Raw genomic sequence first — 60,948 nt, forward strand, 5'->3', positions numbered from 1 at the left:
GTTGGTGCAGCTATCATGTAATATTGTTTATTCTGTGATGATTAAGTCTCATGGTTTAGATCTGAAAAAAATCTCCCAAAGTTCTCATATCTTCTATGGAAGGTGATTGGATCACAGGGGAAGTATAGCTTATTTTCTGTTAGGAGGTGGGGCCTGGTTGGAGATGGGTCACTAGGGGCATGACCTGGAAGGGGTATCTTCCTCCTTGGCTCCTCCCTTCTCTCCAGAAGGGCCACCTAAAGAATTTGTTCTCTGGGATCCAGTTCACAGTGCTCGACACAAAGACACTCAGAGGCATTTGCAGCCATGATCCAAGGGTCGCTGGTTACTGCTCAAGCTGGTGGCAGACTGAGGCCTCATCCTCATGATGCTAGTTTTACAGGCATGGAGATTGCAACAGTTGTGTTAGAGAAGATTCTACCCAGATTTCAGAAGAAGGCCTGGAAGGCCAAGCAGCGTACCCCTGACAGAGCAGTGTTGAAATTGTAAGAGTAAAGCAAAAAGGAGATGCTAGGAATGTGAAATATTGAGGAAAGCCATAGGCAGTGAGCAAAGCCAACCCAAGAGAGAGGCCATGAGGACTGCAACCTGCAATACCACTGTGACATGGCTGCCCACACCCTTTGGAGTTCACATCTCACCACAATTTGCCTTGAATGCTGAACATGGAGCTATGAGATTTAATGTTTGCCCTGCTGGGTTTTGGTCTTTGGTCCCATCTTTTATCTCCTATTTTTATCCCCTCTTTTGGAATGTGAATGTTTACCCTGTGGCATTGTATGTTGTCAGTATTTATTTTCTTTTTGATTTTTAAAGGGGCTCATAGCTAAGAGTTTATCATAAATCTCAGAGGAAACTTTGGACTTACACTTTTTAGCAATGCTGGAACTGTCAAAAGTGGTGAATCTTAGAGATTGACTGACTACATTTTGCGTAGAGATGGGTTTGGGGACCAGAGGCAAAATTTGAATCTGAAATGGCCCCCAGTATTCTCATGTGTATAGAAGATGATGGGATTAAGGGGGTGCTATAGCTGGCTTGCTGTTAGGAAGTGCAGCTGCTCTTAGATGGGTCACTGGGGGTATGACCTGGGAGGGTATATCTCCCTTTCTGGCTCCTCCCTTTCCTCTCTGCTTCCTGGTCACCATGATGTAACCAGGTTTCCTCCACTATGCCCCTCTGCCATGGCATTTCTGCCTTGGGCTAGCCAACCATGGACTGCACTCCTGAGCCAAAATAAATCTATCCTCCTTTAAAATGTGGATGTTGGATATTGTGTCCCAGAGATTAGAAAAGCGACTAAGACATTAAGCTGGATTGTGTCAACTTGATTAGTTTGGGAGCTGCCAGGGATTGGTGTAACACACCTCTGGATGTCTCTGGGTGGGTCATGGAGGTGTGGACTTGGAGTCTATGTCTGGTTCCTTGCCTGTTTCTCGCTGGTGTTTTTTCCGCCTCTCTGCTTCCTCACCACCGTGAACCAAACAGCTTTGATCCTGTCTTGGAGTCAGCTGGCCATGTACTGAATCCTCGGAAATTGTAAGCTAAATTAAACCTCTCCTCCTTTAAATTGTGGGGGTTGGGTATTGTGCCTCAGCAATGGGAAACCTGACTAATACATATTAGTATTTGAAAATTTATAGCAGTTATTAGGTTTCTGCTAAAACTTGTTAATACATTAAAAACTTGCTATATTATAATTTTAATATGTTGATTACAGAATCTTTGCATAATTGGTTTTTATTTGTAAACTCTGTGAGTTTTATTTTATATATTTAAAAACATCACAAGAAGGCTGTCATAAAAATGATTAAACATCCATACCATAGAAGAATATCCATATGACCTCAGCATAAAGAAAGATTCCATAATCAAAACAAAGGGCAACATATTTGATTAGATTAACATTATAAATTTTCTCCATCAAGATATGCTATAAAGAAACTAAAAGATTTGCCACAAATTGGGAAAAGAGAAGTGTTATATCATCAAAGGATACTCTGGTTTCTCCTCAGATCATATAAATCTTTCTCCTTTTACTTGTCAAGGATTAGTATACAGAATGTATAGTCTCCTACAAATCAACAAATGAAAGACAAATAATTCAATCTTTCAATGAACAATGACATCAGAAAAGAATTCACAGAGGAGATAACATTAACCAATAAACATTTGAAAAGATGGTCAACCTCAGTACACAGGAAATGCTGATTTCAAACAAGGAGCTGTCATTACACTGACCCAAGTGGATACTATTTAAAAAGTGTTTGTAATACCAATGTTGGCAAATGTGCAGAGCAAAGAGAATTCTTATATGTCACTAATGGGAATAAAAATTGTTTTTTGGCAAAACAGTTTGGCATTATCATTAAAGTGGAATATACACATTTTAATCTTAATAATTCTACTAGATTAGTGCCCTAGAAAAGTCCTTGCATTTGTGCACCAGCAGTGATGTTCAATCCAAACTGCCATCAAAGGGAGAAAGGATACATAAATTATGGTGTAGTTAAAATGTAATATTTAATATTATGTTGCTGTGAAAAAGAAGGAATGACAGTCACATCCATCCACAGGTATGACTCATTCACATAATGTTGAATAAGGAGCAAATTTCAAAAAAAAGAGCATAGAATGTGATTCTATTATACAAAACCCAAAGAATAAGTAAAAGGGTATTCAATTTTTCAATTTCACATTCAAGGAGGTTGAAATTTAACACTCTACCTTAACAACAAAAAAAGTGCTGAAGAAACTGAAAACTCAACAGCTTGCCCTAGATCTGTAGAAAAGTGAGGGATTCTAGGCAAACTACTGTCCCCTAAATGGAGATGCAGACAAGTAGATACAGAGAATCGCAACACATTAGAACAGAAACTCCCATGGGAACTCTGCTGGGTACCTTATAAATGGCTATCATGAAAGAAATTAGAAGGTATATCAAAAGGAAAAAACATAATTGGAAGAGACAGAAAGAGTATTGTATCAGAACCAAACATGGCAGGGATAATGAAATTATCAGGAAATTATAAACAACTATAATTAATACGCTACAGATTCCAATAATAAATAGACAATGTGCCAAAATAGATGGCTAGTTAAGAAGAGAAAAGTGGAAATGTAAGAATAAAAAAGAACCACTAGGGTTCCAAAACACTGTAACTATAAATGAATGCCTTTGATGGGCTTATCAGCAGATTAGACATGACTGAAGAAAGAATTTCTGAGCTTGAGGATACAGTCATCCCTCCATATCAACCAATTCTGTATCTGTGGATTCACCCAGCAGTGGCTTTAAACTACTGGGAAAAAGCTGTATCTGTACTGAACATGTACAGACTCTTTTTCTTGTCATTATTCCCTAAGCAATGCAGTATGACAAACATTTACACAGTGTTTACACTCTATTAGATATTATAAGTCTAGGGAGGATTTAAAGTATACAGGAGGATGTGCATAGGTTATATGCAAATATTGTACATCTGCTGACTTTGGTATCCATGGGTTTGACCCTGGAACCAATGCCCCATAAATAGAGATAGCTATATATCAATAGAAATCTGCAAAACTTAAAAGAACAACAAAAACCAAAGACTACAGAGAAAATCAGAGCAAATTATTCAAGAATTGTGGAATAAATACAAAAAGCGTAACATTGACATAATGGGACTCACAGATCCAGGAAACTTAAAGAACACCAAGCAGCATAAAAGTCAAAACAAAATGAATGAACAAAAAATAGCAAATTTCTATGCATAGGCATATCATTTTCCAATTAGGGTTTCTAAGATAGAAGTCTAAATCAGTGGAAAAGCTTGCCCTATTCTCAAATAGGAAAAACCAATATTATAAAGAATTGTAATTCAACTGCTTTCCATTGCTTTGAGTGTTAGTGGCCTAAATGCACCCATTACAATTCAGAGATTTTCAGAGTGGAGCAAAAAAACATGACCCACTTCTACAAGAAACCAACTTTAAATACAATGAAATATAAAGTACTGTGATACCTTGGCTCACAAACGCTTTGGTTTGCAAACAACTCTGTTCAAAAACAAAACTATTTAGCAAAATTTTGCTTCCATTTTCAAACTCCACATCAGGTGACAAACATAACCATGGCCATCTTCCCCACACAAACACAAATGCACCCATCTTCCCCAAAATCATAAAACAAAATTAAGCTCATAAACCAAGGTACCACTGTAAATGGATTGAGAAAGTTATATCATCATAACATTAATCAAAAGAAAAGAGTAGTAGCTATATTAATTTCAGACACAGCAGTCTTCAAAGCAAGGAAAGCTAGCAGGGAAAGAGGTAAAGCAGTAAGGAGGTAATGGTAAAGCAGTAAATTCTCCTAGAAGACACAATGCTCCTTAAAATGTATGCATCTCACAACAGGATATGAAAACGTGAGGAAAAAAACTGATAGAATTACAAAGAAGTAAATCTGCTCTATCATATTTGAAAATGTTATCAATCTTCTATTAGAAATGGACTGATCTAACATATAGAAAAAGAGTAAGGACATAACTGAACTTAACAACACCATCAAGCAACTGGATATGATGGACATCTATAGACTACTTCATCCAACAATGGCAGAATATATATTCTCCTCAAGATCACCAAGATACCACTTTCGTGGCCATAAAACACACACATTCACAAAATTTTAAAAATCATTCAATGTTTGCTCCTGGACCACAAAAGAATTGAACTAAAAGTTAATTAGAAGCAGTGGGAAATTTCCAAAGTATGTGGAGATTAAAGAACACACTTTTAAATAATACAGTAGTCAAAGAAGCATTAAAATAAATTTAAAATATTTTTAACTAAATAAAAATTAAAATGCAATTTACCAAAATTTGTAGAAAGTAGCAAAATTGTGCTTACTAGCAGAGCTTTTCTAGTATTGAATAGATATATTAGAAAGGAATAAAACTCTAAAATCAATAACTGCACTTTCACCCCAAGAAATTAGGAAAAGAGCAAATAAAATCTAAAGTAACCATAAGAAAAGAAATAATAATAAATATTAGAGCAGAAATCAAAAAATCAGTAGATAAAATCAATTATTCTAAAAGCTAGTTCTTTGAAAAGATAAAAAACCAATAAATTTTATCAGCTTCTAGCCAGTATAACTAAGAAAAAAAAGAGAACATAATTTACTAATATCAGAAGTGAAAGAGAGGCTATCACTACAGATCCTATAGTTTTAAAAGGATAAAAAAGCAGGAAATAACATGAGTAGTTATGTCAATTAAATTTGATAGTGTGGATGAAACGGAACATTTCCTTAAAAGATATAATCAGCCAAAACTCAAAGAAGAAGAAACAGACAATTTAATAGGCCTATATCTATTATAGAAATTGAATTAGGGCCAGGGATTTAACCCAGTGGTGCTGCCGCCTGCCTCGCAAGCACAAGGTCCTGAGCTAAATCCCCGGTACCAAAAAAAAAAAAAAAAAAAAAGGAAATTGAATTAATAATTAATAGCATTCCCAAATGGAAAGCACCAGGCCCAGATGGTTTCATTGGTATGTTCTACAAAACATTTAAGGAAGAACTTATACCAATTCTTTACAATCTCTTTCAGAAGACAGAAGTGGGAGGAATTATTGGAGACCCCTGCAGTTAGGTTGCAGTACCCTGCCCCATATATGACACAGGCCTGAGAAATAAATATACTAAAAGAGAGGACGTGGGGTGTCAGGATGACCAATGCCAGTGCAACCGATAAAGGTGCTGACAATCCTGGACACTGACTTTTATTGGCAATCAATTGGGGTAAAAGCAAGCTATGTGCAATTTCTATGGAAATTAATGTAAACAAGGCTTGTAAAGGACAAGACAAAGCATTCTCAAAGTAGGAACAAAATAGACAAAATATATGGTTGTAATTAGAACATAGTCCTTCCAGTCAGAAGGTTTTTGTTGTGGGAATGGAATTTGGGTGCTAGTTACTCTGACCTCAGCACAAAGGCTTCAGCCAGTCTCACTTCTATAAACAAGCCAATTGTGGAGTTAACTCTTTACAGCCTACTTTAGGTATAATCAATATTACAGTCCTCTGCAAGGAATACTTACTCATTCTATGAAGTCAGCATCATCTTAATAGCAAACAAGACAAAGATGTTTTAAAAAAATCAACTAAAGACCAATACCTATCATGGACAGAGGTGCAGAAATCCCCCCCAAAATAGTAGCAAATAAATGCCAACATTGTATAAAAAGAATAATATGCTGTGACCAAGTGGGATTTATCATAGGTCTGGTTCAGTATTTGAAACCAAATTAATATAATCCATCACATCAATAAGCTAAAGAAGAAAATCACATGGTTATGTTATTGGATATAGAAAAACATTTGACAAAAATCTAATATATAGGGCCGGGGATTTAGCTCAGTGGTTCTGGTGCCTGCCTTGCAAGCGCAAGGTCCCAAATTCGATCCCTGGTACCAAAAAAAAAAAAAAAATCTAATATATTTGTAGGATAAGATCTCCCAGTAAATTGGAAATAGAAGACAACTTTTTTATAGAATATTGCAAAAATAGTACAGCCAACATCATACTTAATGATGAGAAACCAAAAGCTTTCCCTCTAAGATCAGGAACAAAGCAAGGGTGTTCCCTCTCACCACTCCTTTTCAATATCATACTTGCAGTCCTGGTTAATGAAGTAAGACTAGAAAAACAAATAAAGGCATACTGATTGGGAAGGAAGAAATAAATCTCTCTTTATTTATAGATGACTTGATTGTCTATTTAGAAAATTCAAAAGAATTGACATAACCAAAACAAAATAAAAACCAATCTTTCCTGGAGCTAATAAGCACTTACAGCAAGGTTGGAGGGTATAAGGTAAATATATAAAAGTCAATTGTTTTCCTATGTACCAGCATGAACAAGTATAATTTGAAATTTAAAACATGATGTCAGGTACACTGGGACTACAAAAAATAAAATACCTGAGCATAAATCTAACAAAACATGTACAAGATTTTTATTAGGCAAATTATCAAATTCAGGTAAAAGAAGTCAAAGGAGACTAAATAACTGGAAAGATAGTCCATGTTCATGGATAAGAAGACGAGGAAGGTGCAATACTTCTAAGGTCATTCCTTCCCAATTTGAAACATATGTTTAATGCAATCCTACTCAAATTCCTGAAAGCTGTTTTGCAAATATCAACAACTGATTCTAAGAGTTTATATGGAGAGGTAAAGGACCCAAAATAGCTAACACAATATTGAGAAAAAAACTAAAGTTGGAGGACTGACATTACCCAACTTCAAGACTTACTATAGGGCCGGGGATTTAACTCAGTGGTTCCACCGCCTGCCCCACAAGCACAAGGACCTGAGTTGGATCCCCGGTACAAAAAAAAAAAAAAGACTTACTATAAAGCCATAGTAATTAACATAGTGATATTGAGAAAATAATAGATAAATAGAAAGTGGAACAGAATAGATAAATAGACCTATTAAATATCGATCTTTGACAAAGAAGCAAAAACATTAAAATGGAGGAAAGTCCTTTTACTAAAAGGTGATGAGATAACTAGACATTTATAGGCAAAAATGAATCTAAACACAGACCTTGTTATCCCCACAAAAATTAACTCAAAATGGGTCACAGATCTAAATGCAAAATGGAAAACTCCCAGAAGACAGCACAGGATAAAACCTAGATGATCTTGGGTTTGACAATGACTTTTCAGAAATGAACCAAAGGTGGAATCCATAAAAGAAAAAACTGAGAAGGTGGACTTAATTAAAATTAAAAATCTCTTCTCTGTGAAATACCCTGTCAAGGGAATGAAAAAAAAATCAACTAGGAGAAAATATTTTTAAAAGACATAGCTAATAAAGAACTGCTAAGAAAATATGTAAAGAAAACTTAGAACTTAATAATAGCACAAACAACCCAATTTTAAAAGTGTACCAAAGAATTCAACAGACAGCACTAAAAAAGATATACAGATGGTAAATAAGTATATGACAAGATCATCCAAATCATGTTACTGAGGAAATACAAGTTAAAATAACAATGAGATATTACCACACACCTATCAGAATGACCAAAATTCAGAATACTGACATCACGAAACGCTGGTGAGGATGTGGAGCACCAGGGATTCTCAGTCATTGCTAATGGGAATGGTAAAGTCAGCTTGGAAGGTTTTGTGGTTAATTATAAAACTAAAAATATCCTTCCCATACTAATCACACTCCTTGGTATTTACCCAAAAGTGTTAGAAACCTATGTCTACACAAAAACTTGCACATGAATATTTAAGGCAGGTTTGTTCATAATTGCCAAGCTTTGTAACAACCAAGATAAACTTCAATACATAAATGAATAAATAAGCATGGTACACCCAGATGTACTAAGAAATGATTTTTTAAAACCTACAAATCATGAAGAGACAAGGAGAAAACTTCAAATCATATTGCTAAGTGAAAGGAACCAACTTGAAAAGAATATATACTATATGATTCCAACTATATAACATTCTGGAAAGGGGAAAACTATAGAGATGCTTTTAAAAAAAGAGCAGGGGTGAGTGGAAAGGAGGGGTGAAGAGACAGAGCACAGAGCATGTTTAGGGCAGAAAAATTACCCTGTATAACACTATCTATGATGGTGGATACATGTCATTATACATTTGTCCAACCAATGGAATGTACAACATCAAGAGTGAATCTTAATGTAAACTAAGGACTTTAGGTGGTAATAATTTGTCCGTGTAGGTTCCTCAGTTGCAACAAATGTACCACTCTGGTAGGGAATGTTGGTAATGAGGGAAGCTATGCAGATCTGGGGGCAGGGGTAATATCAGGTATCTGAACTTATTGATTTTGCTCTGAACCTCAAACTGCTCTTGAACCCCCCAAAAATATCTTAAGGAAAAAAAGCAAAAGTAAACAATATACTACTCAGATAAACATAAAAATGTGTAAAATTGTAAATTAGGATGAGAATCATAAATACTGTCTTTGGGAGATGGGGCCCTTTAATACCTAGGAGAAGCCTGCAGTGAGTATCCAAGAGTGGTGGAACTTAATTGTTCATCTTATTTATTTTCTTTTATATGCATAAAACACTTGCAGGTCCAATAGTATTGCAGTATTTCATACATGTAAAGGAAAATAAATGAAAATTAAAACATGCCAGACAAATACAAAACACAACTTTCTAAGATAGAAGTCTAAATCAGTGGAAAAGCTTGCCCTATTCTCAAATAGGAAAAACCAATATTATAAAGAAGTCAATTGTCCCTCCAGTGATTGGTACACTTCATGAGTTTCCATTAAAAGTAGTAAAATCTGGCTCTTTCTCATCTTTTAGTTCTTAGGCTTTTCCTTTTCTAGACCCAAGGAGTAAGCCCATCCCACTTTTCTTGCTATTCTTTCCCTTTGCAGCACTAACCCTTGCTTGTCATTTACTTATTTAAATTTGCTGTCTTCTGTGTTGTAGACTGTATTGTACCTGAGGGGAAGAGCATGTGAGCATGTGTATTTTGTTCAAACCTTGGGTTCAGCTAGTGTCATTAATACCTGATACATTGTGGGTGCTTAATGTTTCTTAAGTAAATTATTTACTTCATCCAAGCACCCCCAAACCAAAAGAAATGGGTTGTCCTTATCTGTTTTTGCATGTGAGTGACCTGAGACTCAGAAAAGCTCGGTAACTTTCCAGGAACCAGCCATCTGCCGATTCCTCAAGGATGGTGAGGGTATTGTAGAGCAGAGAGAGGTGGCAAAGGGTGTTGGCAGCAGGGGGTTTCCATCCCCAAATTCCTTCTGAGAGGCTATTTCCCGTAAGAGCCTTCAGAACTCTGTGGCAGTGTCTATTGTCCTGAGGTTAGAAAACAGACCCAGTAGACATGTACTGTAGTAACAAATTCTTCCCTATGGAGTCTTCCACCCACTCAGAATTAAAACACATTCCTTGGGCACCTATTATGTGCCCAAGGTGGTGTGTTTTGGGTTATCCATGTGGGCTACCTCATCTGTCCTTCCCTGTGGCTTTGTGAGGAAATGGTGCCAGAGCAACCTGCTGCAGCTAGGGAACCTGTCTGTCCCATAGTGCACTGTTCATACTCCCACATTTGAGCAGTGGCTTATTATCAATGTATAAGTGTTTAACAGGGAAACTGGAAACATGAGCCAGAAGCTCAGTTACAAAATACTGGAAAAAATACAGTGAAATATCTAATAACCCTATCCTACATCTTTTACTGAGTTGATTCATTATTGATTTCTATTGACCTAAAAACCCAAGTCCCTTATCCTGGGAAACCTGTCAGTGCTAGGTAAACTGGGGCGATTGCTCATCGTACTTATAGTCACATTGTCTTAGTTTCCTGTTGCTATACCAAAGTACCCAAGGCTGGATAATTTATAAAGGGAAAGAGGTTTGTTATGTACCCAGTTCTGGTGGACCAAGAGTATGACATTGACATCTGCTTAGCTTCTGGCAAGAGCCTCATGATGAATGACAACATGTCAGAGAAGTGGAAGGAGAAGTGGGAGAATACAAAGAGATCTCATGGCAAGACAGGAAGCAAGAGGAAGCCAAGGAAACTGAATTCACTGCATAATATCCTCTCTTGTGATAACTAACCCCCTCTTGTGGAAACTACAATAATCCATTCATGAGGGTGGAGTCCCTATGACCCACGTCTCTCTTAACAGGTCTCATACCACTTCTCAGCAGTTACACTTGGGACCAAGCCTGGACATGAGTTTTGATGGAGACAACCATCCTAAAACCACAGCATTATTTTCCTTTTGTCAGGAGACTTAGAGATGGCCACAACATTGTTTATTCACAGGGGCTGGGTTGGAACCACATTTTCTACATCACATCTGCCTGTTTTATAATAAGGAGTTATAATAATAATGCTAGCTAACATACTATGTGCCCACCCCCTTGACACACAGGTCCTTACTCCCATGCCATCTTCTCAGAAGCCTCTTTCCTTGAAGACCCTGCTCTTCAACCCTCTTTATCTCCTTACCTCTTATTTTTTCTTGCAGCAGTAATCACCTCTTGATCCTACATTATTTATGCAATTTGTTTACTGTCAGAATCTCCGACCAGAATGTAAGCCCGCTGACCCATGCAACTGGATCCCAGGGCACCCAGTTAAATATGTCATGCTGCAGTTTTGCTCTTTCTGCCTAATATTTGCAGAGTACTCACTATGTGTTGGGTCCTGCATCCCATGGCAGTGTCTGCCAGTCAGCACAACCACAGCTCTGTGAACCAAGGGATACAGTCACATGGATCTCTGCCTCCCTCACAGATGACTCAGCCTTCCTCTGGGTACCAGACAGGCACATGGTGTTAGCTTATCTTCTTTAACATATGGAGGAAAATGCTATATGAGTCTCTCAGGGCTTCTGCAGCAAATTTCCATATACTTGGTGTCTAATACATGTGTTCTTCTAGAGTTCTGGGGGCTAGAAGTCCAAATCAAAGTACCAGCAGAGACATACTCCTGCCGAAAGTCCAAAGGGAGAATCCTTTTATCCCTTTTCATAGCTCTGATCAATCCTTAGCATGCTGGGTGCTACAGTTCTTGAATGTTCCTGAGAGGCCCATGTGTTGAAGGCTTGGACCTCAGTCTGATGGAACCTTCAGGAAGCTGGGCCTTGTGGGAAGAAGCTACATCACTGGAGTGCCCTTGAAGGGATACTGGGACTTCAGCCCCTTCCTGTCTCTGTCTCATTTCACTTCCTCCACACCAAGAGGTGAGCAGCCTTCTCCATCATGCACCCCTGCCATCATGTACTGTGCTGCCATGGATCCAGAGCGACACAACTAAGTAACCATGGATGGAAACATTTGAAGCTGGGAACCACAACAAATCTTTTCCTTTGTTAAGTTGATTTCTCAGGTATTTTGTCATATCAACGGAAAGCTGACATGCTTGGCTTGTGGCTGCATCACTCAAACTCTTCCTCTGTCTTCATGTCTCTGTATCTAAATCTCCCCACGGTCATTGGATTTAGAGCCCACCCTAATCCACTGTAGCCTCATATTACCTAACAGCATCTGAGAAGCCTCTATTTCCAATAGGGTCACATTTCGAGGCTCTGGGTGGACATACATTTTGCGGGGACACTCTTCACCCCACTGTAGACACTAGTGTGGAGAGAATAGCTCTCTCAAAGGCATAGAGTAAATGGTGGGAGCAGGATTCAAGCCCAGGCCTGTCTGCCCCGAGCACAGGCTCTCTATTACCACCCTTCACTGACTCTCAGTAGTCTCCATTTGTGGAATTGAATCAGAGTTTTATTACCTTCAAATTGCTGGGCACAAGCATCCTAACAGCATTTCAGGGACTGAGGCCCTAAAAATCTCATTTCTGCTGTTCCAGGCCCTCTGGGGATCAATGTTTTTCATGCTCTTCCAGATCCTTGGGATCCGTCTTCTAAAACTGGCTTGATTTCTTAGCAGTCTTCTTTCCATGACATTCTCCAATCAGTGTCCCCAGTTCAGCTCCAAGTGCAGAGTGTCTATCTTATACTCCCCCAAAACGAAACAACAACAACAACAACAACAACAAAATGTCCAGCCAACACTATCCCACCTCCCCTGTTGGGCCAATTCATTATTCCTTTACATTGCCCTAAAAGTCCAAGTTCCATTTTGTTTTTTGAATCAGTACAGTCCACTTTGCCTGTCAACATGTGTGCATGCGTGTGTGTGTGTGTGTGTGTGTGTCTTCCTTTCCCAAGAAAAATTTTGTGCAACCCAATGGAATGTCCTTTTCTTCTTCTAAGAGTGTTGCTGATATCTAAAATACTAAAAACAAAAACAAACCCCCTAAACTTTTCTTTGTAGGAATATTTCCCCCCTGCTTATTGCCAATCTTTTTACCAGCTAAGTTAAATCAGCATCTCAGTTTAATCAGTTTGCCTACTTGCTGGTCCCCAAATGCTCAAGCTACTTCTCTGCAAGCCTTTGCATCAGTTTTTTCTTCTGCCTGGAACTCTCTTTCCCTGTGGTTTTTTTTAGCTAATTTCTTCACCACCTTTAGGTCTCTGCTCACAGGTCATTTTCACAGAGTCTGGCCAGTCCATACATAGAGCATGCTTGCCTCCATCCTCTTAGCTTCCCACCCAGGGCCACCTGAGTTCTCATGTACAGGTTTGGTTTTCGTCTGTTCCTTTAACTAGAATATCAGCTCCATGAGTGCAGGACTTTTTGGTCGTTTTTTGCCTATTCTATCCCAGTGGGTTAGAGCAGTAGCTGGCATAAATCAAATGCTCAGTAAATTGTGTAAATAAATGATCCCTAAAATTTAAACAATAAGATTCAATATATACATTATTATGTCTTTGTCTAGTTTTCCAACAGAAGTGAAGGATGCCATTTTATTTTATGCCATGAACTTTCTTTCTTGATAAAATTGTCCTTATAGTAATACCTAGGAGAGTGTTTCAGCCAAGGAAAAACAATTTTATTATCAACATTTAGATCAAGGCTCTCAAATGATAGAGGACAGGGACCCCTTAGAGCCTGATATAAAGCATAAAATTTCACTGCAAAAGATGTACCCATGGAACATTTTCTATGTTATGAGGTGACAATTATGAACATCCCTTAACTCTCTTGGCTACCCTGATTCTAACACATCCTATAGTAATATTATCAGATTTCAGCTATATACCAAATATATTCATTTCCTAAAGTGGCTGAAACAAATTACTACAAATTTGGTGGAAATTTATTTAAAGACAGAAATTTATCCTCTGATAATTATGCAGGCCAGATGGCCAAAATCTGAAATCAAAGCAACAGCAGAGGTGAGCTCCCTCTGGAAGTTCTAGGGTAGAATCTCTTCTTTCCCTCTCCCAGCTGGTGGGGGCTCCTGACATTCCTTGGCATGTGGCCACATCACTCCAGGAGAGGGGAAAATACGATATCTTTCTTCCCCATCATCAGGGTCATGACCAACATGCCTATAGCAAAAGATGGGTTAGCAAGAGAAAAGCAGAACAAATGTATTTAATCATAGTTTTATGTGACACAGGAAACTGGAATGAAGACTCAAAGACAAGGCAAAATGAATATTTTGTATATAGGTTCAACAAAACAGGGACAGCTATGCTGAAATGTAATTGAACAAAAGGGTGTGATTTAATAGTAATAAACCAAGAGGAGAAACCTGGCAAAGCCTGGTTCTAAAAAAAAAGATTCTCTTTTAAAATCTGAAAATATTTTTCTATGTTTATCTGTTGCTACAAAGAAAGATTTGAATGGATGCCAATGATATGGTTTGACATAAAGCTACAGTATGTAATGTCGGCTGAATTTTCAAATTTATAAATATAAAATTTACTCTAATTTTAACAGCTTTATTGAGTTGTAATTTACAAACCATAATTTTATCTACTTAATATATATGATTCAATAGTTCTTAGTACAGCCACAGAGTTATGCAACCATCACCACAGTCCAATTTTAGAAGATTTTAATCCTCCCCAAAGAAACTCAGTATACATTAGCAATCATTTCCCATTCTTTCCCAACTTTTCAGTCCTAGGCAACCACTAATCCACTTTCTGTCTCTGCAGATTTGCTTATTCTGGGCAATTCATATATGAAATCATATGTGATATTTTGTGGTGGCTTCTTTCACTTTGCACAGTGCTTTCAGGGTTCATCCATGTTGTAACATGTATCAACATTTCCCTTTTTTTAATGGCCAAATGATGTTCCATTGATGAACTTTCTTCATTCATTAGTAGATTGAACTTGGGTCATTTCCAGTTTTGGTATTATAAATACACCTCTATAAACATTCATGTACAAATTTTTGTGTGGACATAAGTTTTTATTTGTTTTGGGTAATATATCTAGTAGTGGAATTATGGATCATAGGGTAACTATGTTTAATAGTTGGAGAAACTGTCAAAACGTTTTTGCAAAATGGCTACATTTTGTATTCCCACCAGCAATGTACGGGGCTTTTGGTCTCTGATGCCTTAAAATGAGATTTTTCCTGGAGAAAGTTTCATATGCACTTGAGAAGAATGTATATTTTATTGTTGTGAAGGTTCTATTGATGTTTATTATTATTAATTTATAGGATTGTTCCAGTCTATTGCATCTTTTCTGATCTTTTGCATAGTTACTTTATCCATTATTGACAGTAGGGTATTGAAGTCTCCAACTGATGTTGTGATAACTAGCTTCCTCCTTCACCCTTTACTTCTATCAGTGTTTTCTTCATGTATTCTATTTCGCTACCTCTTCTGTAGGTGCACTTTTATAGTTTTTCTATCTTACTGACAGATTGAACGTTCTTCATCGTAAAATGTCCTGCCCTATATTTAATAACTTTTTTTGTTTTAAAGTCTATTTCTTCTGGTATCAATATAGTTCTCTTCAGCATTCTTATGGTTGCTGCATAGATTAAATACTTTTTTCCCTCTTTTTCTTTGAATATACTTGTATCTTTGACTCTAATATCTATCTCCTATAGTCAATTTATACTTCGCTCTCTTTAAATCCAGTTTGACAATCCCTGCCTTTTGATTGGGTTATTAATGCATTCACATTTAATTTTATTATTGATATGGTAAGATTTGCATATGTCATTTTGCCTTTTGTTTTCTATAGGTCTTTTCTTTAAAGGGTTAAATATTATGCTAAAATTATTCACTTAATATGAAAGGAAATAGTCAAGGAGGGATAGTGGACAGCAACAACTATTCAGATTCTTTTTGGCCTCTGTTGTAGTGCTTCTTCCTCCCAAGTACATATGGGGCAGAGTCCCTCTGGAATGACAGTTTTATGACCAACTGTCAGACAAGATAGGTCAGAGAACTGCATTTCAGAAATGTTTTTATTAGTACATGTTTGCCGCACATTGTGATTATATTCATATGAGAAGTTGGTATATGTACAGAAAACACCCGAATTCCTTTATTTGCCCTTTCCCTCCTCTCTTTCCCTCCCTCCATCTCTAGATTCCCTTCCCATTTTCAAAAGATCTCATTTCCTGTTGCTATAGCTTATGTCTAGATGTCCGCTGAAGCCTCATGCAGTCACAGGTGAGGCTTTTCCAGAGGTGGCCGGACCCAGAGTGTGTGAGGCTGGGATTGACTCATGGTGCAATGCCAGGATCAAGGGCACTAGGATTAAGGGTGGGAGTGCTGCCGCCCTGAGTAGCCTGGATACAATGTAAGGGATAGAAAGAGCTGTGGTCGTCCCTTGTTGCTTTGCTCCCTTCTGCCTGCCACAGACTGTTTCTCCTCTGTGATACCACCCTGCTTTGGGGCCAACCGATTATGGACTGAAACCTCTACAAACTGTGAGCTAAGTAAACCTTTCCTCCTGTAACTTTGGGTGTTGGATATTTTGTCTCAGGAATGAGAGAAAAGTAACTAAGATATCGGTGTCCTATTGCCTATCTTTTATTTTGCTCTTTAAATTATTTATACTTTGGGTTTCTCATATAAGAGAAATCATGAGATATTCAAGCTGTGTGTCTGATTTATTTAACATTATGGTCTCAAGGTGCATTCATTTTCCTACAAATGACAAGTTTATCCTTTTTTCTGGCAGAATAGTATTCCATCTTATATAAATACCACATTTTCTTTATCCTTCCATCTGTTGATAGACATATAGGCTGCTTCCAGGAGCAGAGAATTTCTTTATAATCATCTCCTAGGCAGAAAGACATGAGGAAAGGATAAAGGTTATAATAGCTCCATTTGGGCTGGCTTTGAGGTATAAGGGTTCTCATTTCTCTGACTCACCTTGAAGAACAAGAATTCTAGTTTCTATGACTTACTTCAAAGAAAAAAATGAAGGGTAAGAGACAGGAGGGCAGGAGAAGGTCAGAGAGACCTTGGTTCTGAGGCTCCTGATGTCTTTCAGTTCCATGTATTTAGTATGCTAAAACATCATACTTTGACATATCATCTTCTGAGCCTCAACACGCCAATCTTTGCTACGTGGTCTTGCTGCTTTCTCTTTGGCAGTTAGGTTTCCCTCTGATTCCCTGTCTTAACAATATTGGATTTAGAGCTCACCTGGAAAATCTGAATGAGTATCTCAAGTCTTTAATTTTAACCACATCAGCAGAATCCCTTTTATTTCTATAAGCCATATAAGATAACACAGCTTCTGAGAATGAGGACATGATATCTTTGGGAGCCAATATTCAGCCCACTGTACCAAATAAAGAGAAACAATGGCATACATGCAAACACACACACACACACACACACACACACACACACACACACAGAGAGAGAGAGAGAGAGAGAGAGAGAGAGATTTGAAGACTTCACTATGTTTTGAATCTGGGTGTAGCCAGAATGTGGAAAGCTGAATGCATTCCCATCCACCTAGCCCAGGCTTCTGTCCATTATCCTCTCCCCCTGGGGCTTTGCTTAGAAGTCACATGAAAAATGTCAGGTTGCCAGAACACCAAACAGAAATAAGAAGTAGCAGTGAGAGTTGTTTAAATGACTCCATAACCCCAGTGTGTCCAATACTGCCAACATGAAGGTGATAGAGAACTTGCTTTAATGCACGGATGCCTAATTCTATTGAGAGTTAACAGTATATAAAGTGTTCCAAACCTCTTCTGTACCCTGAAGGGAGCACTGAAAAGAGCTCACCTGCAGTAAACTTTGCTGCTGTTGAAGAGAAGAAATAGGATTTCAACCCATGGCTTCAAGGCAGCACAGTAGCTGTAGCAAATGTTCCTAGCAAACTGATCTGGACAACTCTACAAGCCTTTGTGCAGAGTGTGGCTGGTATCCCATCTTGGGCTCTCCCACACTTGGCTGGTTAATTAAAATAACAAAGATAGCATCATCAATCCAGGAGGGTCATGAGTCCCTTCTGCCTTCTTGGAAAATTAAAGTGGCTTAATATTTATCTAATGTCCACCTAGTCCTTTAAATAAACATATTAAGGCATTTTATCCAGCAGAATTTTAACAAGTGTCCTATACCCCTAATTCCTTTCAGTGATAAATTAAATAATTTTTAAAAAATCTTCTGTCCCTCAAGCAACCAACTTTTCTAGGAGGCTTACCGGCTGGATGAGAAACAGATTCTGCTCCCAGAGATCTCAGAGCCTGGAGCCGGAGAGAAGCACACACAGCCAGTGGGTGAGACGTGACCTCCCTGAGTGCTGGGAGTTCTGGTTTAAAAGCTGCCAAAATACAAAATTCCAACAAATTTAGTTTCCAGGTCTTAATTAGCTTCACTTGTGATTCTGGAATCAGACAACCCTCTTAGGAGAAGTGTTCTGTGGGGCCAAACCGAAAAGGTTGACTTTGTATTCAGAAAAGGACTAGAGAAAGCAGAAATAAAGAACAAAAAGTAGATAGATGATTTAAAGTTCCTTTCCTTCTGAAACAGGACAGGAAAACAGAACAGAAGACAGACAATTGGTTGGTTAATATTAGGTTACTACAGGTGGTTAGTTGTTTTTTTCTTTTTTGGGGGGGTAGGGATTAAAGCAGAGGAAACTTCATGATTATGCCAACAGAAACTTGTTTGTTTGGGGGAAATTAGCTATTATCTCTCTTGATTGCTCAGAAGATCATATAACTTTAGTTTCAGTTGGTGATGTGGAACTTTAGCACATGAGTGACTCCATTTGTATTTGTAGTCTGTTCTGTAGGGTCTTAATGCAGGATCCTTGTCCAAAACAATGGTCTCCTGCATTTTGTTTAACAAGACTTAAGGCTGAAGGCAACAAGCAATATGTTCCCAATATTCAAAAGACAGATGCAGACAAGCCATTTGTGGGTTTCCAGAAAGGTGACACCGTCAATTTCCCTCCTATCCCACAGCGAATATAAGACAAGGCTAGAAATGCGAAGGGGGTTAATGGAAGCAATGAGAAAAGGTAGGCATGGTAGATGCAAGAATGCCTCCTCTCCTCCCAAAGCTGTCCATATCTGAATCTTTGAATCCTGTAAATGTGTAACCTATCAAGGAAACAGATTTTTGCAGATGTGATTAGGGTTAATACATGTAAGATGGGGCAGCCAGCCTGGATTATTCAGGAGAATGTAATCTAGTCACACAAATCCTTACATTTGGAGAACCTTTCTCATATGGTCTGACAGGCAAGTGTAAGTACGAAGAAAGGGAAGAATAGTCAGAGAGATGGTATATTTCTGGCTTCCAAGAGAGACAAGGGTGGAGGGTCCACAGCCAAGAAAAGTGGGCAGCTTCTAGAAGCTGGAAAAGGCAAAAAAATAGAGCTGCCTCCAGAAGGAACACAGCCCTGCCAATACCTCGATGTTAGCCCAGACCTGTGTCAGACTTCTGATTCACAAAAAGGTGAGATGATATTTTAAGTTACTAAGTTTGTGTCATTTGTTATAGCAGCAATTGAAAACTGGTCCGTGAAATTTGTAGGAGAAAAGGACACTTGGACTCTCTAAGGAGAAGCCCTCTCCCCAGCCAAATAGGGGCCCCAAAAGAATTACTCCCGGAGACAAGGAGAGGCTGCCAAAAGGGCAAATTCCTCATTCCTCAGCCAGAGACTTGCTGATCTGCAGAGATATGGAAGCCCCGCTCCAAGGGGGATAAGTCTGAGGCACAGGAAGACAGTTCTTTGGAGAATCTGATGTGTCCCCAGACACGAACATAGTCTGGTGTCTCCCTGTTGATGGCAGGAGGCTCGCCAGGGCCTTTCGAGGGGACAGATCAAGAGGAAGAAAGAAGGCAGCTCTGGAAGCAGGGCCCAGAGAGCTCACTAGAAAGGAAGGGTCTTTAAAAGACCCTTTCTTTCTAAGGCCTACCAGGTGGAGGTGCCCTTACCCTAAACATGCTGTGAGTACAACAGAGGAATAAGCATAGTGACAGAGAGTGCTGGAGGTCAGAGGGAGGGTGTCTTAACCTGGTGCACTGTCATGGTCAGGAAGTCTCCAACACATTCAGCAATGAGCCTCTGGTGGGGAAGGCCTGCTGAGAAGAGCACTGGAGAACCCAGGCTGCAAGAGACACTGCTTTTCCCCTAATCTCCCCTCCCCTTCTCAGCACACAAGAACCTAACCAGCAATTGGGAGGTAGCAGGGCATAGTGCTACATGCCTGTAACCTTGTCTCAAAAAAGAAGGAAGAAGAAGGAGAAGGGGGTGGAGGAGGAGGAGCAGGAGAAGGAGAAGAAAAAGAAGAGGAAGAGGAAGAAAGAAGAAGAGCAAGAAGAAAGAAAAAGCAGAAGCAGAAGAGGAAGAAGAAGAAGAAGAAGAAGAAGAAGAAGAAGAAGAAGAAGAAGAAGAAGAAGAAGAAGAAGAAGAAAAAGAAGAAGAAGAAGAAAAAGAAGAAGAAGAAGAAAGGAGGAAGAGAAAGAGGAGGAAGAAGAGGAAGAGCAGGAAGGGGAGGAGGAAGAATATGAAAAAAGAAAGAAAAAGAAAAAGAAAAAGTAACCAGAGGAAGAATGCACTGGGCCATGTTCTTATTCCTACTGCAACCTGAAATGAATGGCAGGCCCAGCTAGGAGGAGAGGTTCATGGAACTGCCTTGAGATTGAAGTTTTGGTCTATACTGGTCTGGCCTTTGTACTATTCCCCAAGTAAAACTGTTCTCATAGCTTCAAGTGAATGTAAAGTTATCTCTTCTCTTTGCTAATGGGCCAGTCTCATCCTCCTCTTCAGATCTGTGCCCTCTCTAGTTCCTCACACTGAAGTGTTTCCCCTGTCTTCTCATAATTTCCTTTGTTAGGGGCCTGGCTTGACCTTTGTCAGAGCTGTGTCACCTTCATTTTCTCTTACTTTCTAATTAAAGCTTTTTTGAGTGTATTTGTGCTAAGTGCCTCAGTTTTAATTTCCATCATCACTGAGGCAAGGACTTGTGCTAGCCAGTGACAGGACCAGTCAAGGAAAGATGGTCACATCCTGCTAAGGACAAAGAAGGGTCAAATGTGACCTTGGCTTCCATTCAGGAGCTTGAGAAATGTCATTAACCAAGACTTGGGCTAAGAATTAAAATGGGTAGATAACAGATTTGATTTCAGATGTTTGTGTTTAGTGTGGGTTACCTGCAGAGAACAGTCAGTAAGAGGATCCTCGGTCTCCTGGTCCCTCCTGGGTCTTGCAATTCCACAGCTTCAGGAACCTGTGGAAAGCTGACCAGTTTCTTCTCTGGGTCCTGGTGAGGTGTGAGACTGGATTGGAAATAACAGAAAGGAAAGAGACAGGCAAGGCTGCTTTTCTCCTAAACCATCTGAAATAAAATCTAATTACATTTATTTTCAAGGACCACTCTATAAGAAAAATGTGTGCATGTGTGTGTGTGTGTGTGTGTGTGTGTGTGTGTGTAGTATATCTATGTGTAAGGAGACAGGAAATATGGAAAAAAACATAGTTTCTCCTACCACTTTATCATAAGACAAAATACTTCTGTGACCCTGTGACCCTAGATATTTGTAGGTTTACTCACACACACCAAGCAATTCTACAGCTGATTCTCCAGCAGACACCTGCTGAGTATTCTCTGACTCAGTTTAATTCTGGCATTATGTATCTGGAGACAGTGTCAAGTCCCACAGGTTAAGGTCTCAGACCCACAAGACTGTCCCCAGCTCTGATGCCAATCATGAGCCCCAGGTGCTTCTGACTGACCAGTTATAAGTGATGGTTCCCCCAACTTCCTCCTTGGGCTCAATTTAAATTTGCTTATTTATTATGAAGACTATTACAAAGGATATAGCCAAATAGGCAGATGGAAGAGATATACAGGGAAAGGTGTGGCAGAAGCGGTGAGGAGCTTCCATGTCCTTTCTGAGTGCAGCACTCTCCAGGAACTTCCATATGTTCAGTTACCATGAAGCCCCCAGATCTCAATCTTTTGGGGTTTTTATGGGAGCTTCATTACATAAGCATGACTAATTACATCATTGGCTGTTGATAGGTCAACTCAAACTTTGGCCACTCTCCTTCCCTGGAGGTTGGGGAATGGGACTAAAATTTCCTCTAATCATGTGATTGGTTCCCCTGGCAACCAGCCCACCTCCTGAAGCTGTGCAGAAGCCCACATCCAGCGGTCAACTCACTGGCTTACAAAAGATTTTCTTTTTTCTTTGGTTCTTTTATTGGTACATTTTAGGTATTCAATTTGTTTACATTTATCATTGGGTGTTTGTACCTGTACATGATATATCTTGGTTCTTATTTTTTTTTCCCCATTACCTGTGCACCCTTCACCCCCTCTGCCCTTCCTTATTTACATAGATTTAATTTCTTTTTTTTTTTCTTTTCTCATAGTTTTTCCTTTCCCTCTTTTCCTTTCCCCTTCCCCTCCCTTCACTCCTTCCTCTTTGGACCTTTTTTCCTATTTTAACCCTTGTTTACACTATCAGTTTCTCACACTAGAGAAACTATGGTATTTACACGTGTGCCCTATTTATTTCACTTAAGAGTATGGCCTCGATATGCATCCATTTAGCTATAAATGACTCTAGTTTTTCATTCTTTATGGCTGAGTAGTACTCCATTTTTTTTTATTTATTTATTTTTAAGTGGGAGAAGTAGGATTTGTTTTATTAATATTTTCTATTGCCATGAAGTATTTTAAACAAACTGAAACATTCAAAGACTAATGTAGCTGACACCTCTGTACCCATCTATAGCTCTATAGGACTTTAGTGTGAAGCCTTCCCTGCATCATATTTCCTAACAAAAATGAGATATTTAACATAACACAAGCACTGTGCCTGTCTTCCTGATGTATTTCTTTTCTCTCCCTCTTCCCCCCCCACCCACATTAACTTTATTGGTACGTTTTAGGTATACAATACAGTTACATTCATCATTGGGATCTTGTACCATTACATGAGTCTCTTGGTTCTTATTTTTTTTTCCCCTTCCCTTGCCCTCCCTTCACCCCCTTCACCCTTCCCTATTTGCAAAGGGCTTGTTTCCAATTTTTTCCTCTTCTCATATTTTTTCCTTTCCCTTTTTTCCCTTCCCCTACCCCTCCCAATTCCCCTGCTCTTTTAGACATTTTCTTCCTGTTACACAATATCAGGTATACATTTTTTAAATTACAATATTAAGATCTAGGAGACATTACCACAGATTTTACAGAATTTAAAAGGATATAGAAAGCATATGTCAAAAATCTTTTTTGAAATAAATTTGACAACTTCTAAGAAGTAACTTAGAAGACAAATTAATGAAACTAACTCTGGAGGAAATATAAAATTTGAATAGCACCTATTAAAGAAAGTATATTCCTAGCTTGAAAACCTACCTATATGACAACAGCAGGCTCATAAACATTTTAACTGATAAATTATATCAAACAATTAAAGCAGAAAAAAGAAGGAACACTTCTCCCCTCATTTTAGGAAATCAAGATTGTGCTAATCCTAAAACTGGATAAAGATAATAGAAGAAAAAAGTATGAACATAGATAGAAATTTGTTTAACAAAACAAACTATCAGAAGTCAGATCTGGCAGGATGTAGAAAGTGGTTTTGTTATAGGGATGGCAGTGTTGGTTCAGCATTAGAAGATCCACCCCCAAAAGTCATCATTTTAATAGAGGAAAGGAGAAAGCCATATGATCCTGTCACTAGTTGGAGAAAGAGTATTGGACTAAATTCCTCAGCTGTTCATGGTAAAAGCTATCAGGAGACTAGAAGTAGAGCAGAACCTTCTCAACAGATTAAAGACATGTACTCCATACTTCCAACAAAAATTCCTTCTATGAATGGAGACGATACAATGCTTTCTCCCTAAAGTGGGGAACAAGGGAATATATGCCTACTCTTCATCTGTCCATTAGACTTTGAAACATAGGTCTAAACCAAAATAGTCTGGCAATAAAATGACACAACTAGGATAGGATTGGCATGGCAGAAGCAAAATCTTTATATGTAGATGAAATGATCATCTACAGAGAAAATACGAAGAAATCTCTAGGAGCCCCTAGAACTCGTACTTGAATTTAGCAGGATTAGAAAACACAAGGTATATATGAAAATTCAGGTCTGTGTATACTTGCTATAAATGAAGACCTGGATATTGAAATTTAAAAGTTATGTAGGAGTACAAAGGACCCAGAAAAGCCAAAAACAAAAACAAAAACAAAAACAGTGTTGGAAGACATTTAGCACCCAATTTTAAGACTTCTTCTAAAGCTACAGTAATCAAGGCAGTGTTGGTGTAAGGAAAGACATATAGATCATTGGAATAAAACAGAGAATCTAGAAATAGAACCACACATATATGGTCCTCCGAGTTTTGAAAGATTATTTAACATTAGCGTTTTATAGAATATAAACTCGACTCAAGAGCTGAGGAAGAGATGGTGTTTTCAGCAAATGGCACTAGAACACCTGGTATCTGTATATAAAAAGTTAGCCTCAACCCTTTTTTTCCATACATGAAAATAACTTGAAGGGATCTATGAACCTAAATAAGAAAGCCTAAAAGTATAAAACTTTAAGAAGAAATTATAAGGGAAAATATTTATGAATTCAGGGTAGGCAAGAACTACTTAGGAACAAAAACCATGATGTATAAAAGAAAAAAAATTGATGAGATTCCATCTAAATTTAGAACTTTAAATGACATCATTAAAATGAAAAGTAGTCCTTAAACAGACCATATTTACAATGCATATAACCTATGAGCAGAATATATAAAGAATTCTTAGAGCTCATTAATAGACAACTCAATTAAAATGTAGACATAAGAAGATGATAAATAGCCAGTACAGCACAAGGAATGGTGTGCAATTCTAGAATCAGAAAAATACTAATCAGTACAATGACAAGATTGAATTATACACTCATTAGGGAGATGAAGTCAAAAGTTTTAAAAGCCTTGTCATGACTTTTTCTTTTTGTTGGATTCTCCCCCTTTGCATTTAATTTGTCACGACCAATGGATTCATTCTGCTGGGTTTCCTGGGGTTGTGATCCTCATTGTCCTTTCCTAGGGTATTGTCTAAAATTTTTTGGAGTGCTGGTTTGGTATTCATGAAGTTCCTGAGGTGCTCTTTATCATGAAAGCATCTTATTTCTCCATCAATTTTGAAAGATAGTTTTGCAGGGTACATCAATCTGGGTTGGAGGCTGTTTTCCTTTAGGGCTTGAAATACATCACTCCAAGCTCTTGTTGCCTTGAGGGTTTGCATTGAGAAGTCTGCTGTGATTCTGATGGGCTTTCCTTTGTATGTGATTGGTTTCTTTTCTCTCACTGCTTGTAGAATTTTATTCCTCTGTTGGATTTCTGGAATCCTAACTATTATATGCCTATGTGTAGATTTTTTTTTATTAAGGTTAGCTGTAGTCCTGTATGCCTCACTTATCTGTATGTCAAGTTCTTTTCCCCTCCTTGGGAAGTTTTCTGCCATCACTTCTGTGAAGAATTTTTTTATGTCATCTGCACTCTCTCCTCTTTCTTCATTGACTCCAATCAGTCTTATGTTATTCTTCTTTGCATCATCTAGCAGCTGCTGGATTGATTTCTCATGTTCCCTTACAATTTTAAAGCAATTTTTCTTTTTCTCCTCACTAATTGCAATCTTATCTTCTATATGTGAAATTCTATCCTCACATTGGTTCATTCTGCTGCGCAGACTTTCGATGGAGTTTTTAATCTCTTGGAAATCTGTTTGTATCTGTTTTATGGATTCCATTTGTTTCCTATGTGGGGATTCCATCATGTTCCTCAGATCCTCTATTTTTTTTGTCTGTGTCCTCTCTAGATTTATTAATCATGTCTTGCACCATGAGAAAAATCTTTACTGTTATCTGAGTAAGTATTTCTGATTTCATTCTTCCCAGATCCTCTTTTGTTGCCAGATCAGAGAGTCCAGGTGGTTGAGTATCAGAGTGTTCCATCTCGTTTCCCTTTGGGGTTGCTATAGGTGATCTGGAAGTCTGTTTTTGAGGCTTGTTTATGTGTCTTCTTATTTCCACGGGGGGGGGGTGCTTCTGGCACCCACTCGGCTCACCTTCTGTGCCCTAGGAGCCTGGGATGGCAGCGGGGGAGCTTCCTTCTGGGTGCTAGGACTGGCTGAGCTTCATTGCCCTAGGAGCCTGGGATGGCGGTGGGGGAGCTTCCTTCCGGGTGCTGGGACCGGCTCACCTTCTTGGCCCTAGGAGCCTGGGATGGCAGCAGGGGAGCTTCCCTCTGGGTGCTGGGACCGGCTCACCTTCTTGGCCCTGGGAGCCTGGGCAGTACTCTATTTTATTAAAAAAACCACATTTTCTTTATCCAGTTTCCAGTTGATGGGCACTTGGGCTGCTTCCAAGCTTTAGCTATTACAAACTGTGCTGCTATGAACATGGGTTCACATACATTGCTGTGGTATGATTCTTTTAATTCTTTGAGGAAGATCCCCAGCAGGGGAATAGCTGGGTCAAATGGGACCTCTAATCCTAGTTCTTTGAGGTGTTTCCATACTGACTTCCACAGTGGTTGCACCAGTCTGCACTCCCACCAGCAATGGATACAAAAGATATTCTTAACACTCAAGATATTCTAAGGATTTTAGGGGCTGTGAGTCAGGAAACTAGTCTAAGGCCACATAAACAGTATAGTTAATTATATCACAGTATTAATGTATATAAATGTACTATATATACCAGACACAATCTTGGCACGAGCCTAAGCTGCTGTCCTGACCGCAGTGGCACAGAAGGAGAGCATGGTACAGGACGCACAGCCCAGCTCTCCACCTGCATCAGCGTCTGTGTGCAACCCAACACTAAGGCACCAGCAGACTAAGGATGGATATCTGAGTGCCATAATTTCAGGTCTTTTTATTTTTTCTTTAACATTTTATATATAATTGGGATTTTTCTAATGAATATATTTTCTTTAATGAAAAGAAAAGGAAAAAAAATATCTGAGGTGTAGTAAGCAGCAGGCTTCCTCTTCTGTTATCAGGGAGAATACCAGTGGTGATTCAGCAATACCAGAAGCTGTGAGAGAAAACATCCATTTGAACCATCAATTTTACTTCCAAGAATTTTTCCTAAGGAAATACTCTCTCTCTCTCTCTATCCTACTACAACATAATAATCACATTCCTAAATTTACAAAACATTGCCTTATTGAATGAGCTGTTTTAATGATTTATAAGAAAAAGGAAGGTAGAATCTAAAAATTTCACATGTAGTAAAAAGTTATTTTTTCTGGCAGGAATTGTGATAATAAAATATATTTTAATTGTATGTGCATTTTTGTTATTGCAAAATAAAGCAGTTGACTTATATTGACTTTGCCTCCCCCCGAAAAGCCTGAAATTACTGAGCAAATCTGATCGAAACAGAGACAATCATGAAAACTCTACTTCAAGATCAATGGTGCTCAGACCTGGCTACGCATCAGAACCATTGAGAAGCTTTGTAAAAAATACTAACGCTGAGCCCAAGCCCCAGAGATTTTGATTTAGCTGATCTGGAGCAGGGCTGGACAGCAGTATTTTTAAAACACATCCCCAGACAATTTTAATGTGCAGCCAGAGTTGAAAACCACCAGACCACTGAAATAAATTGCCACACAGCAAATAATTCATAATTGTCTTTTAAAAATGCAATGCCAACTGAGCAATCAGTACCCCAGAGTCACTGTGTCCCCACACTGATAGCTCCACAGGTTCTCTTGAATTGTTATTGAAGTATAATTTCCATAGGGAATATCCTCTGCAGTATTCTCTTGTATTCTCTGCAGTGCTTCTGCTAATAGCAAAATACTTGGAGCTAATTTCAATGTTTGTCATTAGTAGGACAAATAAATGCATTGAATATATTCCCACAATGATATATTACATGGTAGTTAAATTGATAAACTAGATATACAAAAACCTAAGTAAATATTACAAAACTTACTGTTAAGTGTAAAAAGTTGGCTTCAGAAAGGCAAATCCAATGTGATACTAGTTATGTTCAAATGTTAGAAAACTTTGAAAGACTGAAGGATGGTGGAAGATAGATGACAGAGTACAGAGTGTAACCAAAATAAATAGAAAACCACACATCATGTCTATATTTTGTAATCTCTTTGGGGAACATGGAGAAATGTAGTAGAGAGGAACAAAAGGGACTGCTATTTTATCAGTAATATTTTATGAAGAAACCAAAGCAAATATGACAAAATATTAATGTTATTCCTGAGTAATGGATAAGTAAGTGTTGGATTATTCTTGGCAGTTCTCTGTGATTTATAACTTTTTCAAATGAAAAAAACAAGCCCAGAGCTGATGGTTTGATGAATAAGATGCATAGCACTGAAGAGTGCATTAATAGCCTGGAATATTGAGGCAAGCGATCATCCAGAACACACTACAGAATTCTGAGCTCTGGAATGTAAGAGATCTTTTAAAAGTGGATACCAAAAATAATAATAATAATAACGGAAACCAGGAGTTCCAGCTTCTGTTTCAAAGTATATCTAGGAAGTAAATGGATAGATAAAACAATCATACAAGTTATACAAAAAAATGTCAAAGCTTAAGAAATTCTCAACTCTTTAGACAAAAGGGCCCACAAAATATTGAATAGAAATATGGGGCCAGGGATGTAGCTCAGCAGCACAGCGCCTGCCTGGCAAATGTGAGGCTCTGAGTTGATTCCTGGTACAAAAAATTATATGGGAGGTGGTAAGAAAGACTCAGCAGTAGATATATTGAAAATAAAATAACAATGAATAGAAATAATAAAGGGAGTCAGAATTTTAAAGTTTTCAGAAAGGGAAATAATCTCAATAGTTTAATTTCAAAGGAAGAAAAATAAATGGATATGAAACTTCTCTTGTGCAATAATTGTAGAATTCTATATAATACAGTGCCATAAGTTCCACAGAAAATAAAATATTTTAAATATAGAATTTTATAGCTAAGCAAAACATTGTTTAAATACAAAATAGAAATTATTTTTAGATGGACAAAGACTCAGGGAGTTTTTCTCCATGAACTCTTTTTGAAAGATTTTTTAAAGGATATACTCCAGCAATTGAAAAAAATGAATTAAAGAAATAGTAAAATATGTTACAAGTGATAATGGTATGCAAACAAACTAGTAAAGCCTCCTAGAAAGTTCTAGAAATCAAAGTTGAATGAGTGGTCTGGCTCCTGCAGAACAGAACCCACTAGAGCCCCACTAGCTTTGTCCTCACCTCAACCCCTTCTATCTCTCATCCTCAAAGGGAAAGAGCAAATGTGCAAACCCAGAGTGTCTGCAAAGGCAACTTTGGCTTGTTTTAATTACCTGGCAGTAGAGCCTCGAGTAACCATGAAAAAAGAAATCCCTCTGCCAGTAGTTCTCAGAGTCTCCTGAACATCAGAATTCCCTATAGGGTTTAGACAAATAGAGGTAGCTGGGCCTCACTTTTAAGAGTTTGGACTCAGCTATCTGGATTATGGCTGGAGAATTTGCATTTCTAACAAGTTCCCAGGGGATGTTAATGCTGTGACCTGGGTGTCATACACTGAAACCTACTGCTCATGTGGGTGGGTCTCTGCCACCAAAGCAGTGCTGCTCAGATTGCTGGCTGTCCTTTTTGGAGGAAGTTATGAAACACCACCAGCTGGGCCTCAGTGAGGAAAGGCTGGTGGCACCTATCCTTGATGCTCGAGAAAAGGTCATATTTAATTCAGAAAGGTGTCTTTCAAGAAAGCCTATTTCTGATGAAATGACCTCTGAAATAACTTTTTTTTAAAAAAAAAAGGGGAGGGGGAGGTGTAGAAGAAACCAGGTCATTTAAATAGAAATGATGTTGATTGAAGGTGCTGAACACAGCCTTTCCTTAACCTCCTGGAGCATAAAACAATCATTGTCTATGTCATTCTCATAATAATATATATATCATATGTATATTTCTTTTTTTTTTTTTTAGGTACCAGGGATTGAACTCGGGTCCTTGTGCTTGCGCAGCAGGTGGCGAAACCACTGAGCTAAATCCCCGGCCCCTATATTTCATTTTTTAAAAGTCTGGGTTGGTTTGCCAACTGTATGATACAAATCCTTTAACTTTCAAATGACAAAACAAAACAAAACAAACCTGTGATGATTAAGGTAGATGATCAACTTGATTGGCTTGGGAGCCACACAGGGAATTAGTAAAGCACACCTCTGGGTAAGTCTGAGTGGGTCATGGAGGTGGGACTTTGGAGTCTATATCTATCTAGTCCCTTGCCTTTTCCTCTCTGGCACTGTTTCCCTGGACTGTATCCCAGCCACCATAAATTATGGATTTTTGCTTTACCATGCTCTTCCACCATGATGTTTCTGCCTTGGAGCCAGCCAACCATGGACTGAATCCTCTGAAACCGCGAGCCAAATAAATCTCTCCTCCTTTAACTTGTGAGTGTTAAGTATTTGGTCCCAGCAATGGAGAAGCTGACTAATACAAATGACAACTAAATTTAAATAAACTTATGTTTTTTTAAAAAAGCAAGGCATTTGTTTACTGAAATCCCAAGAATTAATGACATCAGCCATAACTGGATCCAACGGATCAAATTATGTTACAAGAATCCATCCTTCTGTCTCTTTATTCTGTTTTTTTTCCGTCATGGCTTCATTCTTGGAGGGCATTTACTATTTTCAGTAGTCCCTGGGAGCTGGAGACTTAATATTACCTAATTAGCCAAGAATTGTGATAGGAAGCGAACTCCCCCTTCCTTACATTTCCAGCAAAAATCCCAGGTGTGGCTCCCACTGGACTGTCTTGATCAGGTGCTAATCTTGACTGAACTAACCAGTGCTCAGGAGGACTGTATAGCTCAGGGGGTGTGGTCAGCCTCACAAAAACCTCAGAGACTGAGAACGGGAAAGAGGTGGCTCATCATGCAAGGTTGCCTATTGTACCCTAAACAGCTGAGTGAGGAGCCTAAGCAGGCAAAAGCCATAGGTGAATCTAGGTCTGTTTTTATTTCGTCAGATTAATAATACATTAAAAATAAAATAAAATTATTATAAATTTTCATGTTAGTTTCCTTTAAAAAACCAATTTCAACCATGAAACAACAATAGTAAAGCATCAAAATAAAAAACCTTCTTATATTTAAACAAATTAGCTTTATGAAAAACTCAATATATTTTCCTGTTTTTATAAAAATGTCACTTAGGCATAAAATACACTTACTTGTCATGCTTTGAATTTACCTACAGTGGGAACTTGTGCTGTATAGGACAGGGTTCTCTAGAGGAACAGAACTGACAGAAAATGTATGTGTAATTATGCCAAGAGATTTATTAGGTCGGGTTACAAGATCAGAGGCAGCAGAGTCCACAGTGGCTGTCTGTGAGCTGGAGAGACAGAGGATCCAGTGGCTTCTCAGTCCAAGAAGCTGGAAGCCGCAGAACAAGAGGGTTCAGTGTTGCACACCAGTCCAAGATCAAAGTCCTGGTAGCTCCCTGGAGGGTCACCAGTGGCAGTCTGCATGGGAAGGCTGAAGAAACTACAGACCCATGTTCAGTGGCAATGACAGCACAAGATGTACCTGCTGAAGCAGACTAGAGCTCTTAAAAAATACATACATTGTCTTCTTATTTTCCCTTTTTTATTCTATCCAGGCTACAGGCCCATTGGTTGGTGCCACTCAGAAACAGGATGGGTCTTTCCCTCATTGCTGGCCTGCATGCCAATCATCTCTGGAAATACCCCAGAGCTGTGCTTTACTAATCTGCTAGGCATATCCAGTCCAGTTGGCATGTCATGATATATCATGATTAATGGTCACATGTGCCTAGGGGGACACAAAAATGTTTTACTTTAGTATTAATGTAGTTTAAAATCAGAGTAGTCACAATAGTCATTATTGTGAGCCTAAGCTGTCTTAAATGTTCCTGTTTTTACCAACATAGTCCTATGATATAATTTTTAATTTTTTTATAGAGAAGAGGTCATGATGGCAAAGTGGCTAATGACAATTATAATGCAGTTCTGTCCCTCTTTTCCTTAATGTTCCTCCCTCAGTTCTGAAGATGAGTGTTCTGTCACCTCCAGAAAAAAACAACTTTGCACCTGCACTAGCTAACCAATGTTTTGCTCCCCTAAGGAAAGAGTCTAAACCCAGTTAAACAAACTGCTTCCTTTAAAGAGTTAGGAGAGTTGATGGGGCACTGAGGCAACTACTGGGCAATACTTGGTGTGCTCTGGGAGGGGATTACCTCCCAGATCTCACAACTTGGTTCACTGCCTTCACTTTTCATTCTAGAAGCTGCTGATATTTACCTCTGTGTGGTTTCAGAGCTTGTGATGTTTAACTGTGATGACAACTTGAATGGATTAAGAAGCACCCAGTGGATTAGTGGAGTATAGTTCTGGGTGTGTCTGTGCATGATTGAGGCGTAGGCTCAAAACTGAGTTGGGAAGACTCAGATGTGGGTAATACCAATCAATAAGCTTGTAGTTGATGGAAAAAAGTAGGAAAGAAGAAATAAGTCTTCCCTTTTGCTTCTTTCGAGGAACTCTGGCTTTGCCATCACTTTTGGGCCTTTGTTTCTAGTCCCTTCAGGCTTTGAGCACAGATTCTTCAGTCTTCCAATGCAAACCTTTTGACTTTCTGATGTGGACTTGCACCAGACTTTACAGTGAGGTCCTGGCCTTTGACCTTCAACTGGGTCCTCTGACTCTCCAGCGTGAAGATGGTCATTTGGGGCATTTTTCCATCCCAGTTCCACAGGTGGCCATTGTAAGCTTACTTAGTGAATACTTTATATTCTCTATCTGTTTCTCTAGTAAACTTTAACTGATACAGAGCTCATCTATGCCTTCTCAAATTCTATCATGAAACACTCAGTGACCATCTGAAGGTGTTATGAAGTAATTCCTGAGGTCGTATGGGAGAGAAGAGAGACTTGCACCACACTGAAGGTGGAGGGTAGGGGCAGTGGATGAGATGAAGCCGAGGAGATAGGCAGGGGCTGGAATTTCATGGGCCAGACGGCCATTTTAGGGAGTTAAGACTTCTCTTGAGGACAACATTTCTACCTCAACAGAGAGTAACATGAACTGCATGGTCTCTGAGAAGCCACCTCTAGCTGTGGTGTGGGTAGATGGAAGGGGCACCCTACAGGCAGGGGTTCAGGCAAGGTGACTTATGACCCAAGATGGAGGTTTTGCACCTGAGCACCCCACAACTCTGCCTGCTGATGTAGCCTTCCCAGTGTAGCCCACAACTACATCAAAGTGTCCTTCCTGTGCCATACTTGCTCAGGGAATCCTATATTTATACTTCCAGTGCCCTCCAATGCTGTGTAGTCTGGAATTCCCTAAAGTAATCCCACTTGACCTTGCTGTGTGTCTGGAGCTGTATCTTCTCATTCCATGTTCTGGCCTCCATGGTTGTTTTGGGGGTCTGAGCTCCTTGGCCATGGCTCTGGAGTCCCCTAGCTCAGCTCCTGCGAGGACAGGAGTCGAGAGAGGGAAGGCTTGGTCTTGCCTCCTGGGGAAAGAGGCAGCTGCTGGGCCACATTGCCTCTGCCTTGCTTACTCTGCATTTTTGGGTGAGCTGTTTTTGTTTAATGTAAGCAGAGCAAATCCATCCATAGCGAAATCAGAGAAAATAACTTGTTGATGTGTAAACCAGGATGTCACAAATAACCCTGTTTGTTTAATTATAGCAGGCTGAGTGCTGTGAGCAGGGAAGGGAGGGGGTGGTGGCGGTGGCCCTGCTAGGAGGGGAATTCAGGATACCACCGCAGGCACCCCAGAGGCCTGTGACTGGGACTTTGAGGAAACTGTGAGAGCCGGGGCCTCATGGCGGAAGTGGGGCACATTTGGTGCATGAGTAAAGCTCGACGGAGAGGGTGGACAGCTCTTCATGCTAATGGGAGATTGTAAAGATTAGCTAGACAGAAAAATTAAATCGTAGGTGAAAGGATAAAAAAGTGGAAATGATAAGGGTATGAATGTATGAAATTCTGACTTTATGAGTAATCGAGCTTTGAACAAATTTGTCTTCTCCACATAATGCATCAGGGTGGTAGAGAGTAGAATACACTGAGCATAATGACAGAGTCTCCTGCCTTCCCCTACCAACCATTGCCTCTCTTTCTTAGTCTACTTTGTGTTGCTATAAACTTAGCATACCTAAGGTCGAGGAACTTATAAAGTAAGGAGATCTATTTGGTTCACCATTCCAATGGTCGGAAGGTCCAAAGAGTAGGGAACCAGCAACCTTATGAAGGAGAAACAAAGAAAAAGTGACCTTAAACAAAAGAGGACAAGTGTGCAAGTGACTTCACTTCAACCTGTGTTATGGTTTATATCTCGATGTCTTCCTAAAGTCTCAGACACTCATTGGTGGGGCTTTGTGGAAGTGACTGGATCATGGGGTGTGTGACTCACCAATGTGGATTAATCCAGTGGTGAGTTTGTAGCTAAATTCGATGTTGCAAAGTGAAACCTGTTAGGAGGAGGTTGGTCGAGTAGGGGCAGGGCCTATATCTCCCTCCCTCCTCCATATTTTTCTCTCTCCCCCCCCATCCCCTTCCACCTGCCACCAAGCCATGAGCTGTTTCTCCTCTGCCATGTCCCTCTGCCATCCTCCCTACCTTGGAGGAAGCAGAATATGGACTGAAACCTGAGCCAAAATGTGTGGCTGTAATGTGTGCGTGTTGGGTATTGTGTCTCAGCAATGAGAAAGTAAGGCAGACATCCTGCTTTCACGAGAACTAATACAGTCCTGCAGACTTGATCCAATCCTGCCAGACAGCATTAATCCATTTATGAGGATGGAGGCCCCTAATCACCTTCCACTAGGGCCCACTTCTCAAACCTTCTACCATCTGGAATGGATTTAACTTAACATGACTGCAGCCATCTTGAGTCCTAACCACTATGATTGTCTGAGAGTAAACTTTGTTCGTTCTTCCTGTGTAGTTTCTCAGCAAACTATAAATAGACAAAAGCATTATAGTATTATGTGGAGCTGTAAAACTGACCCCTGGCTTCAGGGATGTGGCTGATTCTTTCATATAAGCTTAAGTTAAACTAGCCACATTCTGGCTTGGATAAAATCACTTTTGTCTTAACCCATGTATTTGTGCCTATTTATGACCCAAATTGTAGAGATCTATCTGATCTTGTTGTTACCCGGCATCACATTTCAGTCAATAAATTTTCCCAATAAATGGCACTTTGTGCAATCCTAGATCTTCCTGCCTTTTTTTCTTTAGTCTCACTGCACACTGGGGTCTGTGCTCATACACCAAGACTGAGTTGTTCTGGAACACACCTAAATATTGCCCATACTGGGACCATGCTGCCAGCACATAAACTTTTGGGTCACAAACTATAGCATCTTGTATTTCAGGACAAAAGGCCTTTACAAAGTTAGATGCAATGTAACATAGCATTTAACATCTTGGAATTTGGATTTAGGTAGACTAGGGCCCAATCTGGGTCATAGGAGGGCAGTGGGAGAATAAATGTAGTAATCCCTGAGCAGCTGTGTCTCACGACCGACACTTTGATATAATTAATCGCAAGTTCGTCACCTTGTGGGCTGCACTGGGAAGGCTACATCAGTAGGCAGAGTTGTGGGGGTGCTCAGGTGCACCACCTTCACACGTCACCCTGGCCACACGTCACCCTGCCTGAACCCCTGCCTGTAGGATGCCCCTTCCATCCACTCACACCACAACCAGAGAGTGCTCTTCAGAGAGCACACAGTTCATGTCACTCCTCTAGTCAAGAGAAGTCCTAACTCCTCAAAACAGCTGTCTGGCCCATGAAGCTCCAGCCCCTTCCTGCCGCTTCAGCTTCATCTCACCCACTGCTCACTTGCTTGTCTAGGCCCCAGTAATAGGAATCTTCAATTTTGCAAATGTACCATTTGCACAAGCTGTTCCTTCTACCTTGAATACACTCTCTCTTCAGCCCTCTTTGTTTGAAGCTTCAAACCTGAACTTTTCTGGCATCCTTTCCTCTGACCTCTGGGTCAGATTCCACTGTGTCCTAATTGCTTGTTACACACCACCTCCCTAACACTGGTCAGGTCCCCAAGGGCTGGTACACATCACCTTTGTATGCTGTCCCATCCTGATGTTTGTCTACATGCCTGGCACACTAGGTACTCAGTAGATGTTTGCTAAATGAATAGATAGATGGATGACTCTCATGTCTAGTGTCTCCTTCAAGGCCACTGACTCTTTGCCAATAACTAGTTCAGACACAGAGTCCATAATGTAACCTCAAATTGGAAACAACCCGAGTATCCACCAACAATAGAACAGATAATAAATAGTGGCATATTCACAACATAAAAATTACAAGAGAAGTAAAGGTGCCCAGGGAATTTCACCTCAAAAATGGCAGCCTAGTTGCTAATTATTTTGAAGGTCAACTGGTGCTGGCTTTATTCTGATATTCACTTGTCTGCATTAAGACCAGACCTCCAAAGAGCACAAAATTGCCCCCTGACCCCATTCTAAAATCTCATTTTTTTATCACACCAAAGAAGACTAAGGAATATCACCACTCTTAAAATGACTTGGTTACAAGATAATTTCTTTTAAGCTGATTTGAACTCTGAAATGAATCATTTTACAAGCTGAATTTTGTCTCTGGATTCACCTATTCCCCTAACAATCATTTACTGCCCCTTGAAAGGGTCACATTCTCCATCTCCCTCTTTCCTATGAAGAAAGGTCTATAAGCATTTGTGCTTGGGTTATGGGGTAGTCATACTCCTGTGATTCTCCCCCATGCATGTTAATAAATTTGTTTATCTTTTATTAATCTGTCAGTTTATTCTAATGAGCTTTGCCTTTGCCCTACAAGATGATCTGTCAATAACTACACCCCCAAATGTGGATACATTTCACAAATAAAATGTTGAACAACAGATGTCAGACATGAAAGATCATGGCCCACAGAATTCCATTTACATAAACTACAAAACCAGGTGAAACAAATCTATGCAGTTTGTGGCCGGCATAATCCTTCTCCTTATTGGGACAGGAGTAGTGACTGGACAGGTGGCTGCTGAGGGTGCCAGCCTGCTCTGCTTCTTAGTCTGAGTGCTGACTGCACAGGCCCATTTAGCTATAAAAATTCATCAAGCTGTATACCTATGATGGGTACTGTAGTGGATGAATTAATGGTCAACTTGTAATGCCCAGCTGAACTGAATCAGTGTGGTTGGTCATGGAGGATCCACCTGAGGATTGTTACCATTAGCCATAATAAGAGAACTGGAGGGTAAAATCATGGCCTGTTGATTTTCTAGGAGAAGCTTGTTGCGGATAGTTTTCCTGATGCGAACTCGGCTATTCTCGTCGGAGGAGCTTGGGGCCTTGCTCGGAATGGCCGCTGTTTCCAGAACAGCTGGGAATGGCTGCTGTTCTCATCAGGGGAGCTCTGATCTTCACTGTAGGCATCACTTCCTGGCTCCAATGTGGATTCCTCAGCCTGGTGGCACAAATCCTTCATCTCACTGGGATAGGTTTTCTGGCTTCCACCACTGGCCTTTGGGCCCTTCAGGTGCAGATCCTCAATAGGGACAAGCATGAGACATTGCTGTGGGCTCTAGGCCACTGGCTGGACTTGTGTGGGACATTGCCTTGGACTCCAAGCCTTTAGCTGGACTTGTATGGGACGTTGCTGGAATCCAGGCCCTTAGTTGGATTTTTTGGGCCTCTAGTGTGTGATTAATTTCTCTTACACTCCTCTGCATTTGACTTTTTGAGTAATTATCATAAAATAATCCTATAAATTATGTGTCCTATATTTAATGCATTCCCTTGCCAAACCCTGACTATAACAGGCACATTTTCCTGGATGTATATTATACTTCAATAAAAACTAAAACAAGCAAAAAAGAGGGCAGTATGGAGCTGGGGCACAAAGGCTTTTGAATGCAGTAGAACCCAGGTTCACCTCTTCTGCCATGGTGCCTGCCTCTGGGATCTGTCTCTCCTGCCTCTCAACACCCCAGCCTCATGGAACAGACAAATTCCTGAGGCAAATGGTCAGCCTCCAGAGGTCCAGAAGGTCCCAGCAGCCCTTGAAGAGTTAGGAGGTATAGGGGGTACCCTAAAGGGAGTCTGAGGAGAGACAAGGGAGAGAGGGATTGCTCTACAACTAAAGGAAGGTGAAGAATCTGGATCCCAGGAGATAATACAGAGGGACTGTGGTGCCCAGGAATAGTGTGAAGCACACAGAGACTGAAGATCAGCCAGATTGCATGGGATGGTCTGGGACATTGTGTGTTAATGTTCCTAGTATTAGGGAGGCCAGGAGACACTGTAACACAAGCATTCAATCCGAAGATGTCATATTTTTCCATTGGCAACCCCTCTGTGCCTTCTTCCTCCCAAACTTCCAATGAAGTCTGCCACACGCTCACACATGCCTTGTCCAAATGGGATCTTTGCTGGGAATCTAGGAAGAGGCTGAACTCCATGTCTGGGTCCCTGAGGTGGTAAACAGGGATGATGAGATGATCCTGCAGCTTATCTATAGACAGAGACAGCAGGAACACCAAAGGGCTCTGATCCTCCCAGGAATTGTCACAGTTCGTGGGGATGGTTTTGAACTTAGAATATAGACTGAGAATTGGAAACATCTTAGATCTTAAGGGGGGTAAAAGATCAAAGCTGAGACCAGGGTCATGTGTTAGTACAGCTAAGTGGCTATTAAATGTCTCAACTCCCCCACTTAATTATGAAGCCCTCTAAGACAGAGACTGTGTATTGAACTTGATGCTTTTCAAGAACCTGAAAGCCAGGTCTCTACAACATTCTGAGGTCCAGAGGGGACAGTTTAACCCATAATGCATGTGACTTGGAGCAAGTTAAGCAACTGCTCATAGTGCAGTCTTTCTACCTCCAAATTTAGGGAATTATGCAGAATACATGGGACTAAAATTCCTTCCACATAGTAGGCGTCGAGACAGAGTACGAGCTCAACCAATATTGATTGCTCCCATCAGTGACAATCAGCAGAGATGCTGAAGGCCCCAATCCAGGTCCTTTTACTCATCACCTTTCCTTAATCTTCACTCCCCTCTTGCCCAGTAAAACTGACAAAGTGGTTAAGCTTAAATGGAAGCACTGAATTTATTCTCCAAAAGGAAGCTTACTGTTGAAGTCTGTTTGAGGGGCATTGCTTCTGGACTCCTGAAACTGTGACACATTGGTGACCTGCAAAGCTGGGCCTCACCATGAAGATAAAGGATGTGACAGCTGTGTGGAGGGTGACTATGTTTCAAGCACTGCCCAGGACTTTCAGCACGGCTCATTGTGAATAACTGCAAACTCCTCTCTCCCTCTCTTGTCGGCTTTGATTCACAGGCTGTGTACTTCAAGTCATTAATTTTTTCCATTCAGTGCGCTGCCAATTTCTTCTTGTTTTATTCCTAGAAGTCCCTTGTGTGTGCCTTCTAAATTTAAAATAAATACACTGTACATAATTGGATGCTAACCAGACAACACTGAGCAATCACACTTTTTTCATTGATTCCACGGATGTATTTGCCTCCAACATGAGTAGGAAAGGTCTCTGTATGTTCTAGATAAAACGTTAAATGAGACCAGTTTCTTTGATGTTCTTTAATATCGGTACTGGCTTTTAAGATATTTCCCAGTTAGGATCTTACTGGAAAAGAACAATGAAAGGTTCTTACACCAAAAATAGCTAGTCTCAAATTATTCCAGTTGCTACCATCTTGTGCTCACAGGATTGGGTGGAAAGATCCTAGGTGTGGGCCTCCAGAGTCAGGAGATTGGGCTGTAGGTGCACCTGGAAGAGGGTTCGTAATGGCAAAAAGCCCTTATGTTGTTGACTTCAGTATTCTCAGCAATGCAATGAAAAGATTGGTCCAGGTCATTTTTTCTCTACAAAGTATGAGATGCAACTTTCAGACAGACCCAGGATAATTTTTAAAGTACAGAACTTTGGACATCAGGTCTTGTGGAAAAGAAACATGCCTCAAGGAAGCCATTTGCCCCCTTGCATTTCCTAGCCCTCTTGACATTTGGTGAGGTGGTGTGGCTAGTTCTGATCCACGAAAACCTGAGCAGAAACTGTAAGTGTCACTTCCGGTCTGAGGCCAGAGAAGTCCATATACAATTTGCCAGACTCTTCCTCACACATTGAGAGAGGGGGCATCTTGTGTTCCAGATGGTGTAAGTTCAGATCAAGAAGCCTTTGTCAGCCTGCCCTGGGCGACTGGGAGGAGGAAGTCCCTGCCAACCAGAGCAGAACATGTAGCGTGAGTGAGAAAGAAACGTTTAATGAGTTAAAACATTGACATTTAAAAAATATATATTCCAGCCTGGGTCAGATCAGTCTCCTAGGGGGAAAACTTATTTCCTTTTAAACTCTACTTAATGCTTCTAACTTTTTTCAAGGAGAAAGTCTCTGTTGGTGAGAGTAGCACTTTAATACTTCTCTTAGTCTTATAATCTGACTTTTCAACTAAAAGGGAGCAGATTTCGGGCTCAGCATTTTCCAGCAAGCAATAACACCCAATGTGTTAGTTTGTTAGGGCTACAATTCACAATACAGCATGGACCGGGCTGTTCAAGCAACAGTATTCATCTTCTCCTAGTTCTGAAGGCTGCATTTCCAAGGTCAAGGTGTTGGCAGGTTTCTTCTGAGTCTGTCTCCTTGGCTTGTAGATGGCCATCTTCTCTTGGTGTCTTTATATGATCTTTCTCTGCGCATGTCTATGTCCTAATCTCCTCTTCTGATAAGGCCACCAAGTCATATTGGATTATGGGCCCAAGGCCCTGTGTAGAAATATAGTCACTTTCCAAGGTACTGAGCCTTAGGGCTTCATCATAAGGAGATTTTTAGGACATTATTTATCTTTCGCTTGTTTAGGGAGGGGTAGGTGCTGTTTTTAAGACAAACTATGCTGGTTTTCTAAATTTTTATGGAATATGAATGTATTTAAGTGGTAGAAAGGTTGATTTTAAAGAAAAATGTAAGAATTAATAGTATACAAATATTTTGAAGGGGGGTGCAAGTGATTGAATTTGGGGGAATGTTGCCTAGGTGGTTTCTAAAGCCTGTTCCACTTATTACAATTTTTGAAATATAATTTTAATTTAATTTATTTACGCATCCATTTATTTGAGTGACTGTTCAGTGTCTCATTGGTTTGGGACCCTGGAGTGATTATAGAGTCAAAGGAGTAATGGTATCATAGCATAGAAATAAATCATTCAAGATGCCGGAGAGAATCAGAAAAGGCTTCCCAGGGACCCAACTGTGGATTTGGGTCTTTTCAGCCACAAGGAACACAGATCACAAACACGCTCTCTGCATCTTTAACTCAGTATTTCCTGGATTTTGAAGTAGTATAAAATGCTGTGGTCAAATCTACCAAAAAGACAGGAACTTTGAGAAGCAGAAAGGGGCTAATTTGCAGCAGAGAAGACCATACCTAAGATCCATGACCTGCATTTAGGGGAATGCTTCCCCCAGAGGAGATTTTAAACTTGTTTGTTTATCCCCATTGATTACAAACTTTACATTTTCCAAGAGTCTAGTTGTCTGATGTGAAATACAAATTGGAAAAATTCAGTCATAATTGTGAAAATATAGTTCTGAATCAAATATAACCACAAGGGAAAAATCTTTCATTGAATAAAGTCCTGGGAACAGAGTGTTTATTTGGAGGGTGATTCATTAAGTGTTTTCATTGTCAGTGTCTGTCTTGGTTATTCCATGAAGTACAAATTTTTTTTTCAGTTTCTAGTAAATGCAAGGATTATTCTGGAGGCTGTAGATACTATAGACAGTGTGTTAATTATTTTTCTCTCATTGCTGAGACAAAATACTCAACACCCATAGTTAAAAGGGAAGGGGTTTATTTGGCTTATAGTTCATAGAGGGTTCAGTCCATAATCTGCTGGCTCCAAGACATGGATGGCAAACAAGCATCACAGAGGAGAAACGTGACACGCACAGGTGGCAAAGGTAACAAAAGAGTTTTACAGCATTTTTCTGCCCCTTTTACCTTATCTAGACTACTTAGGGTAGGTAGCACTCACACACTTAATCCTAGTGCCCTTGAGCCTAGCATTGCATCATGAATCAATTCCAGCTTCACACACTTTAAATCAAGCCTATGAGCACATGAGGCTTTTGGGGGTCATCTAGACCCAAACCATAACAGGCAAGTAAGATGTACATGATACTCTCTCGTGAAGCTTACATCCAGCAGGGAGATGGACAAAAACAAACAGAAGAGAGATCAGATAGAAAGAAATGCTATCTATTTTGTGTTCTTATAACAAAATACCCGAGGCAGGGTACTTTATAAAGAAAAATATATTTAGTGCACAGTTTTGGACATCTAAGAGCATGGAATCTCATGCCCTACCAAGGTCCTGAGTCGCACAGAACATGCTGAATCAGCCCGCTGCAGACAGGCAGGTCTGCCCATGCCCTACCAAGGTCCTGAGTTGCAGAGAACACACCGAATCAGCCCGCTGCACACAGGAAGGTCTGTGCACGCCCTACCGAGGTCCTGAGTCATGCGGAAGACACCGAATCACCCCGCTGCAGACAGGCAGCCACCTGGTTCCACACTACAAAGACGCAGAGGACACCAGACCACCAGACCAAGGTACTGAGTCCCACTGTTCCTGGCCCAGAGGTAGGGGCTTCTGAGCCGCCGTCCCACTGCTCCTGGTCCAGAGGACAGGGCTTCCTAGTCACCATCCCTCCCGCTGCTCCCAGCTGAGAGGAAAGGGCTTTTGGGCCACCTTCTGTCCCGCTGCTCCTGGCCCAGAGGAAGGGGCTTCCAGGCCACCATCCCTGCCACCACTCCCAGCCCAGAGGGAGGGGCTTCTGAGCTGCCATCCCACTGCTCCTGGTCCAGAGGAAGGGGTTTCCTGGCCACCATCCCTCCTGCTGCTCTCAGCCCACAGGAAAGGGCTTTGGGGTCACCATTCCTACCACTGCTCCTGGCCCCTGGCCCACCTCACCCAGCTCAGAGGAGGTAATCTGTGCAGGCACTAACAGCCCCCTGGCCCAGTCAAAATGAGAAAACACATAAATAAGTCTCAAAACCAGACTTCCAGATCACCTACAGCAACCCCAAAGGGAAATGAGATGGAACACTCTGATACTCAACCACCTGGACCCACTGAACTGGCAACAAAAGGGGATCTGGAAAAAATGAAATCGGAAATAATTTCTCAGATAACAGGAGAAATTGTGCCCTTAGTGCAAGACATGATTAATAAATCTAGAGAGGAGCTCAGGAACATGATGGAATCCCAACATAGGAAACAAATGGAATCCATAAAACAGATGCAAATAGATTTCCAGGACATGAAAAACTGCATTGAAAGTCTACACAGCAGAATGAGCCAATGTGAGGACAGAATTCCAGATATAGAAGATAAGATTGCAATTAGTGACCAGGAAAAGAAAAATTGCTTTAAAATTATAAGGGAACATGAGAAATCAATCCAGCAGCTGCTAGATGATGCAAAGAAGAATAACATAAGACTGATTGGGCTCAATGAAGAAACAGGAGAGAGTGCAGATGACATAAAAAATCTCTTCACAGAAATAATGGCAGAAAACTTCCCAAGCAGGGGAAAAGAGCTTGACATACAGATAAGTGAGGCATATAGGACTCCAAATAGCCTTGATAAAAAAAAATCTACACATAGGCATATAATTGTTAAGATTCCAGAAACACAACAGAAGAACAAAGTTCTCCAAGCAGTCAGAGAAAAGAAACAAATCGCATACAAAGGAAAGCCCATCAGAATCACAGCAGACTTTTCAACACAAACCATGAAGGCAAGAAGAGCTTGGAGTGACATATTCCAAGCCCTAAAAGAAAACAACCTCCAACCCAGATTGATGTACCCTGCGAAACTATCTTTCAAAATGGATGGAGAAATGAGATACTTTCATGACAAAGAGCACCTTAGGAACTTCGTGAATACCAAACCAGCATCCCAAAGAATTTTACACAATAGCCTAGGAACAGACATTGGGGATCACAACTCCAGGAAGCAAAGCAGAATGAACCCATCTGGCATGACAAGAAATTCAATGTAAAGGAGGAGAACCCAACAAAAAGAAAAAGTCATGGCAATGACAAGTCAGTATGTTTCAGTTATAACCATCAACGTTAATGGTCTCAATTCACCAATCAAAAGAAATAGACTGGCAGAATGGGTCAAGAAGCAAAATCCAACAATATGCTGCATACAAGAAACACACTTAATTCAAAAGGAAACTCATAGACTGAAAGTTAAAGGGTGGAAAACAATACTCCATGTGACAGGAACCTGAAAAAAAGCAGGAGTAGCTATCCTCTTTGCAGATCAAGTAGATTTCAAACCAACACTGATTAAGAGAGACAATGAAGGACACTACATCCTTGTAAAGGGAAGAATCCAAGAGGAAGAGATGACAATCATAAATATCTATGCACCAAACACTAGTGCACCCAACTATATAAAACAAATACTAATGGACATGAAAAGTCATATATGCACTAATACAATTGTAGTGGGGGACCTTAACACCCCACTGTCACAAATAGATAGATCAACTAGACTAAAAATAAGTAATGAAATACTAGAACTCAATTGAACTCTTGAACAAATGAACTTAACAGATGTTTACAGAGTCTTCCACCCCACAAAATCAGAATACACATTCTTCTCAGCTGCACATGGGTCATTCCCCAAAATAGACCACATACTCACACATAGAGCTTGTTTAAGTAAGTGCAAAGGAATTGAAGTTATGCCCTGTATATTATCAGACCAGAGTGCGATGAAATTGGAGATCCATAGCAAAAGAAACTCAAAAAATTTCATAAACACATGGAAATTGAATAACACACTTCTGAATAACCAATGGGTCACAGAGGAAATGAAAGAAGAAATCAGACAGTTCCTTCAATTAAATGACAATGACAATACAACATATCGGAATCTATGGGGCACAGTGAAAGCTGTCTTAGGAGGGAAATTCATAGCAGTGAATACACATATTAGGAAAACAGAATGAGCCCAATTAAACAACCTGATGCTGAACCTCAAGCTTCTAGAAAAAGAAGACCAGGACAACCCCAAAGCTCATACAAGGGAGGAAATGATAAAGATCAGAGGAGAAATCAATGCAATGGAGACTAAGAGAACGATACAAAAAATCAATGAAGCCAAGAGTTGGTTCTTTGAAAGAATCAACAAAATTGACAAATCTTTAGCCAACCTTGTCAGAAAAAGGAAAGAAAAGGCCCAAATCCATGCAATTAGGAATGAAAAGGGTGAAATTACAACAGACCCAGCAGAAATCCAGAGGATCATCAATACCTACTTCCAGAACCTATACGCCAATAAGATGGACAACACTGAAGAAATGGACAGATTCCTAGATACATATGAATTACCAAAGTTGAATGAAGAAGACCTAAAAACTCTGAACAACCCAATATCAACCAATGAAATTGAAACTGTAATTAAAAACTTATCAACTAAGAAAAGCCTAGGCCCTGATGGCTTCACTGCTGAATTCTACAAGACATTTAGAGAGGAACTGCTGCCACTACTGTTTAAACTCTTCAGTGAAACTGAAAGGGAAGCAATACTCCCAAATTCATTCCTGGAAGCAAGCATCACCTTGATCCCCAAAGCAGAGAAAGACCCAACTGAAAAAGAGAACTATAGGCCAATCTCACTAATGAACATAGATGCAAAAACCCTTAATAAGATACTGGCAAACAGAATGCAGAAGATCATCAAGAAGATCATACACCCTGATCAAGTGGGATTCATCCCAGGGATGCAGGGATGGTTCAATATATGAAAATCAATCAATGTAATACACTATATCAATAGAGCCAAGGACAAAAACCATATGCTTATCTCCATAGATGCAGAAAAAGCATTTGACAAAATCCAACATGCATTTATGATAAAAACCCTACAAAAAATTGGAATAGATGGTCTCTCCCTCAAACTGATAGAAGCCATCTATGAAAAACCAACAGCCAAAATCATACTAAATGGTCAAAAACTGAAATCCTTCACACTTAAATCAGGAACAAAACAAGGGTGTCCACTATTACCACTCTTGTTCAATATAGTCCTGGAAACATTAGCCACGACAATTAGACAAGAGAAAGAAATAAAAGGAATAAAGATAGGTAATGAAGAAGTCAAATTGTCATTATTTGCAGATGACATGATACTCTATATAGAAGACCCCAAGAATTCCACCAAAAGTCTTCTAGACTTAATAACTGAATTCAGTCAAGTAGCTGGTTACAAGGTCAACACACAAAAATCAATAGCTTTCCTCTACACCAATGACAGACTCACTGAGAGAGAAATAGGACAAATAATTCCTTTCACAATAGCATCCAAAAAACTGAAATACCTAGGAATCATCCTAATGAAAGAAATCAAAGACCTCTCCTCTGAAAACTATGGCACTCTGAAAAGAGAGATTGAAGATGATATCAGAAAATGGACAGACATCCCCTGCTCCTGGGTAGGAAGGATTAATATAGTGAAAATGGCCATACTTCCAAAACTGCTATATAGATTTAATGCAATTCCAATTGAGATCCCAGCAGCATACTTCATAGACCTCGAGAAAACAATCCAAAAATTCATTTGGAGCAAGAAGAGACCCAGAATAGCAAAAGCAATTCTAGGTAACAGAGACATGGTAGGGGGTATCACAATCCCCAACCTGCAACTCTACTACAAAGCTACTGTGATAAAAACAGCATGGTACTGGCAAAGAAACAGACTTGAGGACCAGTGGAACAGATTAGAAGATGCAGAAACAATGCCAGACACACTCAGCCATCTCATCTTCGACAAAGAAGCCAAACACCCTCACTGGAGGAAAGATAGCCTCTTTAATAAATGGTGCTGGAAAAATTGGGCTTCAACTTGCCAAAGATTAAAACTAGACCTATATCTCTCACCATGCACTAAACTAAAATCAAAATGGATTAAAGATCTAAATATTAAAATAGAAACTCTGAACCAGTTGGAACAGAGGTTAGGTAGAACCCTTGAAGACATCGGTTTAGGAAAAGATTTTATGAACAAAACCTCAGTTGCCCATGAACTAGCACAAACAATCAACAAGTGGGGTCTCTTCTTATTAAAAGGCTTCTGCACAGCAAGAGAAACCACCAGCAGTGTGAAGAGACAACCTACAATGTGGGAAAAAATCTTCACCTGCTCTTCCTCAGACAAAGGTCTACTATCCCGAATCTATAAAGAACTTTAAAAGATCAGACTTCCCAAATTTAAAGACCCAATCTGAAAATGGGCATCTGAAATGAACAGACATTTCTCAGACTTAGAAGGAGAAATAGCAAATAAATACATGAAAAAATGTTCAACATCACTGGTCATTCAAGAGATGCAAATGAAAACAACACTAAGATTCCACTTCACTCCAGAAAGAATGGCTGCTATCATGAAATCAACCAATAAATGCTGGCAGGGCTGTGGGGAAAGAGGAACCCTGCTCCACTGCTGGTGGGAGTGTAGACTGGTGCAACCACTGTGGAAATTAGTATGGAGATACCTCAAAGAACTAGGACTGGAAGTCCCATTTGACCCCACTATTCCACTGCTGGGGATCTTCCCCAAAGAATTAAAAGAATCATACCACAGTGATATATGTGTGCCCATGTTCATAGCAGCACAATTTGTAATAGCTAATACTTGGAAACAGCCCAAATGCCCATCAACTGGAGACTGGATAAAGAAAATGTGGTTTTTTTTTATAAAATGGAGTACTACTCAGCCATAAAAAATGAGAAATTAGAGACATTTATAGCTAAGTGGATGCACATTGAGGCAATACTCTTAAGTGAAATAAATAGGACACACATGTGTAAACACTGAATAGTTTCTCTGGTGTGAGACACTGAAAGTGTAAATAAGGACTAAATATATAATAGGTAATGTGAAATAGGAAGAAAAGGGGCAAAGGGGAAGGAAGTGGGAGGGCTAGGGGAAAGGATAGAAGGGAATGGGATTTATATGAGAAAATGGAAAAATAGGAACAAAATCTTTGTAAATAGGGAGGACTGGAGGGGTTGAAGGGAGGGCTGGGCAAGGGTGAAAAGTAAGAACCAAGAGAGACTATGTAAAGGTGCAAATTTCCAATGATGAATGTCATTATATTGTATACCTAAAATGTACCAATGATTAGAATGAATAATCGAAAATGTAAAATAGGAAGAAAAGGTCCAAAGGGGTAGGGGTAGTGGGAGGGGCAGGGGAAAGGAAAGAAGGGAAAGGAAATAATGATGAGAAATGGGAAAAATGGAAATAAAGTCGTTGTAAATAGGGAAGGATGGAGGGCGTGAAAGGAGGGCTAGGAATGGGGAAAAAATAAGAACCAAGATGCATTATATAAAGGTACAATTCCCAATGAGAAATGTAATTGTGTTGTATACCCACAATGTACCAATAAAAGAATTTAATACAAAAAAAAAAAAAAAAAAAGAGCATGGAATCTGCTTTGCTCTCATGAGGGCCTTCTGGCTACTTCACAACATAGCAGATGGCTTCATTGTGAGAGTGCATACAAGAGAGAAAAATCACATGGTGATATTGGAAGCAAAAGAGAGAGAGCCAGAACAGCTGAACTTGCTAAACCCATTCTTTCCAGAACTAATTTACCACATGAGACTAGCACTGATTTCCTCTGAGGGCAGTGACCCAATTACACTCTATCAGGCCGACCTATTACAGGTTCACCCCAACACTACCACAGTGGGAAACCAAGCTTCTAGCATATGAGCCTTTGGAGGACACACCGAGACCACATTCAGACCTTGGCAAATGCTCCAGTGGAATGAAATCAAGCACTGAGAAGGGGAAGTGGCTGAAGTCAAGTAGAGAAGGAAAGCCTCTCTGAGGGGCTGATATTTAAAGTGAGTTCTAAGTAGTAGGCAGAAGGCAGCTGGAAGAAGAGAGGTGGGTGTGGCCCTCAAGATAGGGAGGACCATGCGCCTTTGAGGAACAGGAAGTAGGCCTATTCCTACAGCTCAGTGGGCAGGAAAAGGAGTGAGAGATGAGGTCAGAAAGAAAGACAGGGCCAGTCCACACACAGGGCCTTGTGGGTCAGAGGAAGGAGCCACAACTGGCTCTAAGTGTGAGGAAAGCCACCAGAAGTTCCTGAGCAGGGAACGGTGACATCTTGTTCTGCATGATGCCTGCCTGTGTGAGCGCAGCCTGGTGAGCCTAATGGATCATTCTGCTTGGCTCCAAAGCTCAGCAGCTCCACCTAGGAACAGAGGGAGTTTAGACATCTAGTTCAGTTTCTGTACTTCGGGGTCCAATCCAGCTCACAAGATGAGTGACAAAGCTGTACAGTTTCTCCACAGCAGGAGTTGCCAAGCTTTTTCTGCAAAGAGCAAGCACTGGATTTAATTGTAACCCTCCAAGTTTTACATGTTGACATTCTAACCCCCAGTATCTCAGAATGTGACCTTATTTGGAAACAGGGTCATTGTCAATGTAATTAATTAAAATGAAGTCATCTGTATCGAAATTTAAATTAGGGAGAAGTTTGGCTTATGTGGAGTCTGTTAACTGGAGTTTTTTTCCAGATCATTATTTGTTCAATGTTGGTTTGGGGGACCTTTCTGAAACAAATCACATCCTCTGGTGTTTTGTTGGTGCTTGAGATGCTTTTCTAAGTTATATGGAAAAATGTTTAAGTGCTTTTCAGTTTTGTTTTGGTTGCGTTCTACTGTATTTGAATATTATTTTAGTATTTTTCCCCTTGCATTGTTCTTCTTTGAATGGTTTTAATTTTTTGTATGTATGTGTGTTTGATAATAAAGTTATTTAATTTAAAAAAAGATGAAGTTATACTAGAGTAGGGTGGACCCCTCATTCAGTGACTGGTGTTCTGATAAAAGGACAAAGTTGGACACAGGCATACACTTAGGGAAAATGTCATGTAGGATTAAGGCAGAGATTGAGTGACACTTCTATAAGCCAAGGAGTAGCCAAGGATTACTAACAATCACTAGAAGCCCAGAGAGAGGCGTGGAACAAAGACTGCCTTAGAACCTCAGAATGAACCAACTTTGATTTCAAACTTCCAGCCTCCAGGACTGTGAGATAATAAATTTCTGTTGTTTAAGTTACATAGCCTGTGGTGCTTTGTTACCTTGGCCCTACAGACTAATATAGTGCTCCATAGTAAAGATTTTAGACTCTGCAGGCCAGATGACCTCTGTCATGTTCTTCAAGTCTATCATTGTCACATAAAAGCATCCATAGACCTTGCACAGTCAAATGAGTGTAACCATGTCCCAGTAAAACTACATACAAATACAGGGAGCAGGCAGCTGGGACTGTGTCTGTGAATCATAACTTGCCAACCCCTGACCTACCAATGTCCACCTCATTTCATCCAAGAGCTGGGTGGTTTGGAAACTTAATATGTCTTTCTCCATGCAGAACTTTGCCTCTGTTTGGAATTTGGTAGGAATGATAAAAACTAATATTTATAGAGTGCTAGATCTCTACCATGTACTAAATAATTTATATGCAGTCCCTTACTTACTAATCCGAACAACCCAGTGGTGCAGGAATTTCTGTTTTCAACTCCATTTTGTAGATGAGAAAATTGAATACAAGTAAGTTAACCAAGTTGTCCAAAGGTACAAAACAAGCAAAGCCAGGATTCAGCCTGGTAAAACACACAAAAGCCATTTTCCAATGCTTCTATAAAACATTGTCAGACATTCTCTTTCCTTTCTTGCTAGTCCCTATACCTTTAACTTTTTTCTTTTTCTGGCATAAAAACATGTTTAAGTATGTAATTTCTTCTTCCAACCAAGATATACAATCCTTTCTTCCCTAGATGGTAGACGACTACAAAAATGATTTGGGGAAGTTGTTGATTTGTCTCATTTCTACTTATCGGAGCAATTACTTCTTTCTTTCTTATAAACATGACTTAAAACACAATTCCATAACTTTAATAATTCCACCAGTTTTGCTATTTTTACAGGGACAACTGGCTGATGGAGCCATATGTACAAACTTCTGAGGTTTGGAGAGAGCAGTCAATGAGTGGTGAGTGGTGGTCAAGTGTTGCTCTTTTCTTGCTTCAGCCTCACGTATTCACCTGTTTCTATTCCCATGGGCACCATCCCAGCCCAGGCCTCTTTATTTCATGGCTGGATTGTTGCAACAGTTGGTCCCTATGCCTGTGAGCTATTTTATTTCTCATTTCTTCTGTGTGCTACTATTAGATTCATCTTCCTAAAACACCTCTTCTGCCATATCATTCTCGTACTAGAAAGCCTCCAGTGGCTCCCCATTGCCTCCCAAATCAGGCTCCTCGGTTTGGCCTCCACCCTCACAAAAATGGCCTTTTAGATTTATTTGAGCAAATAAGCTATTTCTTTCAAAAGAAAATACGTTTCAAGTTCCAGCAGAGTACCTCTGATTTGTGTAAAACATTCCTTATGCTGAAAATGTCAGCATCACCCTTGAGAATTCATGAAAGTGGAGAAGCAAACAAAATTAATAGTACTGTATATAAAAGCAAGCAGTTCTGCCAAGCTCACCCATCAGTTATGACACAAGCAGGACCCACACAATAAAGACCCTTTCTACCTGGTGGGGGGAAAGGAAACTGAGTCACAAAGGAAATATTCCAACTAGTTAAAATGTTGGCTACACGCATGTGTGAGCCAGAGAGCCCTGAATCCATTATAAAAATATATGTTCTGTTAGTCAAGGTAACACGACTGCTATAACAAGTTGGTTTCCAGATTTTCACAGCTTGACTTGCTAGTTATTTCTTGCTCACATAGCAATGAATGGGTGTTCTAAGGTGGGTGTTGTTGGTTAGTTGACAGCTTTCCACCACCACGTGGTCACTAAGAGTCACAGCCTTTTTCCCTCTGTGGCTCCACCACAAAAAGAATTCATTGTCAATTTAATCCACTGTTGGTCAATATGGAAAAGGCACCTGCTTCTAATGAACTTGGCCCAGAAATAATACCTATCATTGTGACTGCAGGCAAGAACAATGGCACCTGGGGGCTGGGGATTTAGCTCAGTGGTTCTGCCGCCTGCCTCAAAAGCATAAGGTCAAAAAAAAAAAAAAAAAAAAAAAAGCATAAGGTCCTGAGGTCAATCCCCAGTACCAAAAGAAAAAGAAATGAACAATGGCACCTGGTCACAGGGGTTTCAGGAAATACATCCCTGGTTATTTGCAGCCACTTCCCAACAATAACCTCATACTGTAGGAGGGAGGGTTGTGAATTCAATGGACAGCTAGTTATCTCTGATATACAGGGAGGCTATTAATATCCAGTTCAGTGGTAACTTGCTCCTCAGGCAAAATACAATCTATTCAGGTTATAGCAGTCAGGCCTAAGTCCCCTCCCCAAATAAAAACAAATATTTTCCCCAAAATCCCTTCTATTATACTACTTCACTTGAATGACTCCCATTCTCCAGATCTCAGCTCAGTCATCACTTTTTCTGTGAAACTGTTCCTGATATTTCTGTCTAAATCATAATTCTGCTCTCTCCACACTCCTAGCCTCATACACCTGCCATGTGTAACACTTACCATAGTTGCAGTTTTATATTTGTGTGTGTGATAACTCCACAAATGCCCATTTCTCCTATTAGATTTTCTTTTCCACCAGGGCAGATACATTGATTCTTTTTCTTACTAATTTATTCTCAAGATCTAGTACGGGGCAGACTTACAGTAAGCTCTCAATACATAATTATTGACTAAATAAATTACCATTCTTTTCATCATAAAAAAAGTGGAAATGTAGATCTAGTAAAAGAAAATTAATTTTAAAAATCATCAGTAAGCACTTAAGTTAGTCAGCAATTGCTGAGTTGATACTGTGTAACAAACATCTCCCCTAAATCTCTGGTGGCTTATACCAACAAATGTTCATTTCTCAATCAAAATTTTGTGAGTTAGGTATGATGGCTTGGCTTCAGGCTACACCTTTTGCCAAGATCCAGGTTATAACCACTGTCTGAGGCAGATTCTTCTCATAAGGCCAAACTAGAGAACAAAGGTTCAAAGAAATCCATACAAATACAGTTAAAATCTGAAGCATTCAACATTTTATTGGCCAAAGTAATGTGGCCACATAAGACTGGGAGGGACTCTGTTCCAGTGAATTTTGGCAAGAATATGGAGGGATGGAAAAAATGTTTAAAATCTATTACATCCCCATCTTACAATCTACCACACCCTCATCCCAACTTTTTGCTTTATGTATGTTTAAACATTATGTGTTTACATATATATATAGTTCAGACCCATTGTGTTGCCCTCTAAAGCTAGAGAGATTCTAAAGGGAAGGGGAATTGTTAATGTACGAGTTCTCATATATGTACAATATTTTATTAATTACCACAGTGACTTACAAAAAATTGCAAAAGAATCTTTCAATCTAAACAGTGTTGGAACCAGGCCCTGGCCTCATTTATAACACAACTCAAAAATAAATGAATTGTGGCTCATTAATAAGCGTTGCAGGAATAACAAAGCTCAGACTCCCTGCCTTCAAGTATTAGCGTGTCCAAGCCATTCTAGAAAACACACATATACACAAGAGCATTTCATCATCACTCAAGCTGATTCTGGTGCTTAACAAGTCTCAGAGATGAGAAGTCCTTTCATCTCACAGCAGTTTAAATCTTTGTCAGGAGACACAGAAAACAACAGGTCCTCCCTACCATGAACATTTTCCTTCAAACCCCCTTTATGTGCCTCATGAGTGACAGGAGCTGATTTTTTCTATAGACCAACAATAACTAAGTACTTAAAAGTCACAGACTCTCTTTTTTCTCTCTCTCTTTCTGCAAGCTTTCAGTGTATTCAAATACAATTCCTGCCTTAAATCTTGACTTTTTAAATAAGAAGGGAATGGTTTACTGTGATCTTAGGTTGAAGCTTCTCAGATGTCAGGGTGAAATGTGAATCAAAAAAATCAAGGAGAAAGGACATTTTAAATGCGTCTTGGAACATTCATATTTGAAGGGAGAAAATGTACTTGTTCAAACATTTATGTGGCTACATTTCCACTTCTACCAAAGGTTATAAATATGATAAATGGATTCTTCTACTGTAAGTTTCCCTTGTATTATTTTTGACATATCCATTGTATTTTGAATTAACAATCAGTTAAATTAAAAGAAATAGAACATGTGACTCAAGGCTCAGACTGATAATTATAAATAGAAATTAAGGATTTCATGCACCCAGCCTTTCTCCGTAGACGTGTACCAAGTAAAGCATTGGAGGGTCCTTGGCCCCAGACTTGGTACATAATTCTTGCCCTATAACTGTTCCACTGGTTCCTTTTCCTCTCAAAACAAACTGGGATTAGGGTCACACAATCTTCTCTTGAGTTACTGGCCAACAAAGTGATGTTATGAAGTCAGTAAAACAATCACCTGTTTTATTAGTCAGCTTCATGTTACTACAACAAAATAACTAAGGTAAAAACTTATAAAGAGTAAAGGTTTATCAGCTCACTGTTCTGGAGGCACAAGAAGGCATGGAGCCTGCACTGGCAGATGTTGGCACATAATGGGGGGACCACGAGTAGGAACAAAATGCTTATATCCCTAGCCAGGAAGTAGACAAGAGCAGGACAGACTGAGGGCCCACATTCCTCTTCAAGGGGACATGCCCAGTGGCCAAAAGATTTCCCAGTAGGCCCCACCTTCTAAAGGCTCCACCACCTCCCAGTTGTACCACCCTGGACTCCTCTCAGTGCTGTTAATTCCATCGCCTGTAGGAAACCAAGGCCGGGTATGGCCAATATCACAGATGCAGTGCCTTGCCCCATGGCTTAGTACATGTGCTCGCCATATCTCTGTGAGTAGTGTTTTGCAAAGCTCTGTCTATATAACAAGCCATCACAAAATTTAGAAGCTTAAAAAATGACAATTTTATCTCTCAATATGGGTGACTAGGTGGCCCTTCTGCTGGTCATATTTGCAACCTTTTGTGTGTTTGTGGCTAGATGACAGCTGTGTCTAGAGTCATTTGAGTGCTCAGAACTGGACCACAGAGCCTCCCTAATCCTCTGTGGAGTTTTGGGTCCTCGCCTTACCATGGGGTTTCCTCTGCAAGGCAGCCAGACTTCTTCCCTAGCAGTTCAGGGCTCACATAAAGCAGAAAGGGGAGATGCCTGCTGTTGACTGAATTTTTGTGTCTAAACCAAATTCATGTGTTGAAATCTAATTCCCAATGTGATAGTATTAAGAGGCGAGGGCTTGGGAAGTGATTAGGTCCCTTAAAAATGGGCCTTGCCCCTTCCACCAGGTAAGGACACAGCAAGAGGCACCATATAGGAAGCAGAGGCCTCACCAGCCATCCAATCTGCTTGTTCTTTGATCTTGGACTTCCCAGCTTCCAAAACCATGAGATACAAATTTATGTTATTTAAAAGCTATGCAGTTTATAGCATTTTGTTACAGCAGCCTGAACTAAAACACTGCTGGACCAGTTGAGGGTGTGAGCCCCTTTACTGGCACTTATACTTGGTTAATGCCATCTCAGGGCCAGTCAGGAAGGGAAAGTAAACTCTACTGTGTTTATTTCTACTGTGTGTGTATTTATGTATGTATGTATGTATGTATGTATGTATGTATGTATTTATGTATTTATTTATTTAATAATAGTGGGGAATGAACTCAGGGCCTTCACATTGAGCTACATCCCCTGTACTTGTTTTTCATTTCAGACAGGATCTCACCAAGTTTCTCAGGCTGGATTCAAACATGTAAGCCTCCTGTCTCAGCTTTCTAGAGTTCTGGGACCATATGTGTGCACCACTACACTCAGCTTGAACTCCCCTCTTCATGAAGGAGTGGGGAAAGGGGACAGACATACACTTTCTGGCCATTTTGAACCCATCACAGGGAGGGTTCGGGAGGACTGGTTTGTGATACTCTTCTGTGTAGAGTTTGCCTAACTCTGGTTCATTGTGCTTAGAATGCATTGTCATTCTTAGCCTGATGGTCTTCAGTACGCTGACATCACTGAGCACTTGGCCTTGCCAACTGTCTTTCCTACTCCATGCTCTCAGTCCATTAGCTGCCATTTCTTTTCTTCAGAAGATGGCAAAACATGTTTGCATATATGTGTGTGTCCACGTGTCCATGGGCATATGTGTGTGTGTATGTGTGTGGGTGTGTATGTTGTCATGAGAGAACTATACAAATGATAAAATAAATCATTCAAGGGCTAAGGGACATGTAGACTCATTTGACAATGCAAATTCTAGGACTTCAAGCTATTTTTAGAGGTAATGTTTGTTAGATCCCTAACATTTTCTAAGAGGGAAAACACTGTGAGAGATATTGGGGCATTTTAGTCAATAATTAACATGGCCTACTGGTTTTGGGAACTGTTTTGAGTGGAGAACATACTGCAGGAGGAAATTCCCATCTCGCAACCCTTTTCATCAAGCCTATTAAACTAACGATTTTATGTTAACAATGGCTTTCCCCACAGCCCGTCTGTCTTGGGTATAGACTGCCAGACATGGTTACTAAACACCCAGAGACTCAAACAATTATAGAAAATGCTATTTTTAAGTTCTCTTGTCTGGTCTCCTGGGCAATGAGCCTGCTAACATCAGACTCACAGATTCCAGAAACTTCTGTTCCAACCAGTGTGAGCCTTGAGTTTTTTCAGGTACCCTGGATGCCTGTGACCATTACTTACAGATCTCAATGGGGAGCTGTCCTTCATGAGGGTAAGGGGACTCTCTTAATCCAAGGAGGGGCTCTGAGGCAGAGGCCCTCGTGCTAACGTGCCTCTACTTCTCTCTCCCCAGTACCTGTTGGGCTATTTGCCAGCACAGCCTTGTCCAGTCCTGCTTGTGTCCCATGAGTGTGCGGTTTCCTGAGTTTGAAGGTTCTGCCTGAGTTAGGCGAAGGTTGATGCTCTTACCTACAGATACAAAATTTAAAGCTCAATGAAGTTATTCGTGCGGCATCATCTCTCTTTGGGTCTTCTTTCCCAGCACCTCGCTTGTCACCTTCAAATTCCTCCCTCAGCCCACTCTTTAAGCCCTCCCTTTTAGTTTGAGATTGAACACCCCTCAAGTGTTCTGATCCATTTCATCAGTCTCTACCACTCCCTGGTCCTCTTTCTCACAAGGCTTTGTTCACATGTTTCTATTCTCTGCCTCCACCAGCATTGGAATTGGAACTGGGGTTCAAGGCAAGACCCAGACTTCCCACCACTGATCCAGTTCTATGTATAACCATGATTAAAAAGCACCAGGGACAGATTTATAAGGTGCAAATTCAAAAGGGGACAACTTCAGTAGAAGAAAAGGTCCATTCATTCTTCCTCTGCCCTAGGACAAATGCCCTCAGGAACGGTGACCACAATTCCAATAGGAGGTGACTGTCCCCACCTGCTCCATCTTAGTAAGTGCTATGGAGAAATTCCCACTAGGAGGAAGCCTGCTCTGTCTTCCCCAGTGGCCTGGACCTATACACAAGCTTTATTTAGCAGGTCAAGTTTTGCAGATGATTAGGACAAAAAAAAGTATCAACATGTTCCTGAAAGTTATTTCTTGCAGAATTTGATTTCTCCTTACACTGTGCCCACTCACAAATAGGGTATCAGTCAGGGAAGCTACTAACCAAGAATAGTACCTTTCTTTAACATGGAAATGTGAGCTTTTCTTGTGGACAGGCTGAGTCACAGGCCCCTCACCTCCCCATGGCACGTGCCCCTGTGGAACATTCCCCCAGCTGAACCCACAAAGCCTGGGTATCCTGTGGTTTAAACACAAATTTATCTTTTTTGCTGCACCATACCATGTTCCAGAGAGGACATGGAGCAATTTACAAGAGTCATGCTATAGCTTATATGAAGATGTCCCTCCCAAGCCTCATATGCTCATAGGTGGGGCTTTCAAGGTAATCAGATCATGGGGACATGATACTCATCAGTGGATTATTCCACCAGTGAGTTTATAGCTTAATGTGATGTTGGGAGGTGAAGCCTGGTGGGAGGAGGTGGGTTACTGGGAAGATGGTCTGGAAGGGTCTTTCTCCTTCCCTCCTCCTTGATCTTTCTTTCTGTTTCCTGCCATCATGCCATGAGCTGCTCTTCTGGACTATGGACTGAAAGCTCTACAACTGTGAGCCAAGATAAAGCTTTCCTCCTTTAAGTTGTGGGTGTTGGGTATTTTGTCCCAGAAACCAGGAAAATAACTAGAACCAAATTGAAAGATTACACATAAATAAAAATTAGTTCTAAGGAAAATATAAATATAAATAAAAATAAAAGTGATTTTTTTTTTTTGACAAGGGAAAGTCAAATATACTGCCTGGAGTGTTGGTTCTTAGCCCCAGAATCACACTGGAATCACTCAGGGCTCTTTAAAAGTAGGGTGCCTGGGTTCCATCTTTCCAGACATTGTACCTTAGTCTAGCAGTGATGGTGAACCTATGGCACGCATGCGGCAGTGGGCTCTTTGTATCATTGAAAGCTCCAAAAGGTTCACCATCACTGGTCTAGGGTATGGTCTAGGTATTGGGATTTTTTTCTTTAAGCTGCCTAAGTGATTCTAGCTGAAAGCTGAGAAACGCTGACCTAAGTGTAATCCTACCATTATTAAAATGAGAGTTTAATCCTGAGCTTCCCAGGAGCTAAAGCAAGAAGGGATATCTGATGAGTTTCTGAATACAAATTGTCTCAAAGATGGGAAAGCTTTGTCTGCCTCTAAATTCTGAAAGACATCACTAACGTATGTGCTCTTCCAATGTTTTCTGTTCAATGGTGTGTATGCACAAATCCCTTGTATAGTTTATATGCCTTTGTGTGTAGTTCCTCTTTTTACTAGTATGTTATCACATTACCGATTTTAAGGCAATTTTTGGCAGACTTGCTTTAAGAGTAACCCAGAAGAGGATACATAGTAATTTTTAAGAAAAATAATGCCACTGCCACTGTCTTTGTCAGTGAAAAACTGCATTTTCAGGCTCCTTCTCATCTTTCCTTTGCATTTCTCCCTTCTTGGTTGCACTAACAATCCTCAGAACTAAGGTTAAGGATGGCTCTATAAAATGCTTTCAAAACCCTACTTAAGGAGCAGGGATGCTCACAGTAACCATGTCAGTTTTCCCTTTCCAAGGAGGACACCGGACTCCCCTGATTCCCCAGGCGAGGCTCTGTGTGCACCAGTGAGGCTCTCCCCACCCACGGTCTGGAAGGCGCTGCCCTAGACGAAGTGACGCATGACGCCGACGCCAGCAAGTTGGGGTTGGATTGCTGGATAGCCCTCATTTCAGCCCTACAGGAGCACGGAAAGGGAGCAGAACACAGGCCCTTTTTGAGACAGTTGTTCGGAACCCCTGCATTTGTGGGAGCGGGAGAGGGCGAGCTCGACGGCTGTCTCGATGACCCAGCACAGGCAGTGCGGCCTCCCGCCCTTGCCTTAGGAGGACCAATGGGTTCCTGGAGCGCCCCCTGTGCCTTGGTGGCCTGCGACTGCACTCTCATCATTTTTAAAAGACTCCACATAGGCCCGGCACAGAAAATGAAGTTGTCTCTCTATTTTGGCAAGGTTTCCAAGCATCCCCAAGGATGGAAAAGAAAAGCTGCCCGCGTCTCCTTGCTTGCATGAAGGTAAACTCCACACGGAAGAGATTGGTGTGTATTCTTCCCTGGGCACATTAAATTCGACTGTGACAACCGGTCAAAAGCTAAAATACGTCCAGACCAATGAGCAGTCACTGCCCTGAGCCAGGCCCAGCGGTGGCCAACCACTCATAGGAAAGGTTAGTGTCTGGCCCACCCGGGCCTCCGGGACCTTTCCTGCCCCTTGACCCACATCTGCTCTGAGTGTCACGGCCAGAGCCTCGCAGATCCAGCATGTGGAGCCGGACCGGCCTGGCGTGGGGAAGGCCCTCCGCATACATTTGTCCGGGGATGCCTAAGGGTGCAAGCACGTCCTGACCACCGCAGGGGTGAAGCAGGCCCTGGCTGGAGCACTGGCCGCCCTGCGGAGGGCAGGAGGATGCATCTCAAGGAGGCCTAGGCTCTGCCTCCACTTCATCCGGGGGTCTCAGGGCTCTGGGTTGCCTTCACGGGACTCCGAGTCAACCCCACCCCTGTCCCCAGGCTGAGCTGAAGATGAGAAGCAGGCGCTGACAATGCGCTAATAACCTCGAACAGTCAATGTTAACATCCCAGCTGATTAGTTAAAGTTCACCCCGTGAACACTGCTATTTGCCAGGAAATAGGAAGGATGATGGCCCCCTCACCCCTCCCACCTTTTCTCTTCTTTTTCTTTTTTAAAAACACATTCACAAGTGTTTTAATGGCTGTTGAAGGAAATTATTGTCGCGGCAATCAGGGCTCTCTGTGTGAGACGCCTTCAATAGTCTGTGGGCTCCCTCATAAGGCAGGAGGGACATTTGGATATTAAAATGCCACTGAGCTACATCTGCCAACAAGCAGCCACTAATCATCTCTTAAGGCAGCAGGGGCTGTACCCCAGGTCCCCAGCTCACCAATGTCTTCTTTAGGCGGGCTGCAGCCAGATGGTGGCTTCTTAGACAAGGACAACAGAGAACAGGGGATAGAGACGTGGAAACGGAACTGGAAAGGGGCCAACAGAGAAAGACTCATTTGCTCACCCTTCGTGCCTCAGATGAGAGCAGACCCTGCACGCCTGGCATTCAGGAAGTCCAATCTTCAGTTAAGTGGTGCCTTGGAGGAAGCATGTGGCCTCCTCACTCACTTGCAGTTATATCCAGAGATTAGAAATTGTTTTTTTAAACAAAGAAACAAAATGCTCCCAAAGGTTGAGCAGCTTCCAGAGGCTGGGGTTGGGGGTATAGTCACTGGCCCCACTGGATTCTCTCTCCTGCTTCCCCAGCTTCCTCTGAACCCCGAGGCTGACCTACCCATGGGGCTCCTTTAGCCTTGGCCTTTAGTGGAGTTTGGCCC

At 40.6% G+C, this 60,948-nt stretch overlaps 2 long non-coding RNA genes across 4 annotated transcripts in view; one reads left to right on the forward strand and one right to left on the reverse strand.

The window, feature by feature from the left end:
• The window catches only part of LOC110346783 (uncharacterized), a 14,681-nt gene extending 7,433 nt beyond the window's left edge, over positions 1-7,248 (forward strand). For all 3 annotated transcript variants that reach the window (XR_015444956.1, XR_015444955.1, XR_015444957.1), the window contains one exon: positions 1-7,248. This exon is cut by the window's left edge. This is a non-coding gene — a long non-coding RNA (uncharacterized LOC110346783).
• Positions 7,249-8,104: 856 nt separating this feature from the next.
• On the reverse strand, positions 8,105-60,626 carry LOC110345963 (uncharacterized). The gene is made up of 3 exons (XR_002389674.2): positions 56,813-60,626; positions 21,048-21,173; positions 8,105-18,204 (listed from the first exon to the last, which is right to left on the reverse strand). It is a non-coding gene; the product is annotated as an uncharacterized LOC110345963 (long non-coding RNA).
• Positions 60,627-60,948: the final 322 nt, after the last annotated feature.

This window comes from Heterocephalus glaber, unplaced genomic scaffold (assembly GCF_053883595.1).
Source record: "Heterocephalus glaber isolate CG9 unplaced genomic scaffold, H.glaber_assembly_v1.0 deba00001608, whole genome shotgun sequence".
NCBI lineage: Eukaryota > Metazoa > Chordata > Mammalia > Rodentia > Bathyergidae > Heterocephalus > Heterocephalus glaber.